The sequence below is a fragment of the Papaver somniferum genome, chromosome 5, assembly GCF_003573695.1.
Source record: "Papaver somniferum cultivar HN1 chromosome 5, ASM357369v1, whole genome shotgun sequence".
Lineage (NCBI taxonomy): Eukaryota > Viridiplantae > Streptophyta > Magnoliopsida > Ranunculales > Papaveraceae > Papaver > Papaver somniferum.
This window is the reverse complement of record NC_039362.1, coordinates 36,342,332-36,410,455: the sequence shown is the minus strand read 5'-3', so window position 1 is coordinate 36,410,455 and position 68,124 is coordinate 36,342,332. Positions and strand designations below refer to the sequence as shown.

General features: G+C 38.3%; 3 protein-coding genes across 3 annotated transcripts; 2 read left to right on the top strand and 1 right to left on the bottom strand.

Moving 5' to 3' along the window:
* Nucleotides 1-34,036: 34,036 nt before the first annotated feature.
* On the top strand, nucleotides 34,037-34,615 carry LOC113278948. The gene has a single exon (XM_026527667.1). It carries the CDS (start codon nucleotides 34,037-34,039, stop codon nucleotides 34,613-34,615), a length of 579 nt encoding a protein of 192 aa, XP_026383452.1.
* A 373-nt stretch (nucleotides 34,616-34,988) lies between these two features.
* Nucleotides 34,989-37,164, top strand: LOC113281385. Its single transcript, XM_026530105.1, has one exon. The coding sequence runs from the start codon at nucleotides 35,119-35,121 to the stop codon at nucleotides 37,078-37,080; it is 1,962 nt and encodes a 653-aa protein (XP_026385890.1). The 5' UTR covers nucleotides 34,989-35,118; the 3' UTR covers nucleotides 37,081-37,164.
* A 35-nt stretch (nucleotides 37,165-37,199) lies between these two features.
* LOC113281386 (berberine bridge enzyme-like 8) lies at nucleotides 37,200-38,914 on the bottom strand. Its single transcript, XM_026530106.1, has one exon. It carries the CDS (start codon nucleotides 38,912-38,914, stop codon nucleotides 37,235-37,237), a length of 1,680 nt encoding a protein of 559 aa, XP_026385891.1. The 3' UTR covers nucleotides 37,200-37,234.
* Between the last annotated feature and the right edge of the window lie 29,210 nt (nucleotides 38,915-68,124).

The following is a 68,124-nucleotide window of genomic DNA, read 5'->3' as shown; positions in this document are numbered from 1 at the left end:
GCATCTTCATGAGTATAAGCAAAAAAGCATGAGGCATTGGGATGATATTCATCTACAAGTGTTATCTTCCTCTTAGATTCAACCTCAACATCTTTGTCAAGAAATCCTTTTGAAAATCCACCATAGCAAGAAGAGGAAGACATTCTTGAAAATCCAAAAACTACCAGGAGTACACGTACGTGACTTATAACCCTAAGAGGTTGGATATTTTATCCTTGGGGACAACAATTTAGGGTTAAAAAAAACTGTTGACCCGGGCCAGAACGAAATCCGTTCGAGTACAACAAGTACCCAAGAAATAAAGTCCTTCAACAAATTGAAAACAGGACCTAAAAAAAAAAACGTTTTAAAACAGTATGCAACAACTTCTTTTGACTTAACCAATACTTGATCTTAGCGGATCTGTCAACACAAGTTTGGCTATGAACGATAAGAAAATAACTTAACTTAACAGATGCAAGCAACAAGTATACTTGTTTTTAACACAACTTACTCAACAGGATTTTATATGAGTAAGTTCTCGAACCTTGTGATTAATTAGCACAAGTACGAGCCCCAGGATCATTATGAGGTTTATGTCTTTGGTTAAGTTTGTATTTCCTCTTAGTCTTAGAAAGAGATCCTGTTTGACATGAGAAATTATCATAAAATTTACTGTCATCAAAATAAGAGACATAGTTAGAGTTCTTACTAGAAGTGCCTTGACATGAGGAAGAGGATAATCTGTCGACAAACTCTCTTTAATATCTTTTCTCATCTCATTGATTTTCCTTTCTTCTGGGATGACTCTCTCAACAGGGTCAACGTTGCTTTCAGAAGCACAACGGTTAACTTCCTTAGGATGATGTTTATTAAGACGTTTATTCTTCCTTTGAACATTGGAGGAACTCACTGTACTGACAATCCTGGTAGCATTCACAGGATAGATATGAAAACCAATTGGCTCAATCATACGTATGTCAGTCACACTTTTGAGAACCAAATCTAGGGTGTGTTGAAGTTGAACTAAGGTGTCTTTATTCAACTTAAGGTTTCTCTTTTGTCTAGCAGAACACTTAGTCTCACAGATGAGACATACCTTTTGATCATAAGAATGATTGGAGGAAGTCGTCTTAATATCATCATCAGAAGATTTATGCTTTTTACAGGGTGTCCTAAGTTTGATGGAAATATTAGGAACACTTGTTTTTACTTCTGAATGTAAAGCATCATAAGTTCTTGGTATATTAGATTGCTTTGAACAACCTTGAACGGAGAGTTTATTCAAACGACGTTCAACATCCAAGGAATCCTTTTCGAGGCTGGCCTCAAGAGTTAAGCACGAAGGATGATCTTCAGCATTGCCACGGACTTTGCAATCTCTTACAACACCAAGAAGAACATTGACATGGTGTTTTAGCTGATCCAATCTGACAGCTTGAATTCTAACAATATTTAGAATCAAATTACTCTCTTCAGCTGTATCCCACTCATTAGAAGAGAAGGTCTCTTTCGAAGGGAGATCAAGAACACACCTGCCATTGTTTGTCTGCCTCGTCGAACCACAAGGTTTTTCTACATTCGAGATAGAAAAACTTTTCTCTTTAATAGAATTAGACGAGAGAGAATCTTTATTACTGGTGACGCGTTTATCAGAGATAGTACTCTTGTCCATAGAGTCAGATCGCTACAAACACAGACTGATGAGGTCTTAAACGTGTTTGCCTGCTCTGATACCAATTGAAAAAGCGGGGGTCTAACAACACCACCCAATATTTCGCTTAGCAATCTGTATGGACTAACTCCGAAATACTTTCCTAGAGAATCAACTAGACAGTCAGACTCAATCTAGATAAAAGTATCTCAAGGAGTTAATATCTCTCTCTTGATTTGATTTTTACTCAAGCTAAAAACAATAGCGAGTCTTTATCAATTACAAGAAATACTTGGACGGTACCAAAGACAAATATCCAAGGATCAATCAATATCAATCAATAACCAAAAGTTGGATTTCCAATTGATGATCACGAATGCACAAACTGTATTATTTCAATTATATAAAATATAATGCGGAAAAGAAATAACATAGACACCAGAAATTTTGTTAACGAGGAATCCGCAAATGCAGAAAAACCCCGGGACCTAGTCCAGATTGAATACACACTGTATTAAGCCGCTACATACACTAGCCTACTGCAAACTAACTTCGGACTGGAGTATAGTTGAACCCCAATCATTCTCCCACCAATCCAAGGTAAAGTTGTACTCCTACGCCTCTGATCCCATCAGGATACTGTGCACTTGATTCCCTTAGCTGATCTCACCCACAACCAAGAGTTGATGTAACCCAAAATCACAGACTTCATAATAAATAGATCTGTCTCACACAGAAAAGTCTATAAGAGGATAAATCTTTCTCCCACAGATAAACCCTAGGTTTGTTTCTTCTTTAGATATAAAATCAAGGTAACAGGAACCAATTGATAATCCGGTCTTATATTCCCAAAGAACAGCCTAGATTAATCAATCACCTCTCTACAATCCTTGTGTAGTCAGGAATCACAAACAATGAGACGAAGATGTTTGTGACTTCTTTATCTTGCCTATCGGAGAACTCTCAGGATCTCAAGCCAATCAATCGACTGTACTCGTACGATAGAAGATGCAAGATCAGATCACACAAGTAAGATAAAGTAGTATCGGTACGTCTTCACAATCCCAATGAAGTCTTTAAGTCGTTAACCTGATCTTAGAGAAGAAAATCAAAGGTTAATGGAGATCGAATCTAGCGGGCGCACTAGTAGCACACAGACGTGTGGGGATTAGTTTTGCGCAATGCTAGATGTCTCCTTTATATAGCCTTCAAATCAGGGTTTTGCCTTAGTTACAAAGCAATCCATATTAGATGAAAACCTGATTTAGATTCAAGCTAATATTTCTCAACCGTTAGATCGAAAACTTAGCTTGTCACACACACTTGGGTAGACGTTTACTGGGTTTGTGAAAACCATCCCCCAACGTGTACGTGTATGTTGGTTCAACATTGTAACCTAAAAAGGTTAACCATATTAGCATTTCATATTAACCTTGTTCTTCTTCACCATAACTAGTTCAATTGACTCAAATGAACTAGTTACAGAGTTGTTCAATTGCTATGAGATCTTATGTAACTACACAAGACACAATTGAAACAAAGATGATTCGATTCGATTGAATCAGCTCATGAACATTATACCCACGGTTTGCATAAAGCATTCCTTAGTAATTTAATGTTTCATGTTCAGAGCACATCTTTAGATCATAACCTCTTAAGTTCACAAACAAGTTCGCGGACTTAAGTTAATCGGTTGAGTTTTCCAAACTCAGCAGAAATTCTCGGGATGAGAACTTCGCCAGTTCGCAGATTGAGTTCGCGGACTTAGCACACGAACGAGTTTTGGAAAATCCCAACAGAAATTCTCGGTCGAGAACTTCCGATAGTTCGCGGACTTGGAAAGCCAATTCCACAATCCTCCCGATTTCTCTTGATCAATAAAGTTCTAAAACTTCGGTTCAAGGAATACATGGTTATGTAATCTAAACTCTCATTTCAATCATTGAGACATTCTCAGAGGACGCTTTGTAGCCGTTATTCACAGACCGATTCACGTCAGAGCAATTCTCAAAGTGATTGAAACTTTTCATGACTTTCGTCACTAGGTGAAGATAAACTTGATCAAAGCGAAACGCTTTACCAACACACGATTTCGAGATAAAAGATAAGCAATGAATGCTCAGCTCGAAATGTCAAATATGTATGATCTAGTCTATATAGCATACGACTTTTGTCTCATAAGAGGTAGGAGATAGAAGAGATAGAATTTTGAGTGATAGATAAGTCCAAGTCTCTACATACCTTTTTGTTGATGAAGTTCCACGGTTCCTTGTATAGATCTTCGTCGTTGTATGATGAATCGCCATGAAGTCCTTCAGCTCAAATACACTTTTCTATCCTAGTCCGAGACTTAGATATGTAAGCTAGAAATCAAGACTTATAGTTTTGGCCATTAACATTGACAAACATGCTTGAGATAGCAACGCATGCGAGGTTGACCGAGCTATGCTCTAACACAGATGATCCAAACAACTGGTATCTCCTTTTCAATGTAATTCTATTCTTCATAATCCTATCAGCTTTGGGGACCAATATCAAACCATCTTCTTACCATTTCTTTGCTATCATCTTTCTATCAAACATCAAACTCATCATCTTCAAGTTCAACCCTTTAAGAATCCTGTGAATAAGTTTGCATCTCACCTCCAATGCCCAACTGTTGAAACATTCTGAAAAGTTATTAGTTACATGCTCACATTTTGAAGTATGGTCAAAAGTGGATCTAGCCCATTGGATTGCTGGAACATCTTCAAACCACTGATGTGCATTCTTGTTATCTTTTTCGATAAGAGCCATGTACCTTTTTTGGTCTGTCTCTATAGGCCTTTGATGCACCCCATGCTAAAGTCTTCATGTGAATACCCTTGTGTTTAGTCTTAAAATTCTCATACATGTGTCTGAAACAAAATCTGGTCCTATTTGAAGGAAATACTATTTCAAGAGCAGGAATCAATCCATTTTGTCTGTATGAGATGAATGTCAATGGTGCTGGATGCTTTAATAGCCTATCCTTAATAAGATTGAGAAACAATAACCAGTTCTCTTTGTTTTCACAATCACAAATGAATATTGCAAGAGGATACATACCATTATTCCCATCAAGTGCAACTGCAGACAACATTACTCCTCCATATTTTCCACTTAGGTGACATCCATCTAGACCTATGAATGGTCTGCATCCATTCTTGAAACCTTCTAAATAAGCATTAAAAGCCAGACAACAGTAACTGAAATCCTTATCCATATCAGTTGCAACTACACCAATGGATCCTATATTCTTTTCATTGATCTTCTCCAAAACCTATGGTATCCACTTATATTCATCTTCATATGAACCAAATATCTTGCTCAATGCCTTTCCTTTACCTTTCCAAGCTACCCAATAACGGATGTCTACTCCATGTCTGTTCTTCAATCTTTTCATAATCTTCTTAGGTTGCGATGAATGTTCATCCTCCAAGATATCAGCTTCAATCACACTTGCTACCCAATCTGAATTTGCCATTCTGTTCTTTCCAGTACCAGTTATGTTAACACAAGTGTGTTTATTAATATACTTGGTAACTTTGATAGTGTTTCCATCTTTTATTGATTGTTTGTCATAAAAGATAATCCAAAAAAATTGTTAGTTGTTATCAAAGCAATTTATGATTCAAATAAATCCAAACAAGCAATTATAACATGGGAAGTGGGCTTACTTGTGAGCAAAAGGCCTGAATGGGCAAGTAGTAACTTTACATTGGAACCTCAATCTCTTTGGGTCATCCTTTATCTTCCTCACTTCAATACAATTTGCAATGCAAAACTTTGTCAACCATATCTTGTATTCATCCATAGTGGGACATGTCATACCTACTTCAAGTTATTCTTCACCAGTGTCACAAGTCCATGCTTCTACTTCCTCATCTTCTGCATCATCATACAAATCATCATACTTCTTATGATCACTTTTACCTTCTTCATATCTGTCAGGTTCTTCCTCCTCCAAGTCAGTATCAGTTTCACCTCCTTGTTCGTCATCCTCAGAGCTTGATGAGTTTCCACTGTGATAGTCATCTTCAATAGGAAAGTCATGAATGGTTTGGTACCTCAGGTTTGTACTCTCAGGCAATACATCAAGTTCTTCATCAGCTAACAATGCTTCCAATGTATCATGCTCCTCATCAAGTTCAATTGTTGGCTGGTTCATCTGTTTCTTCTTTGTTGCAGGTGATCTTGAAACAACTCTCTTTGATACAGGTACCTTGCCAGGTGATGAAAACTTTTAGGGTGTATGCTGACTAGGCATGTCCACTTGTGATATGTGCTGAGGTGTATCATCGGGTGTTTTCTGTGTTGTATCCTGAGGTGGCATGTCCACTTGTGATGTGTGCTGACTTGTATGATTTGCCAATATATCTTCTTCTTCATCAATTGCTGTTTCCCAAAATTCATTATCACGACTCTCCCAATCTCTGATAACTGGTGCCTCATGTTGAGATTGTGTTTGTGGCTCAACAGCTTCATCATCCACAACAACTGGAGGAACTAATGGTTCGCCAGGCTTCAGAAAATTCATATCTTTATCATAAGTCATAAACAAATGAACTTCATTTGGTACATCTTGGTATGATTCTTCCCAAAACTTGATCAGATCTTTCTCTTCATCAATATCATATAAAAACCCATTCTCCAAGTAGTGAAATAAGCATTGTGCACCATCCAGTGTTCAATGCAGTCATGAACACTATCCAACAAGTCCTTTAGGTTCAAATAGTCTCTATCAAATTTAGGCCAGCGCAACTCCTTCCCATTTATATAGTCCATGTAACTAAATACACCTATTGGTTGTGCATTAGGCCATTTTCCATAATAATGTATATACAGAGTTTTGATACCAAAAGAAACCCTAGCACTGTAACAAAACAAAACATACACCAATTTTAAAAACAGAGATAAATTGATACAATAATAACTAAAACACAACATAACCCTCAACGTATGATTTATTTAACCCATAACCCACAACATAAACACCCAGTTTATACAAAATCACATCAATAAAACACCCAATTCCTTAAACCAAAGGAAAAAAAACAGGGCAACATAAATAACTTGAACTGCGACATGAATCAAACACCAAACTTCTAACAATTACATCATTATTCAAATACCCACAGTGTAATAATGAAAAACAAACAAACCCTAAACATGTAGGTTGAATCTTTACCAAAATCATCCATTTTAATCAAACCCAAAAAACCAAATCTGTACAAACCCTAAAAACCAAATTTATATGAATCGCAACAATAACGTTGTTCATATCATACTCAATTTCTGAGATGATTAGATCAAGAAAGTAACAAAACTGAGAATTAAGAAAAAAACCTAAAAAACAGAATACTTACAGTCTAGGGTTCTTCATCGCAGATCAGCAGAAATTGAACACACCCAAACACTTATCGTCTTTCTATTGCAAGAATATCTTCTTCTCTTCGATCAACACCTAAAGTTGAGCAAAACACGATTTGGGGATAAGACGCGTGTTCTCCTCTTCTATGCAAATGGTTTTAGGGTTTTTAACTCTCTCCTGTTTTTTCCCGCTTGATATAGGTGGTAGTTGAAGAGATAAGACGCGTGTTCTCCTCTAATAGGCGTACGAAAAGGTGAAGTCTTAATAACCACTTGTTTTCGGACATATGCAGAACCGTTGGATCTACCTACCCATATGTGATACATGTGTTTCTGTTTTGTTTTTTAGTCGAGGGTATTTTCGGTAGGTGACAAAACACGTGTACATTTTCTGTCACGCGTGCACGGGTGCTGAGTCATCTAACCAAGCTATGGAAGGAATTCCTAACGATGGGAGGAAACACTAATTTCAATATATTTGGGGAGAAAACGCTAATTAGATATCTTTAAAGGGGAGGAAACGCAAAATAGCCCTTAAAATTTTATGTTTTATGCAAATTAGAAGAATGCAACATCAGTTGAGAGGCACCATTGCGGTCTGGGACATGTCTGGAAGATGGGTTACTATACCCACTACTAAACCTAAGTACTCTATGGACCTTCTACAACCAGTTCAAAACCACCCACCACAACACAAACTTTTCCTCAGTTTTACTACCATTATCACATTTGGCAGTTTGTATCATCATACATACGTCACTCTAAGAAACGACAAACCCATTAATAATCCACCAACCCTAAACCATGCCAACTTTACATACCATTCTCTTCCATCTCGAGTTTACCTACAATGTATTATTGGCTTTGTCCTCACTCGGGTCTCTCACCACCAGGCTCACGTGAATACATCATATCTGAAGGCATCCAAAAAGTTTGAATACGACAAAGACATCTCATATGATGAACCCCTTCCCCAACATAATGTTTGCAGTATTGGGATAACTACCTTACACCAATTTCCTCCTGAAATCTATTCAAATCCTAGTCAACAACTCCTACATTCCCTCTTTAAGGTTCAAACATACAAACAAACAAATCTCTGTTGCTTTTCCTTCATCCATTTTATCTGTGATCAATACCAGTACAGTACTACCAAGAGATTCTTTTCTCTACATCTTCATTTCATAATCATTTTCTGCAATACTGATCTCAACCAAATCTCTTTCATATATATCAATCTCCCTTATTTCATGGAAACCTCAAGTTCCTCAGAAAACCCCCTAAAAATTGATCAAGATATTCAATCTATGTCTGCTCAAATGGCTGAGAAATTAACTTTTCCATCTTCACTTTCTAAACCAGTTTTCATTGAAAAAAAGTTGTTCTAGCTGAAGTGGATAGAAACTGGAAATGGTGTATGGCGGGATACGTATGCTGTGAAACATTGGTTCCGACTTCTTCAATTCGTTTTTACATATGCAATAATTGGACTCTAGATCAATATCCTACTATCACCACCTTTAATGGTCAGCGAAATAAAGTCCTTATTCGTTTCTTATCAGAAGAGGACTTCAACAGAATCAATTCTCAGAAACCTTGGTCCGTCTGTGGCTACCTAATGGTGTTAAAAGTGGTACTGGTTGAAGGTTAGCCTGAAAACCATTACCTCCTGTTTGATGAAGAAATCTTGTGGTTCATTCTGTGCAACATCCCAAATAAATGCACATAATTTGAGATCTCCAGAAACTTACTCCCAACATGGGGGAATTGATTGAAGCTCAAAGTCCTTTTGGCAAGCACCCTCTAAAGAAGAATGTTAAAGTGTGCATTAGAATCCCAGTCCAGAAAGCTTTACCAACAAGCATCCCTCTCTTTACCAGCGGTAGAACCCAACCATTTCTGATTGAATGTACACACATCATAGTTCCAAGATATTTCTGCACCTCTTGTCGCATCCTTGATCATAAAGATCAAAACTGTCCAGCTTGAAATTTAAAACAGAAGAAAATTAAAGAAAGTGAAGCTTCTTGCAGCAAGTATGTTCTCCCTGCCATCTCAAGATTAATGATGACTCCTCCAATGGTAACCAAGTAGACTCCTCCTCTGCTGCCATTAAAGATACCATCATGCAACAAACTGAAATTGTACCAGAAACTAAAATATAATCTCATGCTCTTGAAATGTGTAACAAAGGAAAAGCAAAGGATATTGATCAGAGAATGGAAAATACTACTCAGAAGAGTTTATCAAACAATTTTCATATGGGCCCTTTTGTTAACAGATCCACTGCTCTGAAGATCTTTGATGTTGGTCCTGTTCAACAACATTCGACTCATCTAGAGAACGGCTTACCAATCATTCTCAAGCAGGTTAGCACTCAAAATGTTACTTTTTAGAGCATTGCTCGGTCGAACTCGCATGCGTTGCTATCTCAAGCATGTTTGTCAATGTTAGTGATCAAAACTATAAGTATTGATTTCTAGTCTACTATAACTAAGTCTTGGACTAGGATAATAAGTGTAGTTGAGCTCAAGGACTCCATGGTGATTCATCATACAAGACGAAGATCTACTCAAGGAACCGGTGGAAATTCTCGACAAAAAGGTATGTGGAGATTTGAGCTTATCTGTCACTCAAAAGTCTATCTATTATATCTCCTACTCTTTGAGACAAAAAGTTGTATGCTAAATATATATACTATGATTATTCATTTGGTATTTCGAGCCGAGTATACCTCGCCTATCTATGTCTCTAAATATGTGTTGGTAAGCTTTTCGCTTCGACCAAGTTTATCTTTACCTAGTGACGAAAGTCATGATATGTTTCAATCACTTTGAAAATTGCTTTGATGAGAAATGGTCTAACAACTGTATAACGTCCTCTAATATGTTTCAATGATTGGAATGAGAGTTTGGATTACATAACCAATGGTGTACATAAACATTGTTGTGGAAACACATTTATGTATAAGTCTTATTCCTTGAACCAAAGTTTGCGAACTTTGTTGATCAAGAAAAACCGGAAAAATGGCTTGTTGCCAAGTACGCGAACCCAGTCCGCGAATTGCCGAACTTCTCATCCCAAGAAATTCTGTCGGAGTTGACAAACTAGTTGCGTGTGTACCGGTCCGCGGACCCAGTCCGCGAACCGGCGGAAAGTCTTTGCCGAGATTTTCTGCCGGAGTTTGTAAACTCTTCCCGGTTGCTTAAGTCCGCGAACATAGTGTGCGAAATTGAGAAGGTTATATATCTAAAGATGATTTCTGAACTTAAACTTAAAAAGACTAAGGAATGCTATTTGCAAACCGTGGCTATAAAAGTTCATGAACTGATTCGAGTGAATTAAATCATCTTTGCTTCAATTATGTCTTGTGTAGTTACATAAGATTTCCTTGCAATTGAACAACTCTCTAACTAGTTCAATTGAGTCATTTGAACTAGTTATGGTGAAGAAGAACATGGTTGATATGAAATGCTAATATGGCTAACCTTTTGGTTGACTATTGTTGAACCAACAATGTACACGTTTGGGTACGGTTAACAAACCTAGAAGCGTGCATTTCATTTGTGTATAAAAATCTAAGTTTTCGATCTAACGGTTGAGAAATATTAGCTTGAATCTAAATCAGGTTTTCATCTAACGGTGGATATTGATTGCTTTGTTACCAAGGCAAAACCCTGATTTGAAAGACTATATAAGGGGACATCTAGCAACTCTGCAAAACTAATCCCCACACCTTACATGTGCTACTAGTTTGTGTGCTAGAGTCGGTTCTCCTTTAACCTTTTGTTTTCTTCTTCTAAAACCAGGTTAAACGACTTGAAGACTTCATTGGGATTGTGAATCCAGATCGATACTACTTTTATCGTAGTTGTGTGATCTGATCTTGCATCTTCTATCGTACGAGTACAATCATATTGATTGGCTTGAGATTGTTTGATTTCTCCGATAGGCAAGATATAAAAAGTAATCACAAACATCTTATTCTCATTGTTTGTGATTCCACAACATCTTGTTTCGGTACCATACGATTAAGATTGTTGTGAGGTGATTGATTAATCTAGGCTGTTCTTCGGGAATATAAGACCGGATTATCAATTGGTTCCTGTTCACCTTGATTATTATCAAAAGACGGAACAAAAACTTTAGGGTTTTTTCTGCGGGAGACATATTGATCCTTTGATAGACTTGTCTGTGTGAGATAGATTTGTTTATTGTTAAAGCCTGCGATTTTGGGTCGTATCAACTCTTAGTTGTGGGTGAGATTATCTAAGGGAATAAAGTGCGCAATATCCTACTGGGATCAGAGGCGTCGTGAGTACAACTGTACCTTGGATCAGTGGGAGACTGATTGGGGTTCAACTATAGTCCAGTCCGAAGTTAGCTTGGAGTAGGCTAGTGTCTGTAGCGGCTTAATACAGTGTGTATTAAATCTGGACTAGGTCCCGAGGTTTTTCTGCATTTGCGGTTTCCTCATTAACAAAATTTCTGGTGTTTATGTTATTTCAGTTTCCGCATTATATTATTTTATCTTTATAATTGAAATAATATAGGTTGTGCGTTTAGATCATCAATTAGTATAATCCAACCTTTGGTTGTTGATTGTCATTGATTGATCCTTGGACATTGGTCTTTGGTACCGTCTAAGTTATTCCTTGTGTTTGATTAAAAACTCGCTGATTTCTATTAGCTTGAGTAAATCAAAACAATAGAGAGATATTAACTCCTTGAGATACTTTTACCTAGATTGAGTTTGACTGTCAAGATGATTCTCTAGAAAGTGTTTCGGAGTTAGTCCATACAGATTGCTAAGCGAAATATTGGGTGGTGTTTTTAGACCCCAGCTTTTTCAATTGGTATCAGAGCAGGCAAACACGTTTAAGACCTTACAAGTCTATGTTTGTAGTAATCTGAGTCTGAGGACAAAATCTCATACGCATACCGAAATGCCTCCTAAAGCTTTAAACTTTTTCAAGTGTCTCGGAAATACCTCAAAGGATCACTCCTTAGCTGATTCTTCCGAATCCTGAGGTAGGAAGACTGTCTTATCTTGTGTTGACCACTCTTCCTCCAATGAGACATTGGACACAATGACAAAAGCTGAAATGGAGCTCACCAGAATTTCAAAAAATTCTATTTTGTTGATCTTCATAATCATGATCAGCTCATCGATGAATTTGAAAAGTCTATTGATCGTGAACATGTACTCTATAACATCATAGAGTCATTCTCTAAGGATATTGAGAAACTTCTTCAAGAAGACAATCTACAGCGTGTAAAGATTTGTGATCTTGAAAAGATGATCAAGAAAGGCTCAATCAGAGAAATTTTTTTGATCAAGACGCATTCATCTGATCTTGACAGACTTCGTGTTGAGAAAGAGAAACTTGAAGCATCACTTGTTCTAGCCCATGGACAGTGCAAATACTTAGAAAAGGAAAACTCTACCTTGAGAAGAAATTCTTCTGCAGAAACTAATTCACATGAGTTACTGTACAGAATGAATACACAATGTATTAAGCCACTATAGACATTAGCCTACTCCAAGCTAACTTCGGACTGGACTATAGTTGAACCCCAATCAGTCTCCTACCGATCCAAGGTACAGTTGTACTCCTACGCCTCTGATCCCATCAAGATACTGCGCACTTGATTCCCTTAGCTGATCTCACCCACAACCAAGAGTTGCTGCAACCCAAAATCGCAGACTTGATAATAAACAAATCTGTCTCACACAGAAAAGTCTACCAAAGGATAAATCTGTCTCCCACAGATAAACCCTAGGTTTTGTTCCGTCTTAAGATATGAAATCAAGGTGAACAGGAACCAATTGATAATCCGGTCTTATATTCCCAAAGAACAACTTAGATTAATCAATCACCTCTTTACAATCCTTCCTGACTACACCGACGGTTTGTCGAGGAATCACAAACAGTGAGACGAAGATGTTTGTGACTTCTTTATCTTGCCTATCGGAGAACTCTCACGATCTCAAGACAATACTTCGATTGTACTCATATGATAGAAGATGCAAGATCAGATCACACAACTACGATAAAATTAGTGTCGGTCTGGCTTCACAATCCCAATGAAGTCTTTAAGTCGTTAAACTGGTTTTAGAGAAGAAAACCAAAGGTTAAAGGAGAATCGACTCTAGCGAGCGCACTAGTATCACACAGACGTGTGGGGATTAGTTTTTCCCAATGCTAGGTGTATCCTTTGTATATCCGTCAAATCAGGGTTTTTCCTTAGTTACAAAGCAATCCATATTCACCGTTAGATGAAAACCTGATTCAGATTCAAGCTAATATTTCTCAACCGTTAGATCGAAAACTTAGCTTGTCACACACACACTTGGGTAGACGTTTACTGGGTTCATGAAAACCATGCCCAAACGTGTACGTGTATGTTGGTTCAACATAGTACCCCAAAAGGTTAACCATATGAGCATTTCATATTAACTTTGTTCTTCTTCACCATAACTAGTTTAATTGACTCAAATGAACTAGTTACAGAGTTGTTCAATTGCGATGAGATCTTATGTAACTACACAAGACACAATTGAAACAAAGATGATTCGATTCGATTAAATCGAATCATGAACATTATAGCCACGGTTTGCATAAAGCATTCCTTAGTAATTTAATGTTTCATGTTCAGAGCACATCTTTAGATCATAACCTCTTAATTTCACAAACAAGTTCGCGGACTTAAGTTAATCGGTTGAGTTTTCCAAACTCAGCAGAAATTCTCGGGATGAGAACTTCCGCCAGTTCGCAGACTGGGTTCGCGGACTGAGTTCACGGTCTTAGCACACAAACGAGTTTTGGAAAATCCCAGCAGAAATTCTCGGTCGAGAACTTCCGACAGTCCTCGAAAATTCCACAATCCTCCCGATATCTCTTGATCAACAAAGTTCGAAAACTTCGGTTCAAGGAATACATGGTTATGTAATCTAAACTCTCATTTCAATCATTGAGACATTCTCAGAGGACGCTATGTAGCCGTTATTCACAGACCGATTCACGTCAGATCAATTCTCAAAGTGATTGAAACTTTTCATGACTTTCGTCACTAGGTGAAGATAAACTTGATCAAAGCGAAACGCTTTACCAACACATGATTTCGAGATATAGATAGGCGAGATATACTCGGCTCGAAATATCAAATGTGTATGATGCAGTCTATATAGCATACGACTTTTGTCTCATAAGAAGTAGGAGATAGAAGAGATAGACTTTTGAGTGATAGATAAGTTCAAGTCTCCACATACCTTTTTGTTGATGAAGTTCCACGGTTCCTTGTATAGATCTTCGTCGTTGTACGATGAATCGCCATGAAGTCCTTGAGCTCAACTACACTTTCCTATCCTAGTCTGAGCTTAGATATGTAGGCTCGAAATAAAAACTCATAGTTTTGATCACTAACATTGACAAACATGCTTGAGATAGCAACGCATGCGAGGTCGACCGAGCTATGCTCTAACAATCTCCCCCTTTGTCAATTTTAGTGACAAAACTATTAATACATATGGAATACAAAAAAGATAAACTTTAGTGGCTCCTATTCCATAGTCTAATCTTCAACGTTCTCTAAAATCTTCGTCCTTCCAAGTACTCCAATGATCCCAAAGGTTGTAAGTTTAGCATCACCGTTGTTGAAGATCCGTAGCTATAACAATAAGAGAAATCGAGATTCTCGATCATTATTATACAGTGTCATAGTATTATTATGTAACATCAAAGTCCAATTATATCACGACTTTAACAATAATACTACGGTGATATGTATCACTCCCCCTTAGTCAATACTCCATCTCGATCATGGAAACCACTCCCCCTTACACAATGATCCGAAAACCATATGTATTTGTAGTGTGAACTCAGTCCGCGTTTCTCTTTGATCAAGTTTATCTTCACCTAGTGACGAAAGTCATGAAAAGTTTCAATCACTTTGAGAATTGCTATGACGTGAATCGGTCTGTGAATAACGGCTACATAGCGTCCTCTGAGAATGTCTCAATGATTGAAATGAGAGTTTATATTACATAACCATTATTCCTTGAATCGAAGTTTTCGAACTTTGTTGATCAAGAGAAATCGGGAGGATTGTGGAATTGGCTTGCCAAGTCCGCGAACCCAGTCCGAAGACTCAGTCCGCGAACTGTCGGAAGTTCTCGACCGAGAATTTCTGCTGGATTTTCCAAAACTCGTTTGTGTGCTAAGTCCACGAACTCAGTCCACGAACGCAGTCCGCGAACTGGCGGAAGTTCTCTTTCCGAGAATTTCTGATGAGTTTGGAAAACTCAACTGATTAACTTAAGTCCGCGAACTTGTTTGTGAACTTAAGAGGTTATGATCTAAAGATTTGGTCTGAACATGAAACATTAAATTACTAAGAAATGCTTTATACAAACCGTGGCTATAATGTTCATGAGCCGATTCAATCGAATCGAATCATCTTTGTTTCAATTGTGTCTTGTGTAGTTACATAAGATCTTATAGCAATTGAGCAACTCTTTAACTAATTCATTTGAGTCAATTTAACTATTTATGGTGAAGAAGAACAAGGTTAATATGAAATGCTCATATGGTTGACCTTTTGGGTTACTATGTTGAACCAACATACATGTACACACTTGGGAACGGTTTTCACAAACCCAGTAAACATCTACCCAAGTGTGTGTGACAAGCTAAGTATTCGATCTAACGGTTGAGAAATATTAGCTTGAATCTAAATCAGGTTTTCATCTAACGGTGAATAAGGATTGCTTTGTAACTAAGGAAAAACCCTGATTTGAAGGCTATATAAAGGAGACATCTAGCATTGTGCAAAACTAATCCCCACACGTCTGTGTGATACTAGTGCTCTCGCTAGATTCGATTCTCCTTTAACCTTTGGTTTTCTTCTCTAAAACCAGGTTAACGACTTCATTGGGATTGTGAAGCCAGACCGATACTACTTTTATCGTAGTTGTGTGATCTGATCTTGCATCTTCTATCGTACGAGTACAATCGATTGATTGGCTTGATATCGCGAGAGTTCTCCGATAGGCAAGATAAAGAAGTCACAAACATCTTCATCTCACTGTTTGTGATTCCTCGACAAACCGTCTGTGTAGTCAGGAAGGATTGTAGAGAGGTGATTGATTAATCTAGGATGTTCTTCGGAAATATAAGACCGGATTATCAATTGGTTCATGTTCACCTTGATTTTATATCTTAAGACGGAACAAAACCTAGGGTTTATCTGTGGGAGACATATTTATCCTTTGATAGACTTTTCTGTGTGAGACAGATCTGTTGATTATCAAGTCTGTGATTTTGGGTTGCAACAACTCTTGGTTGTGGGTGAGATCATCTAAGGGAATCAAGTGCGTAGTATCAGGCTAAGATCAGAGGCGTAGGAGTATAACTGTACCTTGGATCGGTGGGAGACTGATTGGGGTTCAACTATAGTCCAGTCCGAAGTTAGTTTGGAGTAGGCTAGTGTCTGTAGCGGCTTAATACAATGTGTATTCAATCTGGACTAGGTCCCGGGGTTTTTCTGCATTTGCGGTTTCCTCGTTAACAAAATTTCTGGTGTTTGTGTTATTTCTTTTCCGCATTATATGTTACATATAATTGAAATAATACAGGTTGTGCGTTCGTGATCATTAATTGGAAATCCAACCTTTGGTTGTTGATTGATATTGATTGATCCTTGGACATTGGTCTTTGGTACCGTCCAAGTTATTCATTGTATTTGATAAAGACTCGCTATTGTTTTTAGCTTGAGTAAAAATCAAACCAAGAGAGAGATATTAACTCCTTGAAATACTTTTATCTAGATTGAGTCTGACTGTCTAGTTGATTCTCTAGAAAAGTATTTCGGAGTTAGTCCATACATATTGCTAATCGAAATATCGGGTGTTGTTGTTAGACCCCTGCTTTTTCAATTGGTATCAGAGTAGACAAACACGTTTAAGACCTAACAAGTCTGTGTTTGTGGCAATCTGGGTCTGTGGACAGAATCTCATACGCATACCAAAATGCCTCCTAAAGCTTTCAACTTTGTCAAGTGTCTCGGAAATACCTCAAAGGGTCACTCCCTAGATGATTCTTCTGAATTCCAAGGTAAGAAGAATGTGTCATCTTGTGTTGATCATTCTTCCTCCAATGAGACATTGGACATAATAGCTAAAGCTGAAATGGAACTCACCAGAATTTAAAAAAAATATATAGAGTTTGTTGATCTCAAGGATCATGTACAGCTCATTGATGAATTTGCAAAGTCTATTGATCGTGAACAGGTACTCTATAACATTATAGGGACATTCTCCGAGGAAATTGAGAAACTTCTTCAAGAAAACAATATACAGCGCGAAAAGATTGGTGATCTTGAAAAGCTGGTTAAAGAAGGCTCAATTAGAGAAAATTGTTTGATCAAGACGCATTCATCCGATCTACACAGACTTCGTGTTGAGAAGGAGAAACTTGAAGCATCGATTGTCTTAGCCCATGGACAATACAAATCCTTCGAAAAGGAAAACTCTGTTTTAAAGAAATATTCTTCTGCACAAACTAATTCACATGAGTCAGTGTACAGAATGAAATTTTCTCCAGAAGAAGATTGTGTCAAGAAAAGTTCTCATAACTTACAATCTTCTCCGGTGGCTATGAAGTTTAAACAAGTACCAGTTGTTGCTTCTCCTCCACGAATATGTACCTTATGTGTAAAAGGAAATCACTATGCTATCCATTGTTTTGCTAGAAAGAAATGTGTTTCTGAACTTCACAAGTTGCTTCTTTCTACTGTCAATGGAGTAAATAGTCGGATGACTAATACAGTGAAGGTCCCTTTCATAGAAAACCAGGCATCTTATAAAAATGACCCCTCTCCTAGAAATCATTACAGGACATTTGTAAATTCTCGTGCTACCAATGAAAGTATGTCATGTGCTTACAAGAACAAATCTGATAAATCTAAGTCTAGTGTGTGAAGACGAGTTTCGGAAAATCCCCTATAACCTATTTATAGAGGTCCTAGACTTTGTCATCAGAAAGGTTTCTCTCCTGTGATTCCCAGAAAGACTGCGAGACACACCGTTTTTCCTGGAAGCTACGGTAAAAGGACAAGAATTGCTGAGATAAGATATCCTAGAGGAAATTACAGCTATTCTCTCAGAACCTATGGTGAGACTATGTCTCCCTCTGCTATCTAGCAGCAGAATGTTCTATCCTTGTGTCTAACTTGAGAGATACAAGGATGAGGATTTGAGATATGCTCAAGTATTGTGCTATATTTTCTCTAGGTTGTATATCCCTTGTTGTAATGATCTTCTCTAGTCTCTTTTTCTTTTTGTCACTTTTGATCTTTTGGGATGGTGGACGTTTTGGAAGCTGCATAGTATCTCTCTTTAGAGCCATTTTGGTCGGCCCGACGTTCATATATCCTCAAGGAAATCTAGGGTTTCCAGCCAGGGCATTCACGAACATATATAAATCTTATATGTGTTTTATTTTTCTTCAGAAAGGAGCTCTATGGAAACTGTTCCCAAAGAAGAAGTTAACCCTATGGTTGAGGATGATCTTAAAGGATGTGATTCTGGTCAAAAGTTTATATGGAAGAAGATACTTGAAAGAAAAGAGTATAACACTTGGGTTGGTGAATCTGTCAAGGATTTGATTCGTGTTCAGAATGAAGTTAAGAACGGACTGGATAACCTTCAATTGCAGATAAACCAGCTTATTGATGAACAGGCGAAAATCCTTGGTACTCAGAATATCTTGATCAGAAATCAGAAGAAAGTTATGCTTGACTGTGAAAAGGCTCGTCATTATGCTCGCACTATTGATCGAAAAGTCAACGTTCTAACTTTTGAACATGGTGTCTCTACGGCCAACAGGGTCAAGGATATCAGTGACTCCTACTTTGATGGACCATTTCAGAGGTATGAAATCATCAAGGAAAACTAAGTCTAGTTGCCTAGTATGTCTTCTTTTTGGATTAGTTGGAAGAATAACTAGTGCTTTGAATAGCGATGATTGTGACTACACATAGCTATTTTTTTTTTCATCTTCTTATGTTATTTTTTAGGTTTATTGGTTATTAAATTCTAAAAATATTTGGAGGATGATGTTATTGCAGTATTGATCTTTATGATTTTGTGATATTGCAATTTGTTTATGGGATATGTATTGTTTACGTCCGTGAACTTGAAGGTCCCATATTGCGGTCAAAAGTAAAGTCGTTCATGAATTAGTATTCGTATTGATGAAAGAACGAATGGACTTTTTGACAGTTACAAAATTTATGCCTATGCAATCATGTATTTGATGGAAAATAGGATGATATCTTTTGTTTGACAAGGATAAAGTCTATTATATCGTTATGATGGAAAATTGAATAGATCCTTGTATGTTATCCACGGTATTGATCTTCATTGGTCTTCATTGATCCATATTGTTATGTTTTACCGTGAAGTCTCCATTGTGTGTCTTATGTTGAGCACGATAAAACTAAGTCGATTTTTCTTATTGGCTTGTTGGTTGTTCCATAAGATGCTATATGTCGAGCATTAGGAACTAAATTAATCAACCAGTTTGGTTATTTAGTTTATACTCCATAAGTTTTCTTTCTTATGTCGAGTACATGTATGGTTAAGGTTGTCATATTCTATGATGAACTTAGTCGGGGTTCCATAAGTTCTCTTATATTGATCCCAAAATAATTAAATTGATTACTTCGGTGATTAGTTTGGTTGTCTGTATTCCAATTAGATTAATTATAGGTTCTCTTGTAATTAATCTAGTTGAGTTTTCATATATTCCACAAATTCTTGTGTTGAGTATATGAACGGCTATACAAATCATGTTCTATTGGTTAATGTAGTTGTATATTCCGTAAGGTTTTCCTTATGTTGAGTATGTGAACGATTAAGTTAGTCATCTCCGTATGATTACCTTAGTCGTAGCTCCGTAAGTTTACTTATGTTGAGCACTTTCAATTAAATTGATCACTTTTGTGGTTTGATTTAGTTGCGTTTTCAATTGAATTAATCATGGGTTTACTTATGGTTAATTTGGTTGAGCTTTGGATATATAAAATCATTCCTATGGTTTTTGGTGTCCAATTCAAAAATCCTTCTTTTCTTTCGAAATTAAGGTCGCTCTTGTTGTTCTTTCGGGAATGACATCAAATAGGGGAGAGTTCTTTTGAACTTGTGCTTAATGGTAATATCTTGCGGGGTGTGCGGCTGTGGAATTTTATAAGGGTTATATTGTATCTTAAAACTCCTTGATGAATGCACTTAGTTTCGGCTTTATGATTGCATATAAATTAAGTTGGTATGTATTTTTCTTTTAGTCTATGAAATGTCTCTTATGGAAATTTTATTATGATCCCGTTCTTGTACCTTTGCCAATTTTATTGACAAAAAGGGGGAGAAATAATGTAGTTCACACTACAAATACATATGGTTTTCGTATCATTGTGTAAGGGGGAGTGGTTTCCATGATCGAGATGGAGTATTGAATAAGGGGGAGTGATACATATCACCGTGGTATTATTGTTAAAGTCGTGATATAATTGGACTTTGATATTACATAATAATACTTTGACACTGTATAATAATGACCGAGAATCTCGATTTCTCTCATTGTTATAGCTACGGATATTCAACAACGGTGATGCTAAACTTACAACCTTTGGGATCATTGGAGTACTTGGAAGGACGAAGATTTCATGGAACGTTGAAGATTAGACTATGGAATAGGAGCCACTAAGGTTTATCTTTTTTGTATTCCATATGTATTAATATTTTTGTCATTAAAATTGACAAAGGGGGAGATTGTTAGAGCATAGATCGGTCGACCTCGCATGCGTTGCTATCTCAAGCATGTTTGTCAATGTTAGTGATCAAAACTATGAGTCTTGATGTCTAGCCTACATAGCTAAGTCTCGGACTAGGATAGAAAAGTGTAGTTGAGCTCAAGGACTTCATGGCGATTCATCATACAAAGACGAAGATCTATACAAGGAAACGTGGAACTTCATCAACAAAAAGGTATGTGGAGACTTGAACTTATCTATCACTCAAAAGTCTACCTATTCTATCTCCTACTTCTTATGAGACAAAATTCGTATTCTATATAGACTAGATCATACACATTTGACATTTCGAGCTGAGAATTCATTGCTTATATTTTATCTCGAAATCGTGTGTTGGTAAAGCGTTTCGCTCAAGGACTAGGATAGAAAAGTGTAGTTGAGCTCAAGGACTTCATGGAGATTCATCATACAAAGACGAAGATCTATACAAGGAAACGTGGAACTTCATCAACAAAAAGGTATGTGGAGACTTGAACTTATCTATCACTCAAAAGTCTACCTATTCTATCTCCTACTTCTTATGAGACAAAAGTCGTATGCTATATAGACTAGATCATACACATTTGACATTTCGAGCTGAGAATTCATTGCTTATATTTTATCTCGAAATCGTGTGTTGGTAAAGCGTTTCGCTTTGATCAAGTTTATCTTCACCTAGTGACGAAAGTCATGAAAAGTTTCAGTCACTTTGAGAATTGTTCTGACGTGAATTGGTCCATGAATAACGGCTACATAGCGTCCTCTGAGAATGTCTCAATGATTGAAATGAGAGTTTAGATTACATAACCATGTATTCTTTGAACCGAAGTTTTCGAACTTTGTTGATCAAGAGAAATCGGGAGGATTGTGGAATTGGCTTGCCAAGTCCGCGAACCCAGTCCGCAAACTCAGTCCGCGAACCCAGTCCGCAAACTCAGTCCGCGAACTGTCGGAAGTTCTCGACCGAGAATTTCTTCTGGATTTTCCAAAACTCGTTTGTGTGCTAAGTCCGCGAACACATTCCGCGAACCCAGTCCGCGAACTGGTGGAAGTTCTCTTTCCGAGAATTTTTGCTGAGTTTGGAAAACTCAACAGATTAACTTAAGTCCGCGAACTTGTTTGTGAACTTAAGAGGTCATGATCTAAAGATGTGCTCTGAACATGAAACATTAAATTACTAAGGAATGCTATATGCAAACTGTGGCTATAATGTTCATGAGTCGATTCAATCGAATCGAATCATCTTTGTTTCAATTGTGTCTTGTGTAGTTACATAAGATCTCATAGCAAATGAAAAACTCTTTAACTAGTTCATTTGAGTAAATTGAACTAGTTACGGTGAAGAAAAACAAGGTTAATATGAAATGCTCATATGGTTGACCTTTTGGGTTACTATGTTGAACCAACATACACGTACACGTTTGGGCATGGTTTTCACAAACCCAGTAAACGTTTACCCAAGTGTGTGTGCCAAGATAAGTTTTCGATCTAACGGTTTAGAAACATTAGCTTGAATCTAAATCAGGTTTTCATATAACGGTGAATTAGGATTGCTTTGTAACTAAGGCAAAACCCTGATTTGAAAGCTATATAAAGGAGACATCTAGCATTGTGCAAAACTTATCCCCACATGTCTGTGTGATACTAGTGCGCTCGCTAGAGTCGATTCTCCTTTAACTTTTGATTTTCTTCTCTAAAACCAGGTTAACGACTTAAAGACTTCATTGGGATTGTGAAGCCAGACCGATACTAATTTTATCGTAGTTGTGTGATCTGATCTTGCATCTTCTATCGTATGAGTACAATCGATTGATTGGCTTGAGATCATGAGAGTTCTCCGATAGGCAAGATAAAGAAGTCACAAACATCTTCGTCTCACTGGTTGTGATTCCTCGACAAACCGCCTGTGTAGTCAGGAAGGATTGTAGAGAGGTGATTGATTAATCTGGGCTGTTCTTCGGGAATATAAGACCGGATTATCAATTTGTTCCTGTTCACCTTGATTTTATATCTTAAGACGGAACAAAACCTAGGGTTTATCTGTGGGAGACAGATTTATCCTTTGATAGACTTTTCTGTGTGAGACAGATCTGTTTATTATCAAGTCCGTGATTTTGGGTTGCAGCAACTCTTGGTTGTGGGTGAGATCAGCTAAGGGAATCAAGTGCGAAGTATCCTGCTGGTATCAGAGGTGTAGGAGTACAACTGTACCTTGGATCGGTGGGAGACTGATTGGGGTTCAACTATACTCCAGTCCGAAGTTAGTTTGGAGTAGGCTAGTGTCTGTAGCGGCTTAATACAGTGTGTATTTAATCTGGACTAGGTCCTGGGGGTTTTCTGCATTTGCGGTTTCCTCGTTAACAAAATTTCTGGTGTCTGTGTTATTTCTTTTCCGCATTATATTTTATATAATTGAAATAATACAGGTTGTGCGTCCGTGATCATCAATTGGAAACCCAACCTTTGGTTGTTGATTGATATTGATTGATCCTTGGACATTGATCTTTGGTACCGTCCAAGTTATTCGTTGTATTTGATAAAGACTCGCTATTGTTTTTAGCTTGAGTAAAAATCAAATCAAGAGAGAGATATTAACTCCTTGAGATACTTTTATCTAGATTAAGTCTGACTGTCTAGTTGATTCTCTAGAAAAGTATTTCGGAGTTAGTCCATACAAATTTCTAATCGAACTATTGGGTGGTGTTGTTAGACCCCCTCTTTTTCAAGGTTGATATATGTATTGCTACAAGTATCAAAATCGATGTTTTCACAAAGAAGCCCTACACTTGATTTCCTATCTTCATCGGAATCATAGGTTTCAGACATTTCATCAAGTGTTACAGCTAGACCTTTGTTCCCAGTGTATTTTCTACGATTTGGGAATTCGTTAGAAAAATGGCTAAGAACCTTACACTTAAAGCACTGAGGCATGTCCTCGTCATCAGCCTCGTTAGCATCCCTGTTTTTAGGAGGTACGCGACCGTGAGGTTTGTCTCTTGAAAACCGTTTACTTCTCTTCAACAGAAGATCCCTAAACTGTCTTGTGATCAAGGAGACTGATTTGTCAAGATCTTCATCCGAAAAATCATCCTCAGACTGATCATCCTCAGAGACATGAACACTCTTACCTTTGACAAGTAATTTAGTGTTCTTTTGTGCTTTAAAGGCGACATCCTTACCGACTTTGGATGTATGCTCATGGTCAAATATCTTAAGCTTTCCAACCAAGGTGTTTCTGGAAAGATTATCAAGGTTATTCCCCTCAACGATGGCATGCTTCTTAGACTCGTATCTAGATGGCAGCAATCTGAGAATTTTCATCACAATGTCCTTTTCAGGAATAGTCTTACCCAATGCAAAAGATGCATTAACAATTTCAGATACTTTGTGATTAAACTCATCAAATATTTCTTCATCTGCCATACGAAGGTTCTCCCAATCGGAATTAAGGTTTTGAAGCCTAACATCCTTTTCACTGGAGTTGCCTTCAAATACGGTTTCTAAGATATCCCAAGCATCTTTAGATCTAGTGCAGTTTGTCACATGATACTGAATATTTAGGGTAATGGCATGTATGATAGCATTCAAACCGTCGGAATTTTTCTTTGCAGCAGTTATCTCAACAACGGTGTATTCACCAATAGGTTTGGGAACGTTTACATCACCGACTGCCACAACGGGAGCATCATAGCCATTAACCACATATACCCATGATTTAAAATCACGCGATTGAAGAAAAGCTCGCATAGCAATTTTCCACCATAAGTAATTGGAGCCATCGAAGACTATTGGTATGTTAATAGAGATAGCACCTCGGTCCATAGAGTCAGATCGCTACAAACACAGACTGATGAGGTCTTAATGTGTTTGCCTGCTATGATACCAATTGAAAAAGCGGGGGTCTAAGAACACCACCCAATATTTCGCTTAGCAATCTGTATGGACTAACTCCGAAATACTTTGCTAGAGAATCAACTAGACAGTCAGACTCAATCTAGATAAAAATATCTCAAGGAGTTAATATCTCTCTCTTGATTTGATTTTTACTCAAGCTAAAAACAATAGCGAGTCTTTATCAAATACAAGGAATAACTTGGACGGTACCAAAGACCAATGTCCAAGGATCAATCAGTATCAATCAACAACCAAAGGTTGGATTTCCAATTGATGATCATGAACACACAACCTGTATTATATCAATTATATATAAAATATAATGCGAAAAAGAAATAACACAGACACCAAAAATTTTGTTAACGAGGAAACCGCAAATGCAGAAAAACCCCGGGACCTAGTCCAGATTGAATACACACTGTATTAAGCCGCTACAAACACTAGCCTAATCCAAGATAACTTCGGAATGGACTATAGTTGAATCCCAATAAGTCTCCCACCGATCCAAGGTACAGTTGTACTCCTACGCCTCTGATGCTAGCAGGATACTGCGCACTTGATTCCCTTAACTGATCTCACCCACAACCAAGAGTTGATGTAACCCAAAATCGCAGACTTGATAATAAACAAATATGTCTCACACAGAAAAGTCTATCAAAGATAAATCTGTCTCCCACAGATAAACCCTACGTTTTGTTCCATCTTAAGATATGAAATCAAGGTGAACATCAACCAATTGATAATCCGGTCTTATATTCCCGAAGAACAACCTAGATTAATCACTCACCTCTCTACAATCCTTCCTGACTACACATGCGGTTTGTCGAGGAATCAGAAACAGTGAGACGAAGATGTTTGTGACTTCTTTATCTTGCCTATCAGAGAACTCTCACGATCTCAAGCCAATTAATCGATTGTACTCGTACGATAGAAGATGCAAGATCAGATCACACAACTACGATAAAAGTAGTATCGGTCTGGCTTCACAATACCAATGAAGTCTTTAAGTCGTTAACTTGGTTTTAGAGAAGAAAACCAAAGGTTAAAGGAGAATGGACTCTAGCGAGCGCACTAGTATCACACAGACATGTGGGGATTAGTTTTGCCCAATGCTAGATGTCTCCTTTATATAGCCTTCAAATCAGGGTTTTGCCTTAGTTACAAAGCAATCTATATTCACCATTAGATGAAAAACTGATTCAGATTCAAGCTAATATTTCTCAAACGTTAGATCGAAAACTTAGCTTGTCACACACACTTGGGTAGACGTTTATTGGGTTTGCGAAAACCATGCCCAAACGTGTACGTGTATGTTGGTTCAACACAGTAACCCAGAAGGTTAACCATATGAGCATTTCATATTTACCTTGTGCTTCTTCACCATAACTAGTTCAATTGACTCAAATGAACTAGTTAAAGAGTTGTTCAATTGCTATGAGATCTAATGTAACTACACAAGACACAATTGAAACAAAGATGATTTGATTCGATTGAATCGACTCATGAACATTATAGCCACAGTTTGCATAAAGCATTCTTTAGTAATATAATGTTTCATGTTCAGAGCACATCTTTAGATCATAACCTCTTAAGTTCACAAACGAGTTCGCGGACTTAAGTAAACCGGTTGAGTTTTCCAAAATCAGCAGAAATTCTCGGAAAGAGAACTTCTGCCAGTTCGCGGACTTAGCACACAAACGAGTTTTGAAAAATCCAGCAGAAATTCTCGGTCGAGAACTTCCGACAGTTCGCGGATTGAGTCTGCGGACTGGGTTCCCGGACTTGGCAAGCTAATTCCACAATCCTTCCGATTTCTCTTGATCAACAAAATTCGAAAACTTTGGTTCAAGGAATACATGGTTATGTAATCTAAACTCTCATTTCAATCATTGATACATTCTCAGAGGACGCTATGTAGTCGTTATTCACAGACCGATTCACGTCAGATCAATTCTCAAAGTGATTGAAACTTTTCATGACTTTCGTCACTAGGTGAAGATAAACTTGATCAAAGCGAAACGCTTTACCAACACATGATTTCGAGATATAGATAGGCGAGATATACTCGGCGCGAAATATCAAATGTGTATGATGCAGTCTATATAGCATACGACTTTTGTCTCATAAGAAGTAGGAGATAGAAGAGATAGACTTTTGAGTGATAGATAAGTTCAAGTCTCCACATACCTTTTTGTTGATGAAGTTCCACGGTTCCTTGTATAGATCTTCGTCGTTGTATGATGAATCGCCATGAAATCCTTGAGCTCAACTACACTTTTCTATCCTAGTCCGAGACTTAGCTATGCAGGCTAGAAATCAAGACTCATAGTTTTGATCACTAACATTGACAAACATGCTTGAGATAACAACGCATGCGAGGTCGACCGAGCTATGCTCTAACAGTCTCTTACGGAAATTTCATTATGATCCCGTTCTTGTACCTTTGCCAATTTTATTGACAAAAAGGGGGTGAATTAATATGTGGTTTACACTACAAATACATATGGTTTTCAGATCATTGTGTAAGGGGGAGTAGTTTTCATGTGAGATGGAGTACTGACTAAGGGGGAGTGATACATATCACCATAGTATTATTGTTGAAGTTGTGATACAATTGGACTTTGACACTGTGTAATAATACTATGACATTGTATAACAATGATCGAGACCGATGCTTTCTCATTGTTATAGCTACGGATCTTCAACAACGATGGTGCTAAACTTACAACCTTTGAGATCATTGGAGTACTTGGAAGTGACGAAGATTTCAAGGAATGTTGAAGATTAGACATGTGGAATAAGAGCTACTAAAGTTTCATTATCTTTTTTGTATTCCATATGTATTGATAGTTTTGTCACTAAAATTGACAAAGGGGGAGATTGTTAGAGCATTACTCGGTCGAACTCGCATGTGTTGCTATCTCACTATAAGTCTTGATTTCTAGTCTACTATAGCTAAGTCTCGGACTAGGATAGTAAGTATAGTTGAGCTCAAGGACTCCATGGCGATTCATCATACAAGACGAAAATCTACTCAAGGAACCGGTGGAAATTCTCGAAAAAAAGGTATGTGGAGACTTGAAATTATCTGTCACTCAAAAGTCTATCTATTCTATCTCCTACTCTTTGAGACAGAAAGTCGTATGCTATATATATAGATTATGATTATACACATTTGGTATTTCGAGCCGAGTATACCTCGCCTATCTATATCTCGAAATATGTGTTGGTAAGGTTTTTGCTTAGACCAAGTTTATCTTTACCTAATGACGAAAGTCATGATATGTTTCAATCACTTTGAAAATTGCTTTGGCGAGAAATTGTGTAACAACTATGTAACGTCCTTTAAGAATGTTTCAATGATTGGAATTAGAGTTTAGATTACATAACCAACGGTGGACATACACATTGTTGTGGAAACACATTTTTGTATAATTCCTATTCCTTGAACCAAAGTTTGCAAACTTTGTTGATCAAGAGAAACTGGAAGAATGGCTTGTTTCCAAGTCCGCGAACCCAGTCCGCGAACTGCCGAACTTCTCATCCCGAGAAATTCTGCTGGAGTTGGCAAACTAGTTGCGTGTGTACCGGTCCGCGAACCCAGTCCGCGAACCGGAGGAAAGTCTTTGCCGAGATTTTCTGTTGAAGTTTGTAAACTCAGCCCGGTTGATTAAGTCCACGAACCTAGTGTGCGAACTTGAGAAGGTTATATATCTAAAGATGATTTCTGAACTTAAACTTAAAAAGACTAAGGAATGCTATTTGCAAACCGTGGATATAAAAGTTCATGAACCGATTCGAGTGAATCAAATCATCTGTGCTTCAATTATGTCTTGTGTAGTTACATAAGATTTCCTTGCAATTGCTCTAACTAGTTCAATTGAGTCATTTGAACTAGTTATGGTGAAGAAGATCATGGTTGATATGAAATGCTAATATGTCTAACCTTTTGGTTGACTATTGTTGAACCAACAATATACACGTTTGGGTACGGTTAACAAACCTAGAAGCGTGCATTTCATTTGTGTATAACAAGCTAAGTTTTCGATCTAACGGTTGAGAAATATTAGCTTGAATCTAAATCAGGTTTTCATCTAACGGTGGATATTGATTGCCTTGTTGCCAAGGCAAAACCCTGATTTGAAAGACTATATAAGGGGAAATCTAGCAACTCTGTAAAACTAATCCCCACACCTTACGTGTGCTACTAGTTTGCGTGCTAGATTCGGTTCTCCTTTAACCTTTGGTTTTCTTCTTTTAAAACCAGGTTAAACGACTTGAAGACTTCATTGGGATTGTGAAACCAGACCGATACTACTTTTATCGTAGTTGTGTGATCTGATCTTGCATCTTCTATCGTACGAGTACAATCATATTGATTGGCTTGAGATTGTTTGATTTCTCCGATAGGCAAGATATAAAAAGTAATCACAAACATCTTCGTCTCATTGTTTGTGATTCCGCAACATTTTGTTTCGCTACCATACAATTAAGATTGTTGTGAGGTGATTGATTAATCTAGGATGTTCTTCGGGAATATGAGACCAGGTTATCAATTGGTTCCTGTTCACCTTGATTATTATCAAAAGACGGAACAAAAATTAGGGTTTTTCTGTGGGAGAAAGATTGATCCTTTGATAGACTTGTCTGTGTGAGACAGATTTATTTATTGTTAAAGCCTGCGATTTTGGGTCGTAGAAACTCTTAGTTGTGGGTGAGATCAGCTAAGGGAATCAAGTGCGCATTATCCTGCTGGGATCAGAGGCGTAGGGAGTACAACTGTACCTTGGATCAGTGGGAGACTGATTGGGGTTCAACTATAGTCCAGTCTGAAGTTAGCTTGGAGTAGGCTAGTGTCTGTAGCGGCTTAATACAGTGTGTATTCAATCTGGACTAGGTCCCGGGTTTTTTCTGCATTTGTGGTTTCCTTGTTAACAAAATTTCTGGTGTCTGTGTTATTTCAGTTTCCGCATTATATTGTTTTATATTTATAATTGAAATAATAAAAGTTGTGCATAGATCATCAATTAGTATAATCCAATCTTTGATTTTTGATTGTCATTGATTGATCCTTGGACATTGGTCTTTGGTACCGTCCAAGTTATTCCTTGTGTTTGATTAAAGACTCGCTGATTTCTATTAGCTTGAGTAAATCAAAACAAGAGAGAGATATTAACTCCTTGAGATACTTTTACCTAGATTGAGTCTGACTGTCTAGTTGATTCTCTAGAAAGTGTTTCGGAGTTAGTCCATACATATTGCTAGGAGAAATATTGGGTGGTGTTGTTAGTCCCTCGCTTTTTCATTACTGTTGAAGCCTCTATTTCTAGTCTTCAGCCAACTCCTAGTGGTCCGATTCGTACTACCAACTCATCAAGAAGGTTCAAGACTGCTGCTGTCCCAAATACCACCCTAATCATCACTAGAGGAGCATTTAACTCAACTGAACATGATGCTCTAGCAAATCTCAAAAGGAAGATTAACCCCACGGCTGATTTGAGGAAACGTACAAGAGATAATTCTAATTTGGCAAGCATTGTGGTTATCCCTGAAGAACATGACACTACTGAAGCTGATTATGCTCAATTGTGTCCTCCAATTACCAAATTGGGGGATTTACCAGCCATCGACCTTTCTTCCTGTTCTCTCAATACCCAACCGACACTCAATTCCTTTGGGATCTATAATGTACCTGCTGACAATTCCTCAAACAACAATTGTGTCCGCAATAATTCTCTTCTCAATGCTGCTACTTCTAGTCTCGATTCTTCCGAAAATGCTTCTCAAAGTGGTGAAGATATCAGTGCTTCTCTTGGTGATGGATCTGACTCTACCACTCAGGTAAATCAATCTCAACCAACCCCTTTAATTGATACTGTAAATAATAATACAAACCCCTTCCCTGTTAATAACATCAACTGGATTGCTTGGAATATTAGAGGATTTGGAAAGAAATCTGCTAACAAGGAACTTAGTCTACTATGTAGGAATGTGAACCCAGACATTATTTTTCTCTGAGACAAAAATGAACAAAGATATGGCAACCAGGAAACTTAGAAATATGGGTTACCCATGTACCTTTAACATCCCTAGTATTGGTAGAAGTGGTGGTCTTGCTCTTGCCTGGAAGAAGGAAGTTCATCTCAACATTGTTTCATCCAGTATGAGGGTATCTATGTTACATCTACTGACATCATTCATTTTAAGACCTGTCATATCCACTTCATGTATGTTGAACCTAATAGTAGTCTTAGACAAGCCTTTTGGGAACAACAATGTCAGCAACCTAATGCTCCCTCTGATGAAACTGTTTTATTCATAGGAGACTTTAATGCCCTCTTAGGTACCGAGGATAAAAATGGTGGCTTAGAAGTTGATGATCCTGATTTTGAAAACCTTAAAAATCTTTGTTCTATATTTAACTTGCATGATCCTGGTTTCTATGGACCTATATTTACTTGGCCTAATATGCAACAAGATCTTGATTCAATTCTCGAAAGATTAGATAGATGTCTAATAAACCAAACTGCTGAGGAAATTTGTCCTAAACTTTGTGTCAACAATCTCCCTAGGGACTCTTCTGATCATTGCCCAATGCATATAGGTTTTAATTATGAGGATGTTTGTATGCCTAGACCTTTCCATTTTATGGCTATGTGGATTGAGGATCCTACCTGCAGAGACATCATTGCTAACTCTTGGTCTGTCAATGTGGTAGGCTCCCCTGCCTACAAGCTCAAAGCTAAATTGTTGAGTACTAAGAAAGGTCTAAGAGATTGGAATAAATCTTCTTTTGGTAATATTCAAACAAATATATCTACCATTAAAAAAGACTTAGCTGATCTCCAACTCTCTAACCCAAATGATACCAATAATACTGCTAGACTAAAAGCTAGACTTGAGTACCTTTATAATTTAGAAGAGTTATATTGGAAAGATAAATCTAGGGAGGTCTGGCTCATGGAAGGTGACAGAAATTCACCCTATTTCGATAGAGTAACTCTCTTTAGGAGAAAAAGAAATGTCATTAGTTGGATTAAGAACTCCTTGAATACTATTCTAACTGATAGAGATAGTATTCTTTCATAGATTATTTCAAAAGCATTTATTCTTCCCACCCTCAACAGTTTCAAGATGAAATTCTTGCTGACCTTCTTATTAAATTTTCCGAGGAAGATAATGCTTTGTTAAATATGCATCTTACTCCAGAGGAAATAAAGAATGTTGTTTTCCAAATTGGGTTGGGGGGGGGGGGCTCATGGACCAAATGGTTTTACTGGTCTTTTTTACCAAAAACATTGGGTGGGAGATGCTGTCATTGATATGACACAAACCTGTTTCAGAACAGGGCATGTTGCTAAGGTCTTTAACCATATTAATATTGATCTCATTCCTAAAGTCCCTCTTGCTGAACTTGTTGCTCAATACAGGCCAATAAGGCTCTGTAACTTTATCTATAAAATTCTTTCAAAAACTCTGGCTAATAGACTCAAACCTTTTATGAACAATATAATTTCCCAAAATCAAAGTGCCTTTATTCCTAAGAGGAGTATTTCTGATAATATTCAGCTTGCGAATGAGGCCATATATGCTGTCTAACCACTGGGTTAAGCTCATAAACCAGTGTGTGTCCACTGTCTCCTACTCTGTCCTTCTTAATGGGAGCCCAACTGGTTTTTTCCAGCTTGAAAGAGGTCTCAGACAGGGAGACACCCTTTCTCCTTATCTTCACGTCATTTGCTCTGAAGCTCTATCCTCCTACATTGATAGTCTTCAAAAAAGGGGTATTTTAGAATGCATCAAAGTGTGTAAAGATGCCCCTGAAATGACTCACCTTTTGTTTGCTGATGATTCTCTCTTATTTTCTAAAGCTACTACTCAAAATTTTCGAGTCATCAAAGACTATCTCCAAAAGTACTGTGTAGCCTCTGGGCAAGAAATAAATTTTGAAAAATCTGGCATTTTATTTAGCATGAAGATTCCTGAACATAGGAAATCCCTTTTGGCCAATATTCTATAAATTTCCAGCAGGGATTTAGGAGAAAAATATCTTGGCACTCCTACTGTGTTTCAAGCCTCTAAAATCCAAACTCACATGGGTATTCTCCAAGCTGTTGATGCCAGAATCTCTATCTGGCTTCATATGCTCATATCCCAAGCTTCTAGGACTACTCTAATTAAGCACATTGGCCAGGCTATCCCCCATTTTCAAATGAGAGCCTTTCTTATCCCTAAACATCTTTGTAAACAAATGGACTCCCACCTCTGCAAATTCTGGTGGGGGGAAACCTTAGACCTAAAAGATAAAAAGTTGTACCTGCTTGGTTGGGACATTTTATGCTCCCCTAAAGCTGAAAGAGGTTTGGGTTTTAGGAAGGTTGAACTAAATAATCTGGTTATGTTGGCTAGGAATGCCTGGAGAATCTTAATTGCTTACTGGCCACTATTCTTAAGGCTAGATACTTTCCTAGAACTGATTTCTTGAATGACAAGTGTACTGGTAAGTGCTCCTGGACTTGGAAGTGTCTTCATGCCATCAAAGAACTAATCAAGCCTTTCATCTCTTGGATTGTTGGGGATGGTCAATTTATTGACCTATGGTATGATAAGTGGATACTTACTTTGGGTTATGCTACACCCAACCCTCTAGTTCCACATGATCCTAGTATTAAAGTGTCTTATTTTATTGATCCTCAATCTAGAAGTTGGGATGTGTCTCGACTTAACACCCACTTTGATAATGCTTATGTCCAGAAGATTATCACTATTCCCTTTAGCCATCTTTGCACTCCTGATAGGAGGGCTTGGGATCTTTCAAAGAATGAAAAGTTTTCTTCTAAATCTTCCTACTTGGGTCTCAGAGGCCTTAGGCCTTCCCCTTGTAAAAACCTTTGGAAGCGTATTTGGAAAGTTAGAGTTACTTACAGAATTAAAGTCTTTTTATGGAGAGCAGCTAGGAATGCTTTGCCCTCCAGAACTACCCTCCACACTAGAATGCCTATGCATTGTGCGGATTGTCCTAGGTGTTCTGATCCTCAGGAAACTATTATGCATGCTTTCGTCACTTGTCCCTTTGCTAGCAGAGTCTGGTTCATTTATGATTTCAACATAAACACTCGGTTTTTCCAAAATAAGTCTTTTATTGATTGACTTCTTTTCTGGTTAATTGAACCTCAATCTAAACTCCTTGAGGATGAGCAATGTCTTTTTCTGGCCATTTTATGGTCTCTTTGGACTAGTAGAAACAATTTCATGTTTCAAAACTCTATGGAAAACCATACTTCTGTCCTTGCTAGAGTCAGATCTATGTTCCTCACTAGGAAGACTAGTCTGCCTGTTTCTACTTCTATCTCTGTCAGTATTTGTGATAAATGGATGCCTCCCTCTATTGGTTGGATTAAATGCAATACTGGTGGTGTCTTTGATATTATTTCTGGAGCAAATGGTGCAGGGTATGTGATGCGAGATTTCACAAGAAAAGCAATCTTTTGTGCATCCTTAGTGTTTGAAGTTCTTTCTGCTGAAGAAGCTGAAGCAAGAGCCATCTGGGCGGTTCTGAAGAAAACTTTGGAGGAACCTCTAACTCACATCATCATAGAAAGTGATGCAAAGTCCCTTATCGATCAATTTTCAGCTAGGAATTTCGAGGGGAACTCGCGTACTGATGCTATCTTTAAAGACGTTCAGTTTTTCTCTTCTAAGTTAGTTGCATGTATCTTTACTTTCCAACCTCGTTATTGTAATTCTGTAGCTCAATGGGCTAAAAACAACAATTCTACCATGTACTGGTCTACCCCTCCTGTCTGGCTTTTAGCAACAGTTGAGGAGGACCATTTGCCTTTTTGAAGGCCTTCGTCTTAAAAAAAAAAAAAAAAAACACTAACGAATCTGCTTTAGGGGATTGTATCTCAGATGCCGGATCTCTAAAGCAATTCATTTTTCATCTAATTCACAGCCTTGTAATCTGTTCTAGTTTTTTTATATCCAATTTCAATCAAACATGGGATGCAATGAACATGGTCTTGACATTTTTGACAGACTACTCAGCACACATTCACCAGCAGGACCCAGCCACCTTTTCGTAATCAATTTAAATTTTAAATAAACAACTCCAAGAACAATTCCTCGAAAGCCAGACGAAACTCTTGGTGTCCAAGCATTTTCTAAAGTCAATTTCATTTTTTTAATGCTTATAACATTAATAATGAACCGACGACCCTTGCACCCCAAGGATATTATCATGTTTAAAAGCAGATTACAGAGATTTCTGAAACACAGTCAAGTTTTTGAGGTATCAATCAATCTCATATCATCCCGAAGAAGAACGAAGTTGGACGACTAACACAAAAATGTCTTCTGCAGTTGTTCAACTCCTTGGTCCTCCAGAAATCTACAAACCCATCACTCCACAAATACAAAATCACGCAGTTGATTCATCTTCAAAGTCTTCTTTTATGGATCTTATGGTAGCCAACTTCAATTCAGCTCATACTCGGACTCCACCACAAATTCAGTGGACTGAGAATGGATCAGCTACTTATGGTTCCACAGGAAATCCATTACTTGATTTCTTCTTCCATATTCTTCCTGATACATCATGTGAAAATCTAACTCACAGGTTAGAACTTGCTTGGAAGCACGATGCGTTAACAACATTGAAGCTCATAGGCAACTTGAGAGGAGTTAGAGGAACTGGAAAGTCAGATAGGGAAAGTTTTTATGGAGCTGCATTATGGCTTCACAAAAACCATCCCAAAACCCTTGCGTGTAATTTGAGATCGTTTGCTGAATTCGGCTACTTCAAAGACTTGCCTGAAATTCTATATAGACTTCATGAAGGTCTTGAAGTTCGAAAACTTGTCAAGGAAGAGAGAACTAGGAGAAAGAAATCGAGAAGCAAAAGAGTCTGGAAAGAAAATAACAAAGGAAGGCGCTTTTATATTGATTACAAAATTGAAGTGGCACCCAAAGCCAGAATCAAGAAATCTACATTGGCGCCTCAGGCGCAGAGGGTTCTAGCAGAGAAGAAAAGGGCTGTACTGGAGAAGGAAAATGCGAGAATCTTGAGACAGGAGAAGAAGATTTCGATAATGAGAAGAGCTCTGGAGAGGTATGGACGCGATCCTGATTACAGATTCTTACACGACCGAATCTCTGAACTCTTTGCTGAGTGTTTAATTTCCGATTTGCAATTTATGAAATCTGGCGAACTCGGTAAGATCAGTTTCGCTTCGAAATGGTGTCCATCACTGGACTCTTCTTCCGATAGGTCAACTCTGTTATGTGAGAGCATTGCCAGAAGAGTTTACCCACGCAGTTCATATCCAGAATACCAAGGAGTCGAAGAAGCTCATTATGCGTACAGAATTCGCGATCGTCTAAGGAAAGAGTTCCTGGTCCCGCTTCGAAAAGCTTTAGAATTGCCAGAGGTGTACATTGGTTCGAACAAGTGGGGATCACTACCATACAACAGAGTAGCCTCTGTTGCCATGAAAAACTACAAGAAAATCTTCATGAAACACGACGAAGAACGATTCAAGAAGTATCTGGAGAGTGTAAAGAGAGGAGATGCGAAGATTGCAGCTGGAGCATTACTCCCTCATGAGATTATAGAGTCTGTAACAGAGGGAACAGGTTGTGATGTTGCAGAACTTCAATGGCAAAGAATGGTGAATGATTTATCAGAAAAAGGAAAACTAAAAGATTGTCTTGCACTTTGTGATGTATCAGGTAGTATGGGTGGAACTCCAATGGAGGTATGTGTAGCCCTTGGTCTGTTAATCTCCGACATGAGTGAAGATCCCTGGAAAGGCAATGTAATCACATTCAGTACAAATCCTCAACTTCACAAAATCGAAGGCGATGATTTACGTTCTAAAACAGAATTCATGAGAAGGATGGATTGGGGAATGTCAACAGATTTCCAGAAAGTTTTCGACTTAATATTGCAAGTAGCCGTTGACGGGAACTTAAAAAGTGATGAAATGATAAAGAGGGTGTTTGTGTTTAGTGATATGGAATTCGATCAAGCTTCGGAGAATCATTGGGAAACAGATTATCAAACCATACAGAGGAAGTTTAAAGAGAGAGGGTTTATATCTGTTCCTGAGATTGTGTTTTGGAACTTGAGAGATTCAAGAGCAACTCCGGTGACTGGTGAACAGAAAGGTGTTGCAATGGTGAGTGGGTTTTCCAAGAATATGTTGAGTTTGTTTTTAGAAGGTGGAGATATGAATGACTTGAAACCATTGTCCGTGATGAAGAAAGCAATCTCTGGAGGGGAATACGATAATCTTGTTGTAATTGATTGATTCCATTGAATATGCAAAATTTGAGATTTTAATAAACAAGTTTATCTCTTGAACTGCATTAGCAATTACATGGTAAATTCACTAGAGATTTTTATTCATTATTTTTCTTATATAAGGAGGTACGATGGCCCAACTGAATTTCTTCTTTCCGGAATTATGCAACTGCTGGAATACTCTGTTCATTCCGAAAGAAGTTTTCTGGATCAACTTTGCTCTTCACTTGTACTAATCTTTCATAGTTACTCTTGAAATACTTACTTCCCCATACCATGCCTTCCAAGTAAGTAGCTGTACCATTTATGCTTTGACCGACATCGATGTCTCTATAATTCAAATACGCTTCTCTTGGTGAATTAGAAACATAAGGCGTCATATATTCATGCAACTCTCTCATCCAACGAATATGTGGCTCAGCCGCCTCAGAACCAGCTCCTTCCCAACCCACAACATATTGAATACTGTATAGATTTCCTTGTCTATGTGGGAAGGGAATTTCACATTCGGAAATCTCAGCCATTCTTCCACCATTAGGACTGAAATTCATTCTTGCGACGCTCTTTTCTTCTAGTATTTTTTTCCATAGTCCTTCTAATCCTGTTTCTGGAATGGGTTTTTTCACATAATCGGATTTTATCTTCGCGTACCGCTTAACTTGATTTCTGCTCAATAAAATATCTAGAGAACCATTAAGTGGAAACCCATTGATGTAGAGTTGGGATTGAATCCAACTCATATCTGCACAATCTTTTCTTTCCAAACCCAACTCTGGAAATTTCTCCTTCATTACTGCTAGGAGATTTTCAGTGTTTCCAAGATACAACGACGGGAATGAAGCTAGTATAGTTTTCTCCCCTTCTTTGCTAGTAGAATTCACCACACTTATACTGGCTCTAACAAAGAGTTCATGAGGAAGTTCACTCGCAACTTCTTGCCACCTATGAACAAGCTTGGTTGCACCTTGGTCTAGGTTCTTGTTAATCGTAAAAACAGTTACGTTAGTCGGAACATATACCAGTCTGATTTTCCATGAAACAACGATCCCAAAACTCATTCCACCTCCTCGAATTGCCCAAAACAAGTCTTCTCCCATGGATTCTTTATCAAGAACTCTACCCTGGGCATCGACAATTCGAGCATCGATGACATTATCAGCTGCAAGTCCATATTTCCGTAGCATGTTACCGTAGCCGCCTCCTTGAAAAGACCCACCAACACCGACAGTAGGACAAAACACTGAAGGAAATCCAAGATTTCGACTTTTCTCCGCAATTCTATAGTAAAGTTCACCGGTTATTGCGCCGGATTGAACCCATGCAGTCCTATTTTCCACATCCATATTGATGGAACGAAGATTAGATAAATCGACAACCACGAATGGAACATCAGATACATAAGAGAGACCTTCGTAATCATGGCCTCCACTTCGAACTCTTATCTGAAAACCATGCCTTTTGGAACAAATAACAGATGCTTGAACATGGGATTCTTTCAATGGTGTAACTATAACTCGAGGTTTTCGAATTGCGGGTGAATAGAATCTCAGACTTTGTATAGTGGAAAATAAAACAGATGAAAAATTTGAGTCTTTTGAAGTGTAGGTTAGGATAGAAGGATCAGAATGTCGAGAAAGACATTGCAGAAAGTTATAATCATCTTCATATTCGATTGATGAAGCTACTAATGAAATGGATAACACAAGGAAAGCAAAAAGTAGTATTCCTAGTGATGAACTGCTTTGTCTTGTTAATCGAATCATGTTCATGTTTAGTGGTCTAAAAGGATTTTGCTTCTTGGACTTGGAAAGAGAATGAGAATGAGACATAGAGAAGTACATGCATGGTAATAATAATTATATAGAGAATTTGAAACCTTTAAAGTTTGAATGGTGCGTTCATTCAAATGTTATTTAAATTCAATACGTTGATAACTACAGATTTTAATATGTTATATCACAAAGATATGAGTATTCACGGCATGCATGCTAGAAAATGTTGTCTTAAGAAAGTTCCATTGCGAATTATTTTAATCAGCAGTTTGAATTTTCTCTCTCACCTATTTTAAACCATATTTTTTAAATGTCGCGCGGATATATATACAGTAAACTGATATTAGGCATAAGAAAAAACAATGATCATAATAAGGTTCTTTTCATGAAAAGAATCTGGAATTTACATGAACAACCTAACTCCATCCGTGGAAGTCTGTTCAGTTAAAAATATCTAGATCAACAGTCAATTCTACAAGGCATCAATGACATACCATCTTCTTCCAACGCCCAATGGAAACAACTAGCGTCAATCGTCCCTACCATGCAACAGCTGATATTCCATCGTATTGGAAATGAGATATCAACACCAATAGAAGACAACTGGATTCCACATACCCCAAACCTAGATCCAACCCAATGTTACCCATTCCAAACGGTAGTTGATATCATAGATCCAATCACTCATAACTGGAACCAGGAAAAAATAAATACACTCCCCAATCTTGTATCCCAAAAAATCATAAACATCCACCTACCTCTAGATAGCACCCAAGACAAAATTATCTGGCCACATTCAAAATCGAGAAAATACACTACTTAATCGGGATATAAATGTCTAACCCATAGTCAACCTAATCATACCCCCTCCCACCCACCAAATTCCCGTGGACCTTACATTTTCCACCAAAAATTCAGCTTTTCTTGTGGAAAGAAATCAATGAAGGGTTACCAACCTTCTCTATCCTCCATCACATCCATTTGACCAACTCAAACATTTGCCCCAGATGCAATTTAGCTCCGGAATCAGCAACTCACCTGTTAATTCACTGTCCAACGACAACTACATCTTGGAACACTTTATTTTCTCAAACCCCAAACACATCAAAGCCCAACAATTCACTCTATTTTGCTTTAACACCTCATACAACCATCTCTCAGATCCTTCAAAAATCAGCACCAACATCAGTCATTTCCTCTTTCTGTTTTCTATTTTGGACAATATGGTAAGCTAAGAATGATCTAATATACCAACAAAAGCAAACATCATCGACAAATATCCTTGCTTGGGCTCAAAAACAGCAAAAAGAACATTCAGAGGCGCTACAATCCTTACCTCCAGTTCTGTCGGGAGATTCTCCAATATTGAACCACTCAAGAAATACCAAAAGAATCTCAACAATCTCGGTAGGATGGTCCACCCCGAACATGAACTAGGTTAAGACCAACACTGATGGAGCGGCCAAGGGTCATCCCGGTTTCGCGGGTGCAGGTTTCATTTGTAGGGACTCCAATACACGAACAATAATGGCTCTAGCTCAACCTTTGGGAATCACAACTGCCTTAATTGCAGAAACTTGGGATATGCTTTTGGCATCAAGAACAACTGCAGAAAGGCAATGGCCAAAAGTTCTCTTTGAGACAGACTCAGACAACCTTCTGCACTTCATCACATCTCCTTCTCCCCCCCCCTTGACATATCCCAGGGATGATTGAAGAAATAAAGAATATGATGCAACAGATTCCGCATACTGTTATACGACACAACTACATAGAAAGGAATCAAGCAGCAGATGGATTGGCCAATAATGCAGCAGATGCAAGTCAAATGGGGAACTTTTCAACAAAAATTTGGGACCAGGCAATCCCAGATTTTATTAGTCAAATTGTTTTTCATGACTCCGTGGGTACTACATACCCGCGTGAAATTGTAACCTAATTTTTCGTTTAATAAATTGCATGCTTCAAAAAAAAAAAAGTAAACTGATTTCATCGTTTAAATTTTGGAAACCGATTATTTATTTATTTTTGACTCAAAAGGCAAAAAAGAGTTCAAGTCAACTAGAGTAGTGACAAGAAATAAGAAATTGATCAGTGCATCACTGCATCCCAGTTACAAATAAGAGTTAAAAGAGAAAAATTATAGAAAATATCTGTATTTTAAGCCCAAGTCAAACACAAGCATTTAACTGCAATTATCAGTTGCTTAGCATTTCTTGAATGATTGTTGTACAGCCTATTGTTGCAAGGAAAATGATTTATACTTCCGCATGTTGAATCCCGTGGGTCATACCGATAGACAAAGTGGGGTGAGACCCACACTAAACCCACCCCCTACTAAACCACCCGGTTGAGAGGGATCTCATCCCACTGTGTCTGTGGGTATGACCTGCGGGATGTGTAGCAGTTCCGCTTTTGCGAGAAACGCCACTCTCCCGTAAATGTACAATGTGCAAAACAAAAACTGTCATCAATGCTTGTCTGTAAGTGCAATTTATGAGATGGATAAATTTTAGATTCGCCTATTTTGCTCCTACTATGAGATAACAAACTTGAAAAAAAGATGAACAAGCGGATAAATTTATTCGCGTGGTATAAAATACGCCGTGCAGTCTATATTCAGCCGCTGACAGGCCAAAAAACAAGATAATTAATAGGGTAAAGTCACTTTTACTAGAGGGAAAACCGACTTTAGTCTAGGATATTTGACTTCGGGTCATCATTGGGTTGATTAAAGTAACTTTACCCTATCAAAAAAAAATACTTTTGGGAGTTTAGTTTCCTATGTCACCCTTTAATCTTCCGAAACTAATCGTAAGTCCAGATCCGTTTAACCCTAATTTTTTAACGATTTTATGGCGAGTGTAGATTTCCCTATGATATGGATGTCAAATACATGATTAAAAGCCCGAAGCAGATTTACTTATAGCCGAGACCTTCACAACCATCATTGTTGTTTACAGTGAGCATGGTAGCCATACTTTTGTGCCTAACCATGTTAAACCTTCCAATATGACAAAGGTGTGGGTTTCCATGATGGAAGGCATTCTCCTGTCAATCTGATGCAAATTTTATAGTACTTATTAACACTGATAGTGTTCTTTATAATCAGTTAGATTCAGCTATCCAGGAACATGATATTTCTACTGATGCGGTGGTGCAGGATAAGAGAAATTAAGCAGTGAAGGATAAGAAGTTACAGCTCATGCCAGGCTGTTCACGGCTGGCTATTGTCACATGATTTCTATACACGTGAAAGTGTTGGTTATGTTTGTTAACCACACTATAAAACTGTATCATTACTTTCTGTGTCTGTAATGAAGATTTATCTTCTCTGTAATGAAAATGTTGAAAAATATTAATCTGCAATAACACATTGTTGCCATGGTATCAGACAGGAAAGGTTTCTTCAACCTGTAATTCGATCCTTTTCTTCATCAGATTTTGTTTTCAGCTTCTACTTCAGTCTGATTCAGTGTGTTCTTTGAGAAGATTATTTCCTCAAATATTTCTTTTGATTCAAGATTAATATTCTTCCGCTGATTCTTCATCAAATTCTTTACAGTTTTCTGGTACTAAGGTACTAATTCTTTACTTTCTTTCTTCGATCTTTTATTCTCCATTTTCATATCTATTTATTGTTTGTTTTCAATGGAGAATCCGACTGCAAATTCCTTCTCAAAAGCTCCTCTTCATCATCTTACTCATTTTGTCAACCTAAAACTTAAAGAAGACAATTTAATTACTTGGAAACATTTACTCAATCCTATTATCCAAAAATACAAACTCATGAAGTTCTTGGATGGATCTTTTCAATGTCCTGCACAATTTACAAGTCGAAGAAATCAAGAAAATGGAATTGAGAATCCATTGTATACAGATTGGATGGATGAGGATTCCTAAATTATCATGTGGCTAAATTCAACAATTTCAGATACTGTTATTGCATACTTCTCTAATTCTACTTTTTCTCATCAATTGTGGACAAGCATTGAGGATCGTTTTGCAAGAGCATCTTCTACTCATTCCATTCAACTACGCACAAAGTTACTCTCTTTAGCTCAAGGTAACAAGTCAATTCCATATGTGATTAATGAGATCATGAGTATTTCAGATCAATTAGCTGTTGTAGGAGAAGTAATATCAGATAAGGAGCTTGTTGTTGTTACTTTAAAAGCTTTAAGTCCTGATTATATACCATTTTCCACTGCTATGAGACATAGAAGTCCACCTGTGACTTGTGTTAAATTACATAAAATTGCTTAGTGAAGAAGCAGTTATTAATGACAGAGTTAAGGCAGCGAAAAGTGAAACTGAGGCAAAGGCTTTAACTAACTCATATAGAGGTACTTTTAGAGGAACTTACAATCATATAGGAGGAGGTTATAGAGGCAGAGGTTCTTATGGCAGATATCCAAATCCAGTTATGTTTTCAAGATCTCAATCTGACATAGGTTATGCTCCACCTGAAGAACCAGTATGTCAAATCTGCATTGTACCAGGTCATACAACTGACATATGTACTCATAGGCTTCACTTCACCTACAAAGGCAAGCAACCACCTGCGAATTTGAGTGCCATGTTGGCTGCTGCAGACATATTTGATACTGATGAGTGGATTGCAGATAGTGGTGACAATTCATATATTGCCTCTACTTCTGCTGGCTTACAAGAAATTACACGTTATGATGGTGTAGAAGTTATAAAGACAGCAAATGGTAAGGGTATGCCTATAAATCACCTTGGTTCTGCTAGTAAACATGTGCATGAGCATTCTTTTACTCTTAGTGACATTTTAATAGTGCCAAAATATTCTCATAATATCCTCTTAATTCATAAGTTCACTTCTGAAAATAATTGTTCCATAACTCTTGATTCTGCTGGCTTTTATGTGAAGGACTTGAGCTCTGAGAAGATTCTCTTCCAGAGACCACATAAGAATGGCCTTTATCCAATCAACTTCAATCTATCTACATATGCTTTCTCATCAACAATAATAGATCATACTCTTCTTCATAAGAGATTTGGTCATCCATGTTTTCAGTCTTTTCAAAAATTTGTAATCATATCCAAATTATCCAATTAAAGAATGTAGCTAATAAACCTTTTACTTGTTTGGATTGTAAAGTTTGTAGAAGTCACAAACTATCATTTCAACTTTCCTCAAATACTGCTCAACAACCTCTGGAGTTGTTGCATATGGATCTTTAGGGTCCTTGTCATGAACCCTCTGTATCTGGATCTCTTTATAATGCTAATATAGTAGATGATTACACAAAATATTGTTGGGTTCTACCCTTAAATTCTAAAGTTGATTTTAAGCATGTTTTTCATTCCTTTGTAACAAAAATGAAAATCTTTTATCAACTTCAGTTATCACCATCAGAACTAATAATGGTGGTGAATTCCTAAATGACTTTCTCCAACATTTCTGTGCTCAAAAAGGCATTACTCATGAACTTTCTTGTCCTCATACACCATAGAAGAATAGTGTTGCTGAAACTAAACACAAGCATTTACTGGATGTTACTAAAACTCTCTTATTTCAATCCGGTCTCCCAACTTCTTATTGGGTTGAAGCTCTACTTACAGCTAATCATCTTATTAACAGACTTCCCACTAGAGCAATTAAGTTTGTCACTCCTTTTGAAATGCTTTTTCATAGAGTACCAGATTATAATTTTCTGAAAGTTTTTGGGTGTTCTTGTTTTCCTTGGTTAAAGCCCTACACTTCCAACAAACTTGAACCAAGGAGCAAACATTGTGTTTTCATAGGCTACAGTCTACACCATAAAGGGTATAGATGTCAAGATCCATCTACTGGAACTGTGTACATCTCAAGACATGTGAAATTCATTGAGACCTGTTTTCCTTTTAAAGATGCTCCTTCTTCTTCAGTTCCCACTACTGAATCATCTGATGTTCCTTCTCATATTCCTGCCATTACTCCTACATTGAATTCTGTTTCTCATAATTCATCATTTCCTGTCACTAAGAATGCTCATCATATGACTACTTGGGGAAAGAATGGCATAAGAACACCAAAATCATATTTTGCAACCAAACATCCTATGCAACTTTCTTTGCATGCTAATTCTATTACAGTTCCTACTTGCATTATTGTTGCTCATAAACAAAAAGTTTGGAGCATTGCTTCTGCAAATGAATTTACAGCTTTACAGCTGACTGGTACTTGGTCTCTAGTGGATCCTTCTGAAGCTCAACATTTAATAGGTTGTAAATGGGTGTTCAGAGTAAAATACAAGGCAGATGGTACTATTGTCAAACATAAAGCTAGACTGGTTGCAAAAGGCTATCATCAACAACATGACATAGATTTTGATGAGACATTTAGTCCAGTTGCAAGGCCAACTACAATTAGAATTATTTTTTCTATGGAAGTTCAGTTTGGTTGGCAAATACATCAATTGGATGTAAGCAATGCCTTTCTTCATGGTGATTTGAAAGAAACTGTGTATATGTCTCAGCCTCCTGGTTTTGTTGACCCTGAGAAGCCACATCATGTGTGTTTACTTCACAAAGCTATTTATGTTTTGAAGCAAGCTCCTAGAGCATGGTATGAAAAGTTAAGCACGGCTCTTCTGGCATTGAATTTTAGAAACTCTAAAGATGATCATTCTCTCTTTGTGCATCATGATGGCTCACAAATTACAATAACTCCCATATATGTGGATAACATTCTGCTTACTGTCTCTTCTACAAGTTTCTTACAATCAGTTATCTCTCATCTTCAGACTCAATTCCCAATAAAAGATCTGGGTGATGTTCATTATTTTTTGGGCCTCGAGGTAAAAAGAGATTCAGGTACATTGATTCTTTCTCAAACAAAATATGTAGTTGATTTTCTAAAAGTATTCAATATGGAGGGTGCTAAGGCATGTCAAACACCACTAGCTACTTCAGATAAACTATCCATCTGAATACAGATCATTAGTTGGTTCTCTTCACACTTGGAAAAGACCTAAGTTGTCTTATGTTGTGAATTTGGTTTGTCAGCATATTCAACAACTTATAGTTCCACACTTGCTTGCAGCTAAAAGGATACTCATATATGTTAAGGGTTCTTTGAGTTTTGGTTTGAAGTTCACAAAAGGTTCTTCCTTTCTATTGGGGTTCTCAGATGCTGATGGGGATGGTTGTATTGATGATAGGAGATATACAAGTGGATATTGCATCTTTTTAGGACCAAATGTAGTGTCTTGGTCTTCTAAAAAGAAAACTACAGTTGCAAGATCAAGTACAAAAGCTGAATATATGATCTTTGCTCATGGTGCAGCTGAGATTGTATGGATTTTCTATCTTCTTCAGGATCTGCATTTTCCTATATCTGGTATTCCTAAACTTGGTTGTGATAATATTAGTTCTCTTTATCTTGATTCTTATCCAGTTAAACACTCCAAAATGAAGCATGTTCACCTGGATTATCATTTTATTAGAGAGCTAGTACAATCAAAGGCATTGGATGTGTTCTATGTAAATACTTTGGACCAGCCGGCTGACATTTTGACTAAGACACTTCATGGCCTTAGATGTGTTGATATAAGGTCCAAGCACAATGTCATTGATGCTCCCTTGAGCTTGAGGGGGATATTAACACTGATAGTGTTCTTTATAATCAGTTAGATTCAGCTGTCCAGGAACAAGATATTGCTACTGATGCAGTGGTGCAGGATAAGAGAAATTAAGCAGTGAAGGATAAGCAGTTACAGCTCATGCCAGGATGTTCACAGCTGGCTATTGTCACACGATTTCTATACACGTGAAAGTGTGGGTTATGTTTGTTAACCACACTATAAAACTGTATCATTACTTTTTGTGTCTGTAATGAAGATATATCTTCTCTGTAATGAAAATGTTGGAAAATATTAATCTGCAATAACACATTGTTGCCAGTACTAAACTTATCTCAGATCAACCTAATTCGTATTGTAAAAATGAATTTGTGTATCGGAAAACACAGATGCATCAGATTACACAAACTTTAATCTCATGAATTTTTTTTGTTACAGTATGGGAGTTGTTCGTCAAATTACAATACTTCATTGACTATTTTGTTCATCGATCACGAAGATGATAACCCATTCACAATTCTGATTATATGGGCTTAATCTTAAAATGAATTGACACGAGAGAGAACACAAAGCACTTCAAGTTATTATTTCATGAATTTTTCCCAACACAATATGGCTCTGGACAGTTGTTATCATCTTCCTCCATAATATCGTTGTCAGGGATAATAATATGATACTAAACTCAAAATAAATAAAAAAATTGATAAGGGAAATCTTATTATGAAACCACCCAATAATGATTAGAAGTCAAATATCCTAGACCGAGTCAGCTTTCCCTCTAGTCTAAGTGGCTTCCCCCAACTAATTATCAAAAATAGCCGCCCATTACTCTATGGTTACTACTTTTGCATTTTGAATAATTATTTCATAACAAACATCACTTTATACTATATAAACTTTATAAACCCAGATATATTATATCAATATGTTTTGTTTGCTAGTAAAAACCTAGTGGGGCAGAAGTAATAGTGGTGCCACTCGAACAAGTTTTGTTCATTTTGACCACACTTCCCACAGTGGAAAACATGTTTTTATTATCCACGTGTATTGACAAAAAAAATAAAAATCTTCTTGCATATTACCATTAGAACTTTCCTAAAGGAAGCGCTTAGAGGCAGACCGATTAATTTAATTAGTCGAAGTGTAGCATTGCATATATACAAACTAAACGCAAGGTCTAAAATTGATGATTTTTTTTTCTTTTTGAAATGATAGATCCCATGAAGATCATGTATAATCCATGGCAAAATATCATCTGGGATTGGACCCATTTGGACTCTAATTCTAACCCATGATCAGTTTTTTTGGTATGAAAATGTGTGCAATGGAAAGTGATAAGATATACATGCATGGCTAAGAACAAACGAAGTTCGATCATTATTTATGGGCCATGAGGTGTTTGGAACATCACTATCTCTCCCAAAAACTTCCAACGACAACCTTAGCAAACTAAAATTATCTCTTGCTAAGGAGAAGATCTGAGCAAGACAACTTCAACCCATCTTAATTTCTATTTTTTTTCCTATATGATTTCAGTATTTTCATTTTCCCTTCAATTTTTGTCCTGAATCTGATTAATTTAGATTCAACCCTAACTAACGTGTTTCTTCTGTCCATTGAGAAGTTCTTTGTGAGAAACCAAATCCTTGACACAAAAATGATCCAGATATAATGAAAAATAGCAGTTATTATCCTTGGCAAATTGAAGCACATGGAGCAAATTCTTAGTGATACTAGGTACATGAAGCACATTGGAAAGAGCTAACTTAGTATCATTAGAATGAAAAACAGAAGAGCCAACATGAGTTATAAGCAAAAGCCATTACCAACTTTAACTTGATCTGATCCTTGATACTCAGAATGAAGATTTCAATTTGATAAATCTAAAATAATATGGTGTGTTGCACCAGAATCTGGTACCCAAGGAGTAGAAGGAGTTGAAGATTCTTCATTGTAAACTGCATAAGCCTCTGGTTCAGGGATCCAAAAATCATCATAGTCATTATACTCATTGTATCCATCATCAGAATATGCATTATAAGCTTGAGTTGTAGAAAAATCAGTGCCAGAATATCGATATCTACACTCATTAGCAGAATATCTAGGTTTTCAACAGAGTTGACACTCAATATATTAATCATACTTCAGAGGAGGATAACAATTTGAAGAACCTCTACCAAATCTTCTATTAGAACGACCTCCAGATTGAAATCTACCATCAGACTGAAATCTACATACTGAATTGAAACGTCCTCCTCTTGCAAAACTATGACCTCCTCTTTAAAAATTAGATCGAGAATAACCACCACCACGAGAAGGATTAGATTACCAAGATGAATTCGAGTAATTAGGTGAAAAATTACCAGAAAAGTTGCTCATACGAGATGTTTCAAAAGATGAAGAGGAACTAAAATTGTGTTGTGGTTGGTGAACAACATTTGTAGAAGCAGTTGTCAGATCTACATTAGATTCAGCAAGAACACGAGTTTCTTCTGATAAGAGAAGACCTAAGAGATCAGAAGAAGTAATGGGATTTAAATTCTTCAATTGTTGCATGTTAACAGAAATCTTGAAAGCGTTGAATTCTGGAGGTAGGCCTTGAAGTATATGAAAAACAAGATCCTCATCAGAGAGTGGACGATCAATCTGAGAAAGTTGAAAAGCAATTGAACGAGCTTTATTGAATTAAGTATGCATAGAATCAGATCCTTTCTTAAGTTTGATCAAATCAGAGTTTAACTGCATAAGACGAGATCTTGTTGTAGCATTATAATTTCTCTCCAAACGTGTCTGAACTTCATGAGAGTAAGTGCAATCGACAACTTGAGAATAGATTTCTTCAGTATAAGCAGAGAATAACCACGATAAAATTGCTTGATCTTGATTGATCCAATACATATAAACATGATTTTGAACAAAGTCATAATGTTCGTCAGGTATTGTGGATGAATTTGGATCTGAACGAACATTTTTCACTCGACATTGATAAGATCCATCAACAAATCCAAAAAAGTCGTAAATGTGTAACAGGGGTACAATCTGTGATTCCCATAGGATAAAGTTTGAATTTGATAGTTTGGATGGAGGTTTAAAGGTAAGAAAAATATGACTAGGCAAAGAGGATGAAGTTTTTGAATCCATTAATGTTGTTTTAGCTATTAGAGTTTGATATATCTCACTGTCCTTTTCTTATTAGATTTAAGTTTGCTTTTTTCAACCGGTCCCGTTCTAGAGCTCATCTCATGTGGTTGCGTTGGTTTATTTTCATCTGGTTTTTGTGGATTTTAAATCATGACGATGAAACTATAGAGTTGGATTTGATTCTCTGTAGAAAAACTCCATCTTTAGTGGTAATATCATCACTGTCATCTACAAAATCAAGATCTCCAGTAACACTAGAACTTAGCAACAATAGAAGCAACATCAGCAGACACCAAGACTCCAAAAACAAACACTAAGACACCAAAAACAACCGCCAAGACTCCATTTTAGAAGCAGACTCAAACCGATTCAAACCTTTTCACAATGATTCTTACATATCCAGCAAACCTTTGTTACTGTAGTTTAGTTAGTTTAGATATTTACTTTTGCATTAAAAATTCGGACAAATGGTGGATCATTTGATGACTCCTACATTTTTGCATATTATAGTGTTTTAGTTTTAGACAAAACAAGTAAGACCATTTAACATGTCCATGTTACATTGTTCTTGTTTTCTTGGATTGGTAGAATCAGTAGATTCTCATGTTTTTGTGGAGAAAATCATGTGATAATGTTGGTACCTTGGTCTTCGATGATTTATTAGCTGATATGATATATAATGACTCTTGTAACAATTCTGATCTTGAATCAACCCTTTAATCATGAATATATGAGGTTTGCCTCTTTTGAAGAAAAAAAAAAGGATCATCATAAATCTGAAATGCAAAGCACATCTATATAATGATGCTGCCAATGTTACCAAATTATACATGGTTATTAAATCTATGTAAAACCAAATAAATCTCATAATTGGATCGACTCAATTGTTAAACTTATGTAGTTACTTTTCATTTATAAGTTTTACATTTTGTACTTGCGTGTATGTATAATTAATTTTGAATCAAACTGTTATTGTGCGAGTGAAAATTGTTCTTTAAAATTTAAATTCCATGAAATGTATTGGTGTCACCCATAAGATATGTACGCGCTAGTCTTTCAAGAGTCACCACTTGATCTAGTGAGTCACTTATATGGATGAAAATATACCTTGTAGAGTCATCACTCGCTGGCCGGATAGAATTATAGTGCTACTTTATCTAAAGTGTAATTTTTGTATTTATCATGGGAAAAGACCTCTGTATAACCGCAAATACCGTATGCTGGGAAGAATTAATCTTAAGAACAGAGTGATCCTCACCTTTCCTAAGCAATTTCGATAAATATTTTAACTTTATTGGAGTAGTTTTATACATGTCGTATTGAAATTATTTGCAATAAATCGAAAATCATGTTTTACGACATATTCTATGATATGTATATGAAACCAATAACAGTGACAAAAATATTTTTGAGCAACAAAAAAATCAAGCTTAAGAGAAGTTCAAACGACTAAATCAAAATTCAATCCAACCCCCAATATCATTTATTTTTTATATGAAAATCATATATTTGATACTTATGTTATACTATAATTCTCTTGTTTTTGTGATACATGCTATGTCTATTTTATCATGTTTTTCATCTTTGATGAATTTGACCATGATATCTGCATCCTTAGTATATCAGTGAAATTAAAAAATTTGCTCCATCAAAGAAAAAAAAGTTAAATATAAACCATGCATATATAAAAGGAGAGACAACCTTTAAATATTTTGGATAGGGGGAGACTTGGCATGGGAAAATATTTATAAATTTTAGACAAGTTTAGTCACAAATTTTATAAACCTGAACTAATTTGGGCAAGTATGGACACACACATCCCCAATTCGGGTAACACGCCAAGAACTATAACATGATTATATTAAACATTTTCCATAATTGGTATTATTATGTATCCATGGACACTCTTAGATAGACAAGGTCAGACAAGATTTGCGTCATTTTCTCCTCAAAACCCAAACGACAGTGAATTTAAGTATAATATTGTTTATGGGTGAAAACTATTTCTACCGATTTTGTTAATTTGGGGTGTGTGAATGAGAAATGAATCTAAACCCTAAACAAATGCACTGCACGGGAGTGCTTGTGATTCGAGAAATCAATCTGTACAATTCTGGCCTAAACCAAGAAATGGTCGTTCCAGACTTGCTTCGGCCACAAAGTGAATGAGATGGGGTTGATCTTAGGGAGGGAAGCGAAGAAGGTGTTGAGATTGTGAAGGTGTTGGTTGTTTTATGACTTGTATCAGAAAGCTGAATTGGCTTGCAGGATGTAAGCTATCAGTTCTGGTGTTTGGATACGATTGTATCAACACTTGGTTTTTGTCTTGTCTTGTTCTGTCTTGGAAATAGGGAGGAGAACCTATTTATACAAGTCATTGAGCCTACCCACGTCTCTCATGGGAAGTAGAGAAAGTGGAGTGATGGAGTAGTGGAGTTGCGTGTGTTAGTGTCACACGATCAGTCTTGCCCACTTCTCCCATCATCACTAACCCTCCATTTCTTCCTGACACGTTCTTGTGATGGCGCGTTGTGCGCTGCACGCTGTAAACCTCCAGACCAATACCCCAGTAAGTATCCCCCAGTTTGTGACATGTTTGATGTCTCGAATGTGTGGATCGTGGGACCCACAAAAAGTAGCATATGATGCTAGATTAAATAACTAAGTTATTTAGGAAGTCGATACTTGTGAAGTATCGTGTGTATTTTATGCAGGTAATGCATCGAATATATTCAGCATGTGTGAAGCATCACTGTTTTAAGGCTTAACGGAGTAAGTCGCGGATTAAGAATCTTAAAATAGCATCACGTCCATCCATATTCGAGTGATCGTTTGGAGGATGTACATGTAAGTCCTGACTTGGCCGATCACTTTGTGTGGAAGAGTGGTGGACGATGATCGTGGTGATGCCTCACTGGTCTCCTAACTCCTGTTTTAGGTTGTCCGTCCAAGCTGGTGAAGTTGGACGGACGAGATGGCTTGCGACCCACATCTGCGACCGTCGGATTAGGGTTTAGGATGTGCTCGAACACCAACCTTTAGCTTGGTCGAATCCAAGCATGGGAAACGTTTTTGGCAGGGACGACTGAGCATGCGTGTAGATGGCATGCTGGTGTAGGTGTATGTACCTCACTGTCCCATGGAGACGCGATCTAAATCACTCAATTTTTCTGGCAAAGAGGAGTGGTTGAGATCGATTTGCGACAGAAATCCCATGCGGCAAAGGAATTGAAGACCGCACGTCGTGCCTACTTCGGGCGCGCGTTTCGAGACGACCAACCATGGTCGGTCTTGGCCGATCAGTCAGGCGTGCAGTCGGCAGGCCAGTGTACATGTCCGTACCTCACTGTCCCGTGAAGATGTGATCTAAGCCACTCAATTTTTCCGTCAAAGTTGAGTGGTCGAGATCGATTTACTATTGAAAACGTGCGGCAATGCCTAGTTTGGGCGCACAAATCGAGACGAACAACCATAGTTGGTCTTGACCGATTAGTCATGTATGTAGGCGGGCCCATGGTGATTGTGTTGACATGCTTTGGGCCCTTTGAATATACATCTACATCCTATATCTATACCTGCGAAGATGGATTGTTGAGACTGATTTGCGACACATGTGATGTGCCGCAAACCCTAATTAGGGTTTCACTTCCACGCTGCTTTGGCTGGACGAATTGGAAAGCCACGCTTCTCCTTTGGGGATGCCGACCATGTGGGGACCACGTTGGGCCGGTGGTGAACGCGCCAATACCTTCCTAGTGGCTATGGTTCCCATCTAAGCCATCCAATAATGCCGGTGAAATTGGATGGTCGTGATCAATTTGGGACCTTTAGTGGAATTTCCTGCGACCCTCAATTTTTCACGTTGACACAACTTCGGACAATCGTATATTGCAATCTGGTCAGGTTAAGGAAGAGTCGGTCATGCAGATAGGAAGAAGGTCCGCCGGTGTACACCACGGCGCTTGTTCGACCGGCTTTGGGCTGATCCACGCCGTCCAACCACGCCGATGAAGTTGGACGGACGTGATGAACTTGAGACTGCCATAGGCGGCCTTTGTTTGTACGATTCCTCCAAGATGCTCCATACTAGTCTGGACATCCAACTTCAGGCCGGTGTTCAGTGGTAGTTTGGGAGGCATGGTAGGTATTCGACCGACCAGGGCATAAGTGGGACCCCTGGTGGTCATTAATGTAGTAGCCTGCTTCTGCTGAGGATCGTCTAGGCTGGTTAAATCGTGCAGCCAACTTGTGTGGTCATGATTGTTTCTGAGACTGATATGTACAGTTCAGATTCAAGTATGCTCAATCGGGTTAGTATAACACACCGAGAGATGTAGCCTGCACGTGTATTTCGTGCATGCCTCACTATTAATACTTGGAGATTTGTGTTACTCTGCTGAGAGTAACACTCAGTCGTCATGTCGCACAAATAATGAGAGTTCTGCGGGAACAACACATGAAATACAAGGTTGGTCATGCATTAATTGATAATGCTATAAATTCATAGGGTATATCGGATTTGTTGCTACATGCTCCATTCTAGGTAAATTAGCGAAGTGAAGAAGTATTCATCATTTTATCAGTGGCTTTATCTTTTGCATGATGTCAGCGTATAAATATGGTTTCACAATTTTAGCCCTGAACTAAAATCCACCATCACCATTAAGTCCCCTGCCTAGCACATAATGGTTACACTATTGTGGGGTAGGCATTAGATGGTGACATATACAGATAAAACTTATGAGACAAAGTTAGATGTTACCAGGAGAGACGAGTCGTCCTGTCCTTGGAGCATGTCACATTCAAGAGGCGTCCAGGCGAGCGTTCCCCTAGCATGATGTCGGTCTTGCCTGCTTCGATCGATATTACTATGCTTTCTTCGGTCGAGAGGATGCTTCGTGATTGCTCCGCTCGAGCGTGGGGCTGATGTGCCTGCTCAACGGACTGTTGCGCCTGCTTCGCTCGATCGTGGGACTCATCATGCGCCTTCTTGCTCGAACGTGGGCTTGTTATGCCTGCCTTGCTCGAACGTGGGCTTGTTATGCCTGCCTTGCTCGAACGTGGGACCCTCCGCGTGCCTGCTTCGACCAATCTGGGCTGGCTGTGCCTGATCAAGCGGGACCCGCCGCATGCCGGATTTTCTTGGGGTCGGCTGTGCCTGCTTCGACCAATGTGGGGTTTGCTGTGTCTGATCAAGTGGTACCCTCCGCTGTAGATGGGGAAAAACGATTTTCTGGTTTTTAAGGAATTGAGGAGACGACCGTACGGAGGAGACTCCTCGAACCGAGCAAAATGTTAAACCTCACACAGATGCACCGCTGCAAAGGGGGTGCTTTAGATTCGAGAGATCAATCTGTAGTACTTGACAATGACCGTTCCAGAGTAAATTCAGTCACAAGAGAGGATGGGTTGATCTGTAGGAGGGAAGCTGAGAAATGTGTGGAATCAATGCTAATCAAAGATTGTGGGTGTGTGAATTCCGAATACGATAAGCTCCGAGTGATTGAAATTGCTCAATTGAGAGTAGTTGCTCAATCGATGAGTTGATGATCTCGTGTTGTCGATGAGACATGAGATTGATGATACTGATGATATCGATCATGATTCAGAGACTTATTTATATTTCTGGAATTTTAGACACCATGATTCCATGAAGTGTGACAGTTGATGGAATCAAGGAGTGGGGAAGTGGAGATCGTGTTTGAAACCATTTGCTTAACGTGTGGAGACTTGGTCGATTTTCCACCCACTACCTCGTGAAAATTCCTTCAACTGATTGCACGACTTGCTCACATTCAATCGTGTGTTTGAACACACGTGCTGTAAACCGCCAGACCAAAACCATAAGTGATATCCCCCCAAGTGACACGATTGACGTCTCATGGTTTGTTAGTCAATTGATGACTTCGTGGTTTGATGGGACGATGAGTCCATGTGGTCGTTGAGTTGAATATGATGTTCTGAAACTCGTGAATTGAACATGTCATGAGACAAAGGTATAGTTCTTACGATGAAGTGAGCAAGTATTGCTCATTCGGTGGATCGTTGAATATTGATTGTTGAACCAATATTCCTTGGTTTGAAAAAATATTTATCATTTGAGCAAGTGTTGCTCATGTGATGAATTGTTGAATATTTGATCGTCTGAGCATGTGTTGCTCGTCTGATGGATTATTGGCAGCGTACCAAAAATATTAATTAGAATATTGGTCGTTGAACTGAGCATAATTAATAAAATTAATGACCATGAGGTCGTCATAAAATTATTAAGGTTAGAATCTGGAATGATGATCCTTGGATTCAGAAACCCTAATTTGATCAATTGATGATCAATTCATGGTTCGTCAGAATTTCAACCATGGGACGAAGGAGGGAGCGATTACATGGGACCGTGGATCAACCACGCAGTGTCCATATGCTCGCGTGAGCAAATACGAAGAACTCCTGAAGAGTTGACGATTTGTTGGTGAAAGAATGATTAAATGATGGTTTAATCATTTATTCAAAAATGCTCGTCTGAGCCTTAGGTGAGAAAACCTAATTAATTATCACGAGGCGAGGGAAAGACCATGGAGTCATGAAACCGTCCCTGGGTTGTCCCGTGACCGCCTGACGATCACTTCATGAAAATCCAAAGTGTTTGGGAGAGTTTTGGACCTAATACGAGCAATTGTGCAAATTAGGTCAAAACTGTTAAAATTGATGGGACCGGCTTCCGTGAGCCAAAGAGCCAATCTTAGTCGGTCAAGATAGCCTGCTCGTGTCCCCAAGGCGTCCACGTCTCAGTCCTGAGAATTTTGATATTTTCTGGCGTGCAATTGAACATCCATTCGAGAAAATATGTCAAAATTAGGGTTTCGACGAAACTGAGGAAAACACCATGAGATGATGAAAAATAATTATAAAATAAGGAATGAAGAGGCGTGGGACCGCCGTGGTCAAGGAATGGTCGGCCGGTCGTGACCACGGTCCCGTGGTGCCTTTTCCTTAATTTTATAATATTTTGATGAATTTATGAAAAATTCATGAATTTTGAGAAATTTGATGAATTTTGGGAGTTTCCATGAATTGAAGGAGTTTTCATGAGTTCAAGGAAGCAAAAAATATTAAAATAATAAAACAAGGGCGTGCGGGACCGTGGAAGGCATGGCCGGCCGGATAGGGCCCGATCCCACGAGTTTCCCTAATTTTATAATGATTTTATGAAAAATTCATGAATTTTGAGAAATTTGATGAATTTAGGAAGTTTCCATGAATTGAAGGAGTTTTCATGAGTTCAAGGAAGCAAAAAATATTAAAATAATAAAAAACAAGGGCGTGTGGGACCGTGGAAGGAATGGCCGGTCGGCTAAGGCCCTGTCCCACAAGTTTTCCTAATTTTTTAATATTTTTAGGTATTTTGATGATTTGAGGGAATTTTTCCTAATTTGAGAAAATACCATGAAATCAAGGAATTTGATGAATTCAAGGAAAACTAATAATAAAATAATAAAACAAAGGGGCGTGTGGGACCGTCTAGGACATGGCCGGACGGCCAAGGCCCGGTCCCACAAGTTTTCATAATTTATTTTATTTTATTATTATTTGATGATTTGTGCAAAAATACCATGAAATCAAGGAGTTTTTTCATGAAATTAGAGAAAGAATAATAATAATAATAATAATAATAATAAAATAATAATAAGGAATCGTGGGTGTGGGGCCGGTTGGAACCAAGGCATGGCCGGTTGGCCAATGGTCACGTCCCACACTCCTTTCCTTAATTTTATATTATTTTTTATGGATTTATGGAAGTACCATGAAACCGAGGAGTTTCCTCAAGACGAAGGAGATTTGATAAAATGAGAGAATTTTCATCAAATCATGGAAAATAATAAAAATGCATTAAAAATATAAAACATGCGTGGGATTTACCACAACACGGTCGGTCGGTCGTGTGTCCGTGCTCCCAGCACCCTGGTCAATATTTTTAATTATTTATTATTTTCTTCTCTATTTTGCATAGGTTCATCGTTTCGTTGTATTTTTGAAATACTCGTTCGTGGCGGTGACTGTTAGTGTATCATCGTTGAATACACCTTCACCATTTGAATCGGGGCTTACTTAGAGGTAGCTCAGACGCCCGGTTGTTGATTATTTATTACTAATTGTGGAATTCAGTGGAGAATAATTCACAAAAATGAGTAATAAGATGTTTATTATTAATTCATAGGATCAGCTGAGGATTCGACTACGAATTCAGAATAATAAAGTGAGCATTACCATTCCATGGGATCGTAGATTCGACCATAGAATCAGAGTAATTAAGATTTATCTATTACCATTTATGAGACCAGTTGTGGATTCGATCATGAAATCGGAGTAATGAGATAATATAGTTATTGCTATTCTATGAGATCAATTTGTGGATTCGATCATAGAATCAGAACAATTGTTATTGTCATTCCATGGGACCAGTCGTGGATTCAACCATGGAATATGAGCGATTGTAATTAGGAATAATTAACTTTGTGGCTCTATACTAGCAGAGCAAGCTTTCTAGGAGCATTAATTATCCTGATACGAGCTTGCCGGTAAGTCATATCCTTTATATAGTCAGGGTAAACTTGTTGTTTGTTCCTGAAGACGTTATCGCTCTATACTAGCAGAGCAAGCTGTCTAGGAGCCGTCCATCTCGTGATGCTATATAGAAATAATCACTGAAAGTATTCAGTATTCATGAGATATGTCGTTGTCCAGTCGTGAGACTACATATCTACATGTACTCTGAGAGAGAGTACTCTCCGTTGAGAATTCAATGAGAGACCCGTATCTCGATACTCACGTATGATTGCTGAATCAGATCTTCGTATAATTATGAGTTTACGAATTTAGCCTTTGTCGAAAATCCACCATCTACATTAAGTCCCCTGCTTACTGAGGAAAGCTGTGTTCCTCAGTCAGCATTAAATGGTGATTTTCCGGCCATAAATAATAATGCCAGTAATTGAACTTAGTCGTAAGTTGAGACGTTACCGGATTTAAAGAGCATGAGAAAAGCACTACTTGATGAAGGCTTCAATGTCATGATTGGATCGTCTTTTGATGAACATAAATTGGTGTTGAACCGCTGGTTTGGACGACGAGTCCGTGGTCGGTTAGGATTCGCGGGTCGGGCCCAATAAGGAAATCCTTAGAAAATTAGGTTTTGGAAATAAAATTGATATAAAAGGGATTAATCCTTTTTTCTTTCTCACGACCATCTCTCCATCATCTCTGCACCTTCACGCCAGCAGGAGAAGATTCCCGTCGCCGCCGGACCACCACCTGCCGCCGCCGTCGGCCAATTTCCGGTCGGCGCTCCCAGGTACGTTTTTTTTTTTGTTTGCTGATGTTTATGATCCTCATGAGTTTTTCATGCTTTGATCATGATGAATTTATATACATGTGTGTATATTAGTGTGAGTTTTATGAAAAAAACCTCGTTTTTGAAAAACGTATGTTCGTTCAATCGTTAGTTTTGAAAACTAACTATAATCCCTGATTTATGAGAGATTTTTTTTATATGAACCTAGGTCCAGTGATAAAACTTAGTTTATGAGTTTTCATGTGTACTAAGGTTTTATCATAAAAGAAGTGAATTTTCATGAAATCGGAATAATCCTTCGTTTTAAAGACAAATAACGATGACACGAAGGAAAATATGTATGATGAACTTGTGTCCAGTGATAAAATTTTGATTATGAGCTTTCATGTAAATACAAAACTTTATTATATGTATGAGATGTGAGCTTTCACAATATTTTTTGAAATAAACCTTCGTTTTAAAGACAAATAACGACGATACGAAGGAAAAATAATATTTTTTTATATATATGTAGCCGTGACATATATTGTGGAAAATATGATGGTTTATTTTATTTGTATGAATTTGTTTTCATTAGATAAAATTCTTGAGAATTTATGTAAGCAATGTTGCATTAATTGCTGGTTTTTTTTCTTCGAAAAATTAGAAACGTGGGTTTTGAGGATCCTTCGAAGATAGACAATATATTTATGATGAAATATTTTATTGTTATGAACTTCATAGATCAGTTGTGTGAATGTTCACATTATGAAAATTGTGTCCCTGATTTCATGAAAAATCAGTTTCGAAAATTAAATAAAGTTTCGTTCGTTTTTGCAGTTTTCGAAGAGACGAACGATTTTGAGGTGTTAACTCTAGCATTACTATCACAATTGTTAGTGGAAGTATAAAAGGTAAGAGTTACCATTTTTTCTTGTATTTTCTTGATTTATATCTGGACGGCATACTGAAGTAGAATGTAGTGTGAACCTTTTCAGCTACTTAGCAAAGATGTCCAATTCCCAAGCTGACGACGCCTCGAGGGAAGAGATGTGCGTTGATGATGGTATCTCCAGAGATGATACATTCATGGATGAAACTTCCGTTGGGGGAGATGAAGACGGAATCCCTGGGATTAAGAATGTTCCGAACATAGATGATTCATTCTTTGAAAAAGATATTCCAGGAGCTGAGCAACATTTGAAATCCCCAGTGTATCGTCTTTTGATAAATCCCAGAACTGTTACTCAGAAGAAATTGGTGACTCCTAAGACAGTGATTCGATTTTTTCTTGAACGAGGGGTCTTCGCCTCATCAATCATAGAGTTTAAGCTTTCTCGACGACCTTTGGAGAAATTTGCCGGTTGGGCGAGGCATATGTTGGGTTTTCCTCATGTGAGGACTATGCTCGACCAGGCGCAGGTGACGAGAGATCTTCAAGCTTCTGGAGAGTTGTTCATTTATCATGACGCAAGTGGTATTGTGGCTCTGTTTGCTCGCTGGTGCATTCCCACTCACACTTTCATATGTAGATGGGGAGAGTTTACCATTACCTTTGAAGACGTAGCGGCTCTGATGCATCTCCCAATCACGGGCAATCTTCCTGGGGATCTTTCAGATGAGGAGACCGCCGTTTCTCATGTCTTGAAAACTGCAATGGAGAAAGCGAATAAGGCTGGTAGTCAAGGATGCTATGCTTCCTGGTTAACACACTGGTGGCCCAAAGACGAGGTTTTTGATAAACCCATCGACGGTATGTTACCCATTGCTGCTTTCTTATGTTTATGGTTGTCCAGAGACGTTTTTGAAGACAGTGGAAACTTGTTGAAGACTTTTGTAATTCCCTTTGATATTAAGATGGCTCAAGGTGAGCAACTTCCGATAGGTAGTTTATTCTTAGGCTCCTTGTATTACATCCTGGACTCCTTGATTATAGACTCCGGTGTGTCGAACGGCTCTATGAAGATTGAGTGTTATGCCAACACGATGTTTCTTCAACCTTTGATGTGGGAGCATTTTAAGAATTATGCACCTACTCCACGTAATTTTCTGCAAGGACCGAATACTGATGCGCGCCATACTTTCCCTGAGAAAGATAATGCTAGGATCATGCGTTGGTCCACAAAGCAGCCTCGTTATAAAATACGCTTTATTGATGTGTTAGACGAAGAATCTGAGTTCAATTTTCGCCCGTGGGTGTCAGTCCCTGATTATGTTTCTCAGCCGATGACTTTCAATACTGGAGAAGGCACAAGTTTGACGTCTAGTGCGCATCTGAGTGATGGTGAAAGATCTTTCATGTTGAGTTGCACTCCTGGTCATTTGCTATCAGTCACGTTTGGAGAGATTTCAGTGGAGGAGTATAATATTGATAGAGCAACTCGACAAATGGGTATGGATCAGTGTGTTCCAACCATACGGAGGAGGAAGCCATCAGTTGAGAAACTCAGGACTCATCTGGATCATACTCACGTGGATGGGAGTAGCTACTGGTTTCCTGGTTCTGGTAGATTCGCCTATGTAACCCCAGGTTCTGTAGAATTCTTGGATCAGCAACTTGGGCGTTTGCGTGGCTTTGTAAGATTTCCCAGAACTCCATTCAAGGATCTTCCTTCGGCTGAGATGATTTCCAGTCGACCAAGATTGAAGAATCTTTCTGGTGATAAACGAAAGTCGTCTCCAGGATGCTCTCAGGTATGTTTTTTCATATAATCTTCACGAAATTATAAGAACTGTATTCTGATTATATTACTGGATTTCACCACAGGACGGTCGTAATACACGACCTCGAATCGGTGTAGATTTCTCAGAGACTGAGGCGGTTATTCATGGCGGAGAAGGAAGGCATTAAGGTTATAAGTTGTTACCCAATACCGTAAAGTCCCCAGTTGGTGCTTTGTGTGTTCCCAATATTTCTCACCGTGACTTCATTGCTATTAAAATTAGAATCATGAAGCCAATGTTGTTAATTTTGTTGCAGAATTTTACTCCATCGAGTCTTGAAGGTCTTCAATTTTCTGTTACTGAACAAGCAATCGATGATTTGAGTGACGAAGAAACTGTAAGTATTTCTTCACATGTTCAAATGTGGTGCTTCATAGATGAAAATATTGATTGTAGAGGACGTGTACAGGAGGATGTCGTCATGGAGATGGAGAATTCTGGAATTCAATCATCCTCTGGGAATGGGAATGGAGGTAATTCCCAAGATTCGGAGCCGGATGGAAGTGATGTTCCTCTTGTCGTTGATGTGGACAACTCCAACCCCTTGGACACTTTGGAGACTCCTCAAGTAAGTATATATCCTGTATATTCTTCATAGAAGTATAAAAGTGCTGACTTGTGAATGAATGAATGAGAACCCATGTGAATATATGAAAACTTAGTAGAATTTCGTCGTCAGAAAATTCAGAACCCAGCTTTTTAATAGAAACGCTGTAGAATCTTCGTCCGGAGTCGGATTTTGATGATTTGCATGTGCAAATTCAAGCCCGGAAAATTCCAAGCTTTACGAAAGAAGCTTTTTAAGTTTTGAGCACCTTCAGAGCCTGAAAAAGGCGAAATAGTAAACTTCTAGGAGACTTCCAGAACTTTTTCAGATTGCGCATCACTTGATATTTTGGCCACATCTACTCGCTCGTTCATCGGATTTCCATGAAATTTTGACATGTCATAGAGGACATCCATACGAAGAGAATGGAATATGACCCATCCTCGTAGTCGTTGTAGATTGCTCCCAGTTTGTCTCCTAGTACAGGGCAGAGTTCAGTTTCTTCAGACGGACTCATCGTAAAATGTGTTTTCATGACTTTCATGTTATTTTCTCGTGCCTTGAATGTAGTATGATGAACCTTGATGATGTTTCCTTTATGGTATACTGTTTTTCATAATCCCCTTTGTATTCGTGACTCTAACCTCATGTAATCTTCGTATTAGGTGTTAAATACCGAAGTTGAGGATACTGGAGCCAACGATGATAACTCTAACCATTCCGGAGTTATTGATGAAGAGACAACCATCCCTGAATTTCAAGGCCATGAGAAGGTCGCTACTGCTGTTATGGAAACCCAGATGGTTGTTGCCTCAGTGATAGAAGAAACCGAGACAGCAACGGAGAATACCGAAGGAACTGTTGCTTTGGTCGTGGGAGCCACTCCAGTGACCGAGAACCGTATAATAGTGTATGAATATCCAACTGCAGGGATCTATTTCGATCCTCCCTTTAACACTTCACTCCCGTATCATGAACTGGTCGGTGGATTCAGCGTTCTCATTGGATATGCACGCTTGTATGAGACGATATGGGAGAAGTTCGGCCACATGATCGTTGACAGGAACCCTGGGCGTGCTTATGCTTTAATCATGCAAGTAGGAGTTATCTTGCGTGTCGTGAGTGATATGCATACGAGACCCAGGAATACCGTGACTCCAGATATACTCTTTGATTGGGAGTTTAACTTGGAGAATTCAGAAAGACTTGGCCTCAACGTGAAATGGCTTCGTAAGCAAATAAACGTTATCAAGGATTCATGTGAGAAGAACATACCCTTTCCAAACGATGTTGTGAAGGATAAGGAGGACAACATTGCCAGGCTGACCGAGGAGTTGAACAAGGAGAGGGCGGCCTTGCAAATCTTGAAGGATGCTGATGAGCGAAAGCCTTTTCTTGTTGATCTCTTGAACTTCTGAGAGATGTGAGGTTTATACTTGGGTTCTTGATATTTATATGGTTTTGGATTGACTGATGGTTGAGGATTTTCTTGTAGATTTGATAGAGATTTTCTTTTACGAAATATGAACTGAATTTTGATAAATTGCTGAATTCAAATACTGATTGCAAGTATTGGAAATGTTTTGAAGGAATTGAAATACAAATGAAAGAAAATCCTAAATATTAAATCAGAACACCATAAGTGCTTCAAATGCCCAATACCTTAAATGTCCAATAATTTCAGATAAACGCCTTGAGCCAATTTTCGTGAATTACTGGTAGGGTTCTGCCATCTGTGTTGGTCAATTTGTAGTATCCTCCGGCCACGGACTCAGCGACCATGAATGGTCCTTCCCAATTGGAGTTCCTTGTAGAATGAAGACCGCACTGAACTTCTTTGAGAACCAGGTCCCCTTCATGAAACTTGTTAGGCTTGCCCGATCGTGCCTTGAATATCTTCCGCTGATTCGGAATTCCCTGTTTGATGGAATTCCTCGATTGTGGCCCGTAGGGATACTCGCGCGGAAGAGAGTATCCAACATAGTGTTGATCATGCTTAGCCAAGTCTTCGGCAATAAACCTCCGATGGAGTGACCGATTTGAAGAAGTTCTGAACCCAACCATTGAGTGTAATATTGCTGAGGTGAAGTTACCCACTCGTAGATTTTGATGACTGCTAAATTATTCATGGGGAGAAATCCCTGGGCCATAGTAGCATATTTGAACATTGGTAATATTGGAGCAAGAGGAGGAATAAGACTTGCCTGAGCTCGAAACCTTCTGACAAAGGTGTGCGGATTATCTCCAAGTTCCTACGTAATTCCCATCAGAGTTTTCACTTCTTCCAGATGCTCAAATGGTGGTGTGTCCTCTGCTTCGTCTTCCGACTCGGAATCCTTGTCGATGACAGGATGTGTTGAAGGCATCATTGTCCTTCCAGCATGAATCCAAGTTCTCCCAAGGACCATGTCGTATCCAGGGTCTTCCCGGATTATGAAAAACTTGGCCTCAGTGCAGATCAATCTTTCCATAATTTTGAGAGTGATGAAGCCGTATGCGTCTCTGGAGATTCCTTCGTGGTCCCTGATTGCTATGGGAGCGTGGGTGGCTTCCCGTCGAGTAATACCAGCAGCTCTGAGAGTTTTCAAATGGATGATGTTGACAGCGGTACCAACATCGACGAACACCCTCTTGAACTCATTTCCTTTAATGTACACTGTGGTGAGAAGTTCCCAGTCATATATTTCTGTGTCGGTGGTTGAAGGTCTGGTGGTGGTCTCTTGGATCAGCGGACGTCTTCCGGACACGATGTGGTTCAGTGCAGCAAACATGTCTTTCCTTTGAGATTTCGAAAGATACAACAACTCGCAGACATGTTCGATCAGAGATTGGACCGTTTCCTTGACATGAGGTTCAGAGATGGTAAAAGTTCTGACTGGGAGGGGATTTTTGTGCACCTCCTCAGTCCCCAGGTTGAGCTCTCCTGATTCGAACTTTTCTTTGAATATGCGCTTCAAAATTTTGCAATCACTCGTGGGATGGCTGATGTATCTATGGAAGCGACAATACCGAGGATTTTCCATGGCCTCTTCAGTTGGTTCCTTCTTGACATAAGGAAATTTGATTGCGCTGTCTTGAATCCAGCCATCGAGTAGTTCATTGACTTATTCCATTGAACAGGGAAAATCAGGTGCTTCTGGATCTTCCGTATGCAGAGGAGGGACTTTCGAATTCTCCTTCTTGTGTGTCTTTGAAGGGGTGGAGGAAGTCTGCTTGTGTTGTGGTTCTGATTTTCTCTTACTCCCTTCCGCGACAAATTTTTTTGAAGATTGCAGGTTATACTGCGTGTTGATCAAACGCCTGCTTCCTCGAGTGTCTTTTGAATCTTCAGTCTTTGTAGACTTTTCTCTTTCCAAAAGAGCAGGTGCAGTGGTTGTCGACCTCTTCGCAGCTTCGTGAAACTCTGAGAAAGTATGGAATCGAAGGTTTTTTAGCAAGGCCCTGTAGACCGGGAGCATGCCATTGATGCACAAGTCCACCAGTTGTTTCTCCGTGACTTTTGGGTCATGACAATCCAGGGATTGGACTTTGAATCTTTTCACATAATCATTGGGATTTTCACTGACCCTCTGAAACATCCTACCAAGGTCGGAAAGGGTGACTTGTTCTGACACGAAGAAGTATTTCCTGTAGAATGCGTTAACCATTTCTCCCCAATTGTTTATAGTCCCTGGTGCGATGTTGTTATACCAGGTGTATGCTCTGCCTTTCAGAGATTTTGAGAATTCCTTGAGACGAACGACATGATTGTGTTCATGTTCTCCCAGGGATTCGGGAAAACGAGAGACATGTTCCCTAGCATTACCAGTTCCATCATATAAGGTGAAGGTTGGAGAAACATAACCTTTGGGGAGTGGAGTCCTCTGCGTAGCGGCAGGATAAGGAGGTTGATGACGATGGACATGCGATGTTTTGTCTTTTCCACGGTTCTCCAAAAGGTGCTCGAGATCCTCGCGAGTGATGAAATTCGATGATTATGTGAAAAGATTGTTTATGGGATATTCTGATTGGTGTTGTTGCTAGTGCTAGCACGGTTTATGTTAGGATTCGTAACTGAACCTGACCTGAGATCAACCATCTTCTGAAATTGTTAGATTGCAACCGAGAGATTAATCTCCCACTGTGGTCGCCAATCTGTAGATGAGAAAAAAAGATTTGCTGGTTTTTAAGGAATTGAGGAGACGACCGTACGGAGGAGACTCCTCGAACCGAGCAAAATGTTAAACCTCACACAGATGCACCGCTGCAAAAGGGGGTGCTTTAGATTCGAGAGATCAATCTGTAGTACTCTGGCCTAAATCAAGACAATGACCGTTCCAGAGTAAATTCGGTCACAAGAGAGGATGGGTTGATCTGTAAGAGGGAAGCTGAGAAATGTGTGGAATCAATGGTAATCAAAGATTGTGGGCGTGTGAATTCCGAATAAGATAAGCTCTGAGTGATTTAAATTTCTCAATTGAGAATAGTTGCTCAATTGATGAGTTGATATTCTCATGTTGTCGATGAGACGTGGGATTGATGATATTGATGATGTCGATCATGATTCAAAGACTTATTTATATTGCTGGAATTTTAGACACCATGATTCCATGAAGTGTGACAGTTGATGGAATCAAGGAGTGGGGAAGTGGAGATCGTGTTTGAAACCAGTTGCTCAACGTGTGGAGACTTGGTCGATTTTCCACCCACTACCTCGTGAATTCCTTCAACTGATTGCACGACTTGCTCACATTCCATCGTGTGTTTGAACACACGTTTCGTAGACCGCTAGACCAAAACCCTAAGTGATATCCCCCCAAGTGACACGATTGACGTCTCGTGGTTTGCTAGTCAATTGATGACTTCGTGGTTTGATGGGACGATGAGTCCATGTAGTCGTTGAGTTGAACATGATGTTCTGAAACTCGTGAATTGAACATGTCATGAGACAGAGGTATAGTTCTTACGATGAAGTGAGCAAGTATTGCTCATTCGGTGGATCGTTGAATATTGATTGTTGAACCAATATTACTTGGTTTGAACAAATATTTATCAACTGAGCAAGTGTTGTTCATGTGATGAATTGTTGAATATTTGATCGTCTGAGCATGTGTTGCTCGTTTGATGGATTATTGGTAGCGTACCAAAAATATTAATTAGAATACTGGTCGTTGAACCGAGAATAATTAATAAAATTAATGACCATGAGGTCGTCATAAAATTATTAAGGTTAGAATCTGGAATGATGATCCTTGGATTCAGAAACCATAATTTGATCAATTGATGATCAATTCATGGTTCGTCAGAATTTCAACCATGGGACGAAGGAGGGAGCGATTACATGGGACCGTGGATCAACCATGTAGTGTCCATATGCTCGCGTGAGCAAATACGAAGAACTCCTGAAGATTTTACGATTTGTTGGTGAAAGAATGATTAAATGATGGTTTAATCATTTATTCGAAAATGCTCGTCTGAGCCTTAGGTGAGAAAACCTAATTAATTATCACGAGGCGAGGGAAAGACCATGGAGTCATGAAACCGGCCCTGGGTTATCCCGTGACCGCCTGACGATCACTTCATGAAAATCCAAAGTGTTTGGGAGAGTTTTGGACCTAATACGAGCAATTGTGCAAATTAGGTCAAAACTGTTAAAATTGATGGGACCGGCTTCCGTGAGCCAAAGAGCCAATATTGGTCGGTCAAGATAGCCTGCTCGTGTCCCCAAGGCATCCACGTCTCAGTCCTGAGAATTTTGATATTTTCTGGCGTGCAATTGAGCATCCATTCGAGAAAATATGTCAAAATTAGGGTTTCGACGAAACTGAGGAAAACACCATGAGATGATGAAAAATAATTATAAAATAAGGAATGAGGAGGCGTGGGACCGCCGTGGTCAAGGAATGGTCGGCCGGTCGTGACCACGGTCCCGTGGTGCCTTTTCCTTAATTTTATAATATTTTGATGATTT

Bases quoted from the DNA above. Each gene is read 5' to 3' on its own strand.
- LOC113278948 (XM_026527667.1), top strand. From the start codon at position 34,037: ATGGAAAACCATACTTCTGTCCTTGCTAGAGTCAGATCTATGTTCCTC.
- LOC113281385 (XM_026530105.1), top strand. From the start codon at position 35,119: ATGTCTTCTGCAGTTGTTCAACTCCTTGGTCCTCCAGAAATCTACAAA.
- LOC113281386 (XM_026530106.1), bottom strand. From the start codon at position 38,914: ATGTACTTCTCTATGTCTCATTCTCATTCTCTTTCCAAGTCCAAGAAG.